The sequence below is a fragment of the Ixodes scapularis genome, unplaced genomic scaffold (genome assembly GCF_016920785.2).
Source record: "Ixodes scapularis isolate PalLabHiFi unplaced genomic scaffold, ASM1692078v2 PGA_scaffold0__279_contigs__length_252992795, whole genome shotgun sequence".
Lineage (NCBI taxonomy): Eukaryota > Metazoa > Arthropoda > Arachnida > Ixodida > Ixodidae > Ixodes > Ixodes scapularis.
In genome coordinates, this window is record NW_024609835.1 from 181,791,230 (window position 1) to 181,863,318 (window position 72,089).

A 72,089-nucleotide genomic window follows, 5' to 3' on the forward strand; every position below is an offset into this window, starting at 1 on the left:
TTTTAGGAATTTAGACTAAAATTTAACATCCCTAGATAGGCCTTCTGTCAGTGACACAAGTGGGTGCGGGGGCTTCCTTTGCTGCCTTTACTTTAAACTCTGTGGGGTAAATCCCGTGACCACAAACTTTGTGACCTAGATACGTCATTGTGTCTTTGAAGAATTTGCAGTTTTCTTCTTTTAGCATTACGTTAGCGTCACTCAATCGCTTTAAAGCTAACCCCAGCTTCCGTTACCAATCGTCGATGTCCACCCTTGCAATCATGACGTCGTCTATGTAACACCCGATGTTTGGTATGCCCTTGAGTAATTCATCCATGAAAGATAGGAAAATGGCTGGGGCACTAGCCAAACCAAACGGAAGCCTCTTGAACTCGTAAAGCCCCATGTGAGTGTTCCATGTGAGTGTGTCAAACCATCACTGTCCTTTTAGTGAACAATCACCAACGGCGTAGCCCAGTCGCTTTGCGACACCCTCTGAACAACGCCGTTTTTTTCTAGCTGGTTTAATTGCGTTTCGACAGCACTTCGCACAGCGAACGGTACAGAACGCGCTTTAAAAAAAAACGGGCGTGCTGCTATCTTTTAAAAAGATTCTTGCTTCGTAGTGATTGATAACACCATGATATGCTGAAAACACGCCCGGAAACTTCTTACGCACTCCTTCCACCTGATCTTCCGCCGTGACACAATTCAGCACTTTCCAATCTAGCTGAAGCCTTTCCCACTAGTTCCGCCCCAGTAAAAGTGGTAGTTTCTTTCCTTGATCTTTAACCACGATTCCTGGCAGAATCATGGCTTGATCCCGGTAGACTACAGAGAGATGACACTTCCCTTTTACGGGCAACCGGTCCCCCGTGTAGTACGTTTTTAAAACTGCGTAGCAGGGCTCGCAAGGCACCTGACCAAACTTTGCCGCGCACACACTTTCAGGAATGACTGTTACCGCTGCTCTAGTATCTACCTGCATGGTTACATCGCTTCCTTCTATCTTCATTGTTACATTGTAAGCCAAATCTAGGGAATCTGACACCTTACTGCAATAGTACACATGAAGTTCCCGGTCATTATTGGATGACTCAACGAAGTTCGTGTTTCTTACTGCTTTCATAGTTTTGCCACACATTTTCTGTAAATGTCCCACGCCAGGACACTTCCTGCACTTGTAATTCTTGAACCAGCAGTCGCTTGACGGGTGCCTTTTCCCACATCGGCTGCATATTTCTTCACCTTTGCTGGTGTCCCTGTTGCCGTAGTTTTGCTCTTTGGTCTTCTTACGCATTCCGACGGCGTTCAACGACAAGTTTTTGTTTTCGGCGTTCCACAAGGCGGTCTGTGTCGCGGCAAATTCCCTGTCCATGGCAATTTTGCACGCCCCTTCAAATGTGAGAGTTTCCACCGCAAACAACGCGCGCTGGCTGTCTTCGCTTCGGAGCCCCGCAATTAGCCTGTCATGTAGAGCTTCCTGTAAAAACTGACCGAAGTTACACTTGCCGGCGATGTGCTTCAACTCCAGTAGGAAATCTCCCACGCCTCCTTGGTCTTGCTGTACTCTTCGATTAAACTTGCATCGCTCGGCGATCACCGAGCCCTTCGGACTGTAGTAATTTTGCAGCAGGGTCGTAACTTCAAGGAACGTCTTTTCCCCTGGCACTGCCGAAACAACCAAGTTCTTGAGCACTTCATAAGCGCCACCTCCAATAACCGTCAGAAATACTGGTAATTTCTTAATTTCATTAATGTCGTTTGCAGTTACGAAATTCTGGAATCTTTCAAGGTAGGAGTCAAAGTTTTGCTTTTTCTCGTCGATCTCATCTATTTTTCCTAGCCTTCACATGTCGGATTCAATAGGAGTAGTCCGATGCACTTATCGTTTGCAAGTTTTCCTCACTGCGACGATCCTTGACTGCACCATTGTCGGCGTTCCCAAGCTTGATCCTTGACAGTTCCCGACCTTGCGTAGCTGCCAGTCCGGTTCGCCGCTCCACTACGGCCTTCGTAATCCCATCTTCGTCGCCAATGTAGTGACTCGTAGATTTGAAGCCAAACAATGAATAATCTTTATTCAAGGGAAACACGCATTTATATAGTAGCTGCTATCAGGTCTCTGCAGACCACGTGACATGGCATCGCAGATTCGAGGCCACGTTATCACAATAGTAGCGGGGTATTAGTATATCTATTTCCTTACAAAAAGGTCGTATGTACCACACTTTCCCTGCACAAACAAAAACTAATCAAGCGATCAAGAAAATTACTCTAAAATGTTATTAATTACAAGTAACTTGATTACTTGTAGTATGGACAGAAGGGTACACATAACAGTAATATATTGAGCATATTTTTGAACCTATCTTAATCTAGCACGTACGTGAAATCTGGTGCATTCGCGAACCCACTAAGCAGATGTATCTTTTGCGACATTTAGTTTTGTCAGAATATTTTAGTATTTTGAACGCTTTTGCTATGTGCCATTTTATCATGGCGCTTCACAAATTATACAAAAAGCATTGCTTGTGAACTCCGGTGTTGTCTAAAGGTGCTTTTTTTTATATTGCTTTTTATTTTTGTTGTCACCATCACTTCATTTTCAAAGTACAAATGCAGAGATTTAAATAAAACGTATACACTTAACATATTTGTCAATGAGTTTGAGTTTTTTAAAAAAATACTTATTTCTTAGCATATCACAGGAATATAATATGTACATGTATTTCCAAATGCTGGTTTTAAATCTGCAATCAGTTTTAAATTACCTTACCTCAAGATAGCGATATGACGAAACACATAATCTTGATAAGGTTATATCTTACGGGTCGTTCGGGTAATTTCTCATTAAACATCTTTCCTTCCGACTTTATATAGGAATTTGCAAACATTCCAAAACATAGCCTTCTTTATTCTTAAAAGCCTATCGATTCGCCATGGAGAGCCCGGCCGGCGGAAGAGGGCGAGAAGCAGCGAAAACAGGTTGCCGATATGGTAGCGCAGTGCCACTTCTGGGGTGACTAGGGAGCCAGCGCCAGCGCGAAACAGATCTGCATTCTAATGTTTGCATTACCTCCGAGATCAAGGGACCGGGACAAGCACGACCAAGGGATCGGGACGGAACCCGCGATTCTGCGATTGATGAGCGACGCGGCGCTGATCAATCGCAGCAGACGGCGTTGTCCCGGTCCCTTGAACTTGGTCCCGCCGTGTAGCATAGTGGTCCAGGAGAACATTGTCAGGACCCCCGCAATGCCATGACACTTGACAAGAGAGGAAAAGCCGAGAAAATTGCTTTCGAAGTTCCCCCTATATTAAATCCAGCAGTTTTGTACATGAAACTGACTATTTATAGAAACGCTAAAATTTCAATTACGGAACTATAATTGGCTGGGGAGAAACTCTGGGCTGCAATAATTGTAAAACTGCAATTAAAATATATCATCAACTTCGTAATATGCTGCTACTTAAGACACTCATCTCCCACAAATATAACAATGGAGACTGGGAAAAATATGAAATAACGCACAAAGACACGCATCATCATTGTAGAATATTGAGCCGTCGTGTTCCTCACGTAAGCTATCTAGACTAAAGGTTTTGTTTTGTTTTGTGAAAAGGCAGACTGGTATCGGCCGATCCACGCACATGCTCACTGCGTTCAAACACTCCACGCAAACAAACATTACGCGCCCCATCCAAGCTTTTCAATCGTCGTTCAAAGTATCTAAATATTCACTTTTTCCAAGAACAGTAGACGATTGGAACATTTTACCAATTGAGGTGGTCGAAGGCGCTACAGTTGATTAATGCGCCAATGCCTGTTCTTTACATTTATAAATGTGTCCTCAGAAATCTTTCAATGTCATTGTTTATAGCGAACACCTCTTTGCTTTTTGTCAGTGTTTTAAAATTGTCGCGAGTCATTTTTTGGTGTTATATTTTATCCTAATTTTGGTTCCGCAGTGATTATAGCGCCGGCTATTTATTGATCGCTTCTGTGACTGTGCTACTTAATATTGTGGTTTAGTGCCATACGATATGGACGTTAATGGTTGTAACAATGTTTGCAGTGTCACTCTATGTGGTTCTAGCCTGCTAGGGCCTACAAATGGTCTGCAGCCTATTGTTATAAATAAGCAAAAAAAAAATACAGCTCGAAGCGAGTTGGTTCATTATGGAGTTAATTCATCCGCTCGCCTGCCTACTTTCACTATCTTTGTTCATAGCAATAGGACTTGAAAGTATGACTACGAGCCCTCCAATTTAATTTTATTTCTCGTGAGACTTTAGCGCAATCTGCAACCCCATTCAAGTGTCGTGATATTGCCTTGCCACCCGCGCGATACCGTACCCCTGACTTTATGCCCAGTAAAGCGCTGTCAGGGTTATTGATCAACTGCGTTGCCTTAGTTTCTTCGAATATTTTGATTTTAGAACTCGTACAGGGCCATCTCATTCTGCGTACAGTAACGCTGAATACGTAGTGTTACCCAAACGTTTGGTTCACGAAAGCTGGCTTTAGCTGTCGATAATACAAAGCCCTGTACGTCGTTTCACTTTAGATTAGAGCGCGGTCAAAAGCTGGAAGACACGCAGACATATACACGTATACTAGAACCGCAAAGTCGAGGCGCGCTTTCTGCGTTGGGTTGAATTAAAAAGCAATAACACAGACCCACAGAAAAATGATGAATTTGATAACGTTGTGCTCTCGTCGCGTTTTGATTGGAGTAATCGACTCTTCTAGATTCGGTGGCGCTCCGACGTATGGTATAAAAAAGTATTGTGCTACAGCTTGTAATTTAAGCATGTGCCCACAAAATCTTTTTTTTTTTTTTTTGACAGCGTATTTTTGAGGGCGTTGGACAAATGTTCTATTTCATTCAGGTTTTCTCTTAAAATCTAGAAAACAACCCGGTCCTAGAAAAGCTAGAAACAAGAAAACAACTGTGTTCCGTACTGTAGCGTTGGCTGTAGCCTTGACGAGGTCGATCCTTTTATTTCTTGTTTAGGTGTTAAAAGCGCTAAAAACGACGGACGAGTAGGAGAGACGCACACCACAGAGCGCTACTTGCAACTGGTTTATTATTGGAAAATTACACGTACCGCGAAACCAACAAGACACACATCCGATTCAGTTCCAACCGTCGCTAATCACAATTCTTATCTCTTACACCATGCATGATCGTAAAAACGATAACTCTGATTCAAACAGGGTTGTCGATGGGGCACTTACACACGTACCCTCGTCACACTCGGAAATAAAAAACGCTTCCGTTATCTCCCTTGTCTTTCTATTTATGTTTCGTGCCAAGATGACGGTGTTGTCTAAATAGGGTAACCACTCACACCTACTGCAATGTACTGCGAGATTTCCAGAGGGGGCTGACCTCAATGACAGGGCATGTTCCCTCAGTCTTTCGTTCACGCATCGCCCCGACTGCCCCACGTATACCCTCCCACAAGACAGAGGAATTCTGTACATTAACCCCACTCTGCATCCTACGTATTTTGTTGCGTGCTTTTTCTGACAAATATCCAACCGTGTGTCACCCCGTTCCACCCTCCCACATAGCTTGCTTAATTTCTGTGGAGCTGAAAGGAGAACCGAAACGCCATGCTTTTCGCCTACCGTTTTGATGTTATGGCTAACGTTATGTATATACGGTATCACCACTGGTCTTTTTTCTGGCTTGCCCCTCTCTTCCCTCTTCCCTCCTCCACGAAACTTTTTTAGCAAGCCCTCTACCACCCCCTTAATAATCTCACAGGGAAAGCCTCCCTCCTCTAGCCTTTTCACTTGTAACCCGAAGCTTTCGGCTACGCTGTGCTGACAGGACTTCGTTAAAGGGACACTCAAGCGGTTTTTGGAGAAGCTACTTTTTGGTGCGATGGTGTTAAGGAAGTGTCAGTGAATGAGTATCTTCAGTTTTAGAAGGCAGAAAGGCCTATTAATCACGCAGGAATAAAATACGTGCGGACTCTTTTCTGTACTTGCGAGGACCAATGAAATTATCGTATGTTTGAAAATTTTGGCGGTCTTTTTAAAGTTTCGCTAAAAAAACAATTTTCAGTTCATTTAAATATGTTGTGCATGATAATTTCGCAAGTCGTAAAATATTTCTAGTTTAGAATACGCGATAGCGCAATTATCGTTTCACAAACAAGGGACTACGTTTTCTATTTGCCTTCCTCCGCGGGGGGTGAATTTCCCGTTCCCCAGGGATGCGCGGAAGCGCACGTATCTCCGCGCGCTGCAGGCCGGTCGTGCCGGCCGCGGGCCGGCCGGCTCCTTCTATCCGCAAACGTGGCGTCGGTGGTGATCGTCGGAATGGACGGCCTGGTGAAAGCTCATCGTTCCGCGTAAAAGCGCTATCCTTGACTGTGAATTTTCGTAGTGTTTCGCGATGATAACCCAGCACGTACTAGAAGGGAACATCCACCTACTCGTGCGGCGATGTCGTGGCGGCACTCTCAAGACGGCAGAAACGCCCGTGCCGTCGTGTTTGTTTACTTCGACTACAGTGATGCTTTCTAAGCATTTGTGTCCTCGAACATCGCCCGGATTTCTGATTTGGCGCATTTCATGCGTGTGCTCAAGTTCAAGGTATTACTGGCGCGTACCGTATAAAGGATACGAATTTTCACGCGTTTTCATCACCGGAGAAAAGTGACTAGTGTTAGCAATCCTGAACGCTCGCAACGTCTACCTGATCACGAAATCATATTTCTACGTTGCTATATCGCTGCTAAGATTACATTGTCTTTTATAATCGTAGAAAAGGCGTGTGGCGATATTTGTACTACTGCAATGTCGTGTATTAGAGTCGTGATCGTCCAAGACGGCGCTGCATCTTTTTATTTTATTTCTTTCATTCGCTGTACCCTGCAAGCCTATCGAGAAAAAAGAATAAAGCTTTAGACTAGGAAACTGTCTGTCTATATTCTGTTACGGCATTGAGTAGCAGTGCGTCCCCTTTTTTAGAGGGGCCGCTGACACAGCTGACGGCGGCGTACAGAAGCGGTCGCCGTGCTGACGACCCGCTGCGCTTGTTGTATACTGGTTACAGGTGTGTGTACGCGCGGCGCAGTGCGGTCGTTTGGGTCGTTCCGGTCGCTGCGGTTGCAACGGACGCAGTCGTAGGTACGCGCTCGTGGCACATGTCTGAACCAGCCTTCCCCCCGTTCTCCCGAGGCGAAAGTCAACGTGGCGACATCGTTTGACATCACGTACCAGAGGTAACGCTGCGATGTCAAACGTTGGTTTGGTTACGACTTGCCCCAACCGCAAATCGAAGAACGCCCGAAAAGGTCTGCGTTTCGTCGTCCTCGGAACCCGAACATGACTCCGAAGCGCTGCTATCGTCCACATCGCACGTCGGAGTGGCGTCATAGGAAATCATCCCCAGGTCGGCTGTCCGCCGAAGAACTTCAACCTCTAACGGCGTCAGGTCCTCGAGCGTAGAGAACTCCGCCATGATCGAAGCTCGAATGACAAAGAGGTTCGGCCGATGCGGCTACCTCGGGATCACTGCACGACGGAACGTCGTCCAACGCCATTGGCCCGAGATCCTTTTGATAAGCGTGCGACGACCAATGAGAGTGGTTTCGTTTTCGGATGGATCCGAGGTTTGGCGGCCTTCAATTACGTTTTTATTAAAGAAATAATCACCGTATGACTATACTTTTTGGTTTTTAGGGATACTTAAGGCGTCTAAATTCAGCTGTCATTATCAAAACACAAACTCAAAAACCACTTGACTGCCCCTTTAAGGCCGCGTTCAGGCAGGTTGTGGCGATCCCCCTCTTGATAATCTTGGAGTGGTTCGAGTCATAGGGCAAAACACCTTTTTTCGCCCTAGGACAGTAAGTCCAACATACATGCGACGGGAGAAGGGCCAACTTCAGATCCAAAAACTGCAAACCACCCTCCACCGGGCTCTTACTTGTGAAATTCAAGCCCGAGGCGCTAGTTCTGAAAATCTCCAACATGTCTGACACAAACACCGCCCTTTCTGACTCCCCTTTTTTCCGGAACAGAACAAGGTAGTCGTCCACAAATCTGAATACATGGACGACTCCTGCCTCCAATCTATTCTTAATGTCCCTATCACACTTTGCTAAGTACAAATCACTTAACACTGGAGCCACACTCGCACCAATACACACACCTTGCTTCTGCACGAGATGTACGTCTTTAAAAACAATATATGTGGATTCCAAATAAAAGCCCAGCAACTCTAGAAAACCTTCCGTGGCAACCCCACATTGATTTTGGAACATGACCTCTCCAAACACCTCAATGGCTTCACGAATAGCTACAAAAAGACCGTCATGTGGTATAGAATAAAACAGGTTTTCAACGTCAAATGACACCGCATCACAGGCATCAGGGTTAGAATGTGTCAGAAACTCTACCACACTTTCTGAATTGTTCACCATAAAAGGATCGTTCAAGTGAAGCTGGGAAAGGTGACGCTGAAGGTACGATGACATCTGCATCTGCCACGACCCCTTCTGAGTCACAACAGCCCTAAACGGCATGTCCACTTTATGAGTCTTTACCATGAAAAAACCTTTAGGTTAAGATCCTTAGCCCGTACGATCGACGCTTTTAAACTGTCCAGACTCAAGTTCTGGCACAGCTCAACAGCCCTCTTTTTTACCCTCGCGAGGGAAACCTTTGCTTCCTTAAAATTCTTCTCTATTGACTGCTTGCCCTTACTTAAAAAATCCTTGTCAGTAACAAGGACAAACCCGCCCTCCTTGTCTGCTACCAGTAGCTTGAGATGTTTTTATGGCAATGGGTACTGGCGTCACTACCGAGGCCCGTCAAGATGAAGAGGGGCGTGTGTGAGGTGGTGCTGCTTGGTGACGCTAAGGCTCCGGAGGAGATCGTAAGGATCTTAGAGAAAGGACCCAAGTTTGCCGGTAAGGCAAACGTCAAGCCTCGGGAACTCTTGACACTGGTGCGAGATGTGGGAGACAGAGTGGATCAAGCTAAGAGAGATAGATGCATTTTAGATGGAGTCGATACCCTTCCCCGACAAAGAGGGGGCGTGTCCTCCAGTGGGCCTAGAGTTGGCAAGGTTGTGTCTTTTTGTGTGAACGAACATCTCAAGCTACTGGTAGCAGACAAGGAGGGCGGGTTTGTCCTTGTTACTGACAAGGATTTTTTAAGTAAGGGCAAGCAGTCAATAGAGAAGAATTTTAAGGAAGCAAAGGTTTCCCTCGCGAGGGTAAAAAAGAGGGCTGTTGAGCTGTGCCAGAACTTGAGTCTGGACAGTTTAAAAGCGTCGATCGTACGGGCTAAGGATCTTAACCTAAAGGTTTTTTTCATGGTAAAGACTCATAAAGTGGACATGCCGTTTAGGGCTGTTGTGGCTCAGAAGGGGTCGTGGCAGATGCAGATGTCATCGTACCTTCAGCGTCACCTTTCCCAGCTTCACTTGAACGATCCTTTTATGGTGAACAATTCAGAAAGTGTGGTAGAGTTTCTGACACATTCTAACCCTGGTGCCTGTGATGCGGTATCATTTGACGTTGAAAACCTGTTTTATTCTATACCACATGACGGTCTTTTTGTAGCTATTCGTGAAGCCATTGAGGTGTTTGGAGAGGTCAAGTTCCAAAATCAATGTGGGGTTGCCGCGGAAGGTTTTCTAGAGTTGCTGGGCTTTTATTTGGAATCCACATATATTGTTTTTAAAGACGTACAGCTCGTGCAGAAGCAGGGTGTGTGTATTGGTGCGAGTGTGGCTCCAGTGTTAAGTGATTTGTACTTAGCAAAGTGTGATAGGGACATTAAGAATAGATTGGAGGCAGGAGTCGTCCATGTATTCAGATTTGTGGACGACTACCTTGTTCTGTTCCGGAAAAAAGGGGAGTCAGAAAGGGCGGTGTTTGTGTCAGACATGTTGGAGATTTTCAGAACTAGCGCCTCGAGCTTGAATTTCACAAGTGAGAACCCGGTGGAGGGTGGTTTGCAGTTTTTGGATCTGAAGTTGGCCCTTCTCCCGTCGCATGTATGTTGGACTTACTGTCCTAGGGCGAAAAAGGTGTTTTGCCCTATGACTCGAACCACTCCAAGATTATCAAGAGGGGGATCGCCACAACCTGCCTGAACGCGGCCTTAACGAAGTCCTGTCAGCACAGCGTAGCCGAAAGCTTCGGGTTACAAGTGAGGAGGCTAGAGGAGGGAGGCTTTCCCTGTGAGATTATTAAGGGGGTGGTAGAGGGCTTGCTAAAAAAGTTTCGTGGAGGAGGGAAGAGGGAAGAGAGGGGCAAGCCAGAAAAAAGACCAGTGGTGATACCGTATATACATAACGTTAGCCATAACATCAAAAAGGTAGGGGAAAAGCATGGCATTTCGGTTCTTCTTTCAGCTCCACAGAAATTAAGTAAGCTATGTGGGGGGTTGGAACGGGGCGACACAGGGTTGGATATTTGTCAGAAAAAGCACGCAACAAGATACGTAGGATGCAGAGTGGGGGTAGTGTACAGAATTCCTCTGTCTTGTGGGAGGGTATACGTGGGGCAGTCGGGGCGATGCGTGAACGAAAGACTGAGGGAACATGCCCTGTCATTGAGGTCAGCCCCCTCTGGCAATCTCGCAGTACATTGCAGTAGGTGTGAGTGTTTACCCTATTTAGACAACACCGTCATCTTAGCACGAAACAAAAATAGAAAGAGAAGGGAGATAGCGGAAGCGTTTTTTATTTCCGAGTGTGACGAGGGTACGTGTGTAAGTGCCCCATCGATAACCCTGTTTGAATCAGAGTTATCGTTTTTACGATCATGCATGGTGTAAGAGTAAGAATTGTGATTAGCTACGGTTGGAACTGAATCGGATGTGTGTTTTGTTGGTTTCGCGGTACGTGTAATTTTCCAATAATAAACCAGTTGCAAGTAGCGCTCTGTGGTGTGTGTCTCTCCTACTCGTCCGTCGTTTTTAGCGCTTTTAACCCCTAAACATGTTCCACCAACTAGCCCAAATCCAAACCCTTCTGCAATATCTTGTATTTCTTGACACAGCGACGTTCAACTAAAGACACCAAACACGCTCGCTGACCTTGGCTTGCGCGGCCGCTAGACGGGAGTTTCGTTAACGCGGCCGGAGAGACCTCTTCCGGAAGAACTTGCAAACATAGCGTGCACAAGCTTTAGCAATCAGCGTCCTTCCAAAAGCAAGTTGTCTGCAACGGTGTATGTTCGTGTCTGAGAACAGTCGCGCCCTCGCGCTCCAAACCGGTCGACCTTCTACGCCAAGCGGCGCCGTCACTGCGTCGTAGAATCGCGTTATCTCTTCTTTCCTTCGTAAACAATCGCTGAATTGACACGCACGAGATGCCAAAGTGAATCCAAGCGGCTTCCGCGATCGGATGCGTGAAGATGTTTGCGCCAGACAAGGAATGCATTGCTAAAGAAACAGCAAGTGCGCCAAATAGCACGTTGCCCCCGGACCTGCGACGAATTGCGGAAGAGGAGCTCGGAGAGACAGACACAGCGAGGGAAAAAGCAGTGGCTCATCTGAGGGAACTTCTGGCGGGTACGTTCGGGTGCTCTAAACGTTGATTTAATAATTTTGTATGTCACGTGCATTTTAGAATGATGGAGCGATCGACCATATGAGAAAGTGCTTCATGTAGCATAACCGCAGAGACACCTACATCTACTAGTAATGTATCAAGAATCATAACCACGGAAACATCTCGCTGTCAATAGGCATTCGCCCCTGATGCTGGTGTCCACGAGGACTTAGAATGTCCGTTATTGAGCCAGGGCGAGACTGACCAGGCAAGGTCATTCTGGCCTCCTTAGCATTTACACTTGAGGTAAGAGCAACTCGAATCTTTTAGAGGCACGGAGAAGTGTTCTTTCTGTCATGCACGCTTGTGGTCTTACTTAAAACTCGGAACCAGTAGGGTTTTTCCACGTTGGATGATTACGACGCAGGTACGAGACACACAACACCCATATTGCGAGCCTGAAAAACGAAATTTGGGGACACCGACCACTCATGTTTGAGTCAAAATAATCTCTTTAGTTACTGTGTACGTTAACTTGAAAATCAGACAACGGAGGGCCCGATGATGCTTTGATATCAAGTTCTAAAGTCTAAACAGATGCTTTTCTCGCTGTATTTTTAGCAGATCTCCATATGTGTAATGATTTTTGTCAGATAGTATCCCGTATCGCACGCAAATGCAATTCGCTTTTATAAAGCGGATTCGTTTCCTTATGCCCGCCATTGTTGCAATTGTATAGCTCTAAGGCCAGTTCTACTGGCGTCGGTGTGAAAAAAAAGGTGGGAATTCCATGTTAAAATGGGCTAAGAATAGTGCCCGAAGAAGCCGTTCCATGAGCTCGTTTAAGGCATGTTCCTCGTTTATTCTTCATCGTCAAGGGGTGTTTGCATCGTATTTTCACTTTGCATTCTCTTTTCGCCGGTTTACACCACAGATCGCGAGACATGCGACACCCCTCACACTCTAACTCCGCAAAAACAACCCTTAGCGAGGGACAATAAACGAAGAACATGCCTTCAATTACCTAAAAAAAAGTTTTTTTCGGGCTTCTATATCAGCCCATTTTAACACGGAATCCCCATCTTTTCTTCCCACCGACACCAGTGGAACTGTCCTTGGAGCTGCACTACTCCAAAAACCCCGCCATAAATGTTAACGAGTGATCGCTTACGCCAGTCGGCGCATCACAGATGTCGTACAACGCTACTATTCATCGGAGCTAAAGTGCCTAGCTCACATCTGGGCTATTCAGCACTTTCGGCCTTACATTATGGTCATCCTTTCACAGCCGTTACAGACAATTCAGAGTTACTTTGGCTTCAGTCAAAGCGAGTCCTTACGCCCAATCTTGCTCGTTCGGCTTTACTACTTTAAGGGTATCAGTTGGATATCTTTCATAGAGATGGGAAATATTACAAAAACGCCAATATTCTCTCACGCACTTCGATAACACCAGCTGAGGAACTAAACAACGAAAACGTTTAGTTTTACACCTGTGTTTAATCTTGCTAAGTCTAAAATTTCAGGCCAAAAATGTTCAAGACATTATGTCGCAACTAAGATGTCCCACTTGTCATACAGCAAAACGACGACTACGCCGCGCCTGTTGTGTTTGTCATGGGCTTTATGTGACCGCGGAACGCAAGGTTACAACCTGCCGTGCTCCACACTCTTAGAAATAAGTAGTCCTCCATAAAGTCCTATAGTATTTTATAAAGGGATGAACGCTCTTACAACCTATGTCCCTTTAGAGAGGGAAAAACTTTCGTCCCGAAAGCAGGGTAGCAAAGTGCCTCTGTCGCCCGCATCCCTGTATGGCGGCCCCGAATCGAGCAAATCGAGTTCAATAAGGCTTAAAGGGACCATGAAATTACCCTTTTTACTTTTTCCAGATAACTTTTACATTAAACCTTCAATGTTCACACAATGCCGAACAGGCATCCGTTTTCGTTTCGGTTTATTAACTTCTACACAAAAAATTAATGAAATATCGACTTTTTCTTTCTTTCCAACTGACCGGAAAACAAGCTGCCATAATTTTGACGGTCGTGACGTACTCTGGCACAGGAACCGGAACTTCTCTCGGCAGTAGGACAGTAGGAGAATGGGAGCGTTAGCGGCGGCGATTCGGGGGTGTGCCGGTATGTTTTACTGCGCTGGTAGCGCTGAAGTCACCGACGTATTTTCTGAATCGGCGCCTCTCATCGCCGCGATAGCCATGCATACATCGCAGCTGAGCGAAATTCAATTAGATATGTTGCGGGCGTGGGTGACGCGGGCCCATTGCGACGCTGGTGGAAACGGGGAAGTTTGTGTGCGCTTGGATGCTCCGTGCGGTGCTCCTTGAAACCACACTCATCCACGAGCACACACACTTGGGGGCCTGCGGAGCCGCTCCGAGCTCTTCCCGCGTTCCGCCTTCCGCCGCACCCGCTGTCGCTCCCAACTTTCGCGTCGCGTCCACCCGCCGGTCCAGTCTCGCAATACACTGACTTGACTCGGCTCGAAACCATACTTGAATAGTAATTCAATTACAGTAATTGAATTACTGTAATTTAATTACTTTTCTTGATAATTTGTAGTTAATTACTTTAGGCTAAAAGGAATTGTAATTGTAATTTAATTACTTTCTAGTCAGTAATTGCAAAATTTAAGGTACAATTACATTTACTTCTGCAAAGCTCCGCGGAGCCGATGGAACCTCCCGTGAAAGCGTCAGCGCTCGCACAAGCGGTATAGCTCTCGATGAAACACTCGCACAAAGACACGCACTCACACACACGCACAAGATAAATAGCGTTGCATAGTTTGTTGTTTTCTTGCTTACACTGCGGGCTGAGAGGCAATCCTCTTTGGAGCCTACCTCAACGGCACCGTGTTGCGCCGTCTGCCGTGCGAGCAGAAAACCCTAGCGTAAACATGCCAAAATATGAAGAGAAAATAAAATTGAGCTTCAGCTTTCAGTTGAGCTTAAAAATTTTAATTACTTATGCATTTTTTTCCTTATTTTTTTTACGTCTTTTTTTATTGCTGTCGCATATTTGTGTCTTTATATTATTTCCAAGTTTATGACTTGTTGGTTTTACTTCGGATATTATTTGCATAAGCATTTTGGAGACTGACCTCGCACCTGTGAATATTGTCACCAATGATTCGGGAGTCCCGATTCGGTTCTTATATATTTGTGAGCCATTGTAGTTTCAACTCAATGTAAATAAATTACAATACCATGATGTTTGTATGTGAATGAGGTCATATTAGCGTGTGTGGATTTTAGTTTTATAATAACATTTGTAAAATATTCGTATATGACTAATTGTCGCATTTTTATTTGCCGAGCTAACAAAAGTCTGTCAACCAAATTTTTTCTTCGGCGATCGATCTGGCGCTTTCTAGCATATGAACTAATTTATTGTTATTTATTAAAAATATGAGAACGTAGTGCTTCATTGACCCAAACTGTCAAGCTCTATCATGAATTTCACAAAAAAAGCAAAGTACAATACGTGGCATTTACGCTGCGATGCTTAAGCCTCCTCAAACATTGGGGCAAGGAATGAACAAATACGTTGCATTCTATACAACTCGTTTAAAAATATATGACCCAAGTCGGGTCGCGCTCAGAAACAAGTAATTGTAGAGTAATTGCATTAATTTTTTAGATTTAATTTGTAATTGTAATTAATTACTTTTCACGTAGTAGTAATTGTAATTGTAGTTGAACTACTTTTGAAGCCAAGCAATTGTAATAGTAATTAAATTACATTTTCAAAGTAATTTACCCATGTATGCTCGAAACCAACCAGAGGTCCTCACTTTACCATTTCCTTTCATTGTCAAAACAACAACAACAAAAAAGGAGAAACCGCCCGAGTTGGGGACGAAACATTCCGCATTACCCTCCTCGAGAGGGGACCGCGGGAATATACCGCGGTTTCTAAATAGCGGGGTCCGCGAAACAGTACAAGCCGATGGCCCCAGCTCTCCCGTTCAACCCGCGGGGCAAGGGGCGACCTACAACCGGATGCGCTCACTCGCGAAAACTCCACAATAGAGAAAAATAGTCAAATTCTGTGACAACGTGGTTCATCGAGTGGCAAGCGGTGAAACTGCAACTGTTTCGTTTTAACCACCGGACTGCAGAAACTGTAATTCGGGCACTTCGGTACACTGCAGCCTTTCGGCATAGCCATCGAGCGATCGATCACAAACAACGTAAACACTACTCGAGCAGCCAGAAAACGAAAGTCTGCTCTAAGGAGAAAGCACGACCAGGAGCAAACCCGTTCAGCAGACGACGCTCGGGGATTGACTGCACAAGCGCAGTAGGGTCTTTCTCTTGCTTGGTTTACCATACGATAGATGGCGCTTGGCGCTGAGCATTGTCAAACTCGGCAATTTCTGTCACATCTCTAATTACGCTACAAAATGTGGATCTGAATATCATTTAACAGAACTTTTAGGAAACATTCGCCGGCTATTTATTGTTTATGATCGCGGTGCTGGTGAGATAGGCTCTAACCCAATACGCCCCGCAAGTGGGCTCATTTTTGTCTTCTGCGCATGAGAAAGGAAGTAGCGGCGACGTCAGAAGGCCGAGCCCTGATTGGCTGATCGCGACCCCCTATCTCAGCGTCGTCTGCTCCTTTGCAACGTCGTCTGCTCGCAACGTCGTCTGCGTCTGTCTCACCTTTCCTGCGACTTTCGGAGCGAACTTGACTTCGCCTTTAAGAGAGGGCAGACGAAATAACTCGAGCGGTACGTTGTTTTTGTCTAACAACTAGCAGACGCGCATCAAGGAGGGAAGTCAAAGGACTCACTGGCGAGGTGTCCCGGGGCGCCGAAGTTTGTTTGCTTAGAACCGAGAGTGAGCGTGTTAGTGTCCGCAAGTTCCCTCCCAAAAACTTTTTCTCTCCATTCGTGTGCGGCGAGACTCCTCACTCTTTAACGGCGTCGGCGGGTTAGCGCAGTTAACGTCGTCTGCTTTGCGTCTGCTAGTCAAAGCGATCGCTGCTTTACCTTTCCTGCGTCTGCCGGAAATTCACCGCTTTTTTACCGGCGAGAGTCACCGTTGCCTCGGGAAACAAGGAGATAACAAGAGGAAGAGATTGACCTCTGAACCTAAAATTGAGGTCAGCGATCAAAGTATAAGACGGGAAGGGTTCACAAGGGTCGCTCGGGCATATTCCATTCAGCACGCCAGCCGGTCGTGGGCAGACGGTCGCCGAGTCGCGGAGTGCCTCCTAGGCCTAACTGCCGAGCTCGCTTGGTCGTTGTCGGTGGAATCGTGGCCGTTGGAGCTTTTCCCGGGTGTTTGTGGATCCAGCGTTCTTGTTCGTTGTGGTCTGTTTCAAGCGCTTTTTACTTTTTTCTTGCTGCTTGAAGTCGGGACGCGTGAGAAGCGCACGTAGAAAAATAAATGTCCCTTGGTCGTCGTGACCGCGACGCTGTCGGCCATGCTGATTTGATTGTAAGAAGTGCGTAAGACAGCTCCGGAGCTTTCGTAGGATTTCGTCGTAACCTGGGCAAAACTTACGAAACTTTCGTTTCGTGAATACGAATTTGTTCTCAAGTTTTGTCTTATGCATATTTTTGGCGTAAGATCGTTTTGTGAACCTGGCCTCTGGCCTCTGCACTTTCGAAAGTCGCAGGAAAGGTAAGACAGACGCAGACGACGTTGCAAGCAGACGACGTTGCAAAGGAGCAGACGACGCTCAGATAGGGGGTCGCCATCAGCCAATCCGGGCTCGGCGGTCTGACGTCACCGCTACCCCCTGCGCAAGAAGAAGACGAACTTGCCCTCCGCATAGGACACGCGGATTTGGCTGACGTGCTGCGGTTCCGCGGAAGCACCGCTGCCTTTTCTTTTTTTTCTTTTCTTTTTTCTTTTTAAACCTTTTACGACGTGCGGTGGATGAAATTCGATTTCAAAATCGTTTCATGGTCCCTTGAACCAGGACGATACGTCTATTATACGGAGCGAGAGGAGCAGCAGATAAAAGCGTAACACGAGCTTTCTGCTAACTGTATTTATTTCCAAAGCCAGCACCCCCCCCCCCCTCCCCCCGCAGGTAAAAAAAAAAAAAAAACGCGTTTCGAAAGCAGTTACTCAGTCTTCACATCGTCAGCACTGTGATGTTAAAAGGAGACAACAGATACCGAATTACTTAGCGCACTTTAGGGGTATGTTCCAAACCTTACTTGAGTAACCTGTCTCCTACGTCAGGGGGTAATACCACGTGACATCGCGAGTAAACGATTCGCGACTCAATTTTGGAACGGCCGGGGTTATCACCAGGATACAACGCGGATGGGCTTCGTCTTGGGCTACGGAAAAACGAAAGCATAGCAGGCTCGATTGTGGAAAATAGCAGACGATTTGTTTTGATTGTGGAGGAAGCACTCGAAAAGACGATGATATTAACCGCTGCAAAGTTTTTCTTTGATAGTGACGACGCGGCGGGGGAGTGGGAAGTCCTTGAGAGTTTTAAAACGAAGAAGAGGTAAGGAAACATTTCATGACAAACTTTTAAGCGGCATCTAGCGCGTTAATCGAAAAAGTATGCATGGCGTGCTTCATTGGCAACCTTGCAACGCCGACTTGGAGCTTATATTAGTTATTAAAATAAAAGCGAAACTATTCACTCTGTTGAGAGTGAATTATGCATTCACTTCCATATTATTCAATAAGCTACGTGGGACGTAAAGTAAAGAAAGGCCACATAAAAGAACATTTGGCCGTCATGCATATTTTAGTAAAATATTAATGAGCAGAACGCAAGGGCGAAAGTGAGCTAGCGTATATTTAACATGTTTTTTTTTTGTTTAAGACGTTCTCCTTCTCTTCCTTGTCGTCCTCTGTCATTGCCGAAGTTTCAGGTTTTTCACTAAAATGTTTAGTAAATTATGTTTTGCGTGTGGGCTTTATTTATTTCTTTAGCTTTAATATAATGTACTATGGAACCTCCACACTAGCTACGCTTTACGTCTAAAGGAAGACTTTGGGGAGAATCCGTTCCTTGAGTGATGTTTTGTTTTTTCTATATACACATACACAACCAACTTGTTTGTTTCGAATGAATTGTTTTTGTGTTACCAGGCTTGCATTCTATGAATCGCTGGTCACCGGGGAAAAAAAAATATTACAAATTGCACGTGTGCTATGAGTAGCTGGTTGATTATTGTCGGAGATGCAGACCAACGATAAATTGTGTATATATTGAAGCAGATTAGACACGTGAAACGAATGCACTTGTACTTTAAAAGAGATCCTACATAATATTTTTTTTTTTTTTATAATTTCAGTCGCAAAGTGGCCAAGATGTTAAAGTATGCGGAAGCTATTGCCCCCCGACAGTCTTCCGAGGACTTCAAAAGTCACTTTCGGCTCCGAAGGACATCTGTTGAGCGCCAAGTGACGTTGCTCGCCCCTCAGCTGCAAGTTCCTCGCTGACGGCCGGCCATAGACGTTACCAAGCAGACTCTGATACTCGTGTGGAGTCTTGCCAACCTGGAGTACTTCAGGTGACTTGGTAGGAACGGGTTATTTCTCAATCTTGAACAAATAAATGGATATCCCCAATTCGTTTTTGTCTATGCGGAGTGCAAGTTCGCATGCTTCTGGCAGAGGGGTTGCAATGATGTCGGAACGCCTAGCGCTTCTTGGCTGATCGAAAAAATAGTGGGTTGACCCCAAGGCATCTAGCGTTGAGATCTACCCACTATATACTTTCATGTCAAAGCCAATCAGAGCTCGGCATCGTTCTGACGTCGCCGCAACTCCTACGCAAGAAGCAGACGACTTGCTCTCCGCATAGCTATGCGGAGAGCAAGTCGTCTGAGCAGGATTTTCGTACTTAAAATTTCTGAAATGTCTGGTTGACACAAAAATTTCCGAAATGTCTGGTTGACTACAAAAATTTCTGAAATGTCTGGTTGACTACAAAAATTTCTGAAATGTCTGGTTGACACAAAAATTTCCGAAATGTCTGGTTGACTACAAAAATTTCTGAAATGTCTAGCTGTTCGGCGCCAGTTTAGGGGTCTCATCACTTTAAATTTCAAATGACAAAATACTGTATATGAGAACGAGTTCAAGGTGGTTCATTGTTATATATCATTTAGATGCTGGTTGTTTTTTTATTCTACAGGTCTGTTCGAGACCGCTTTGGACTCTCCAAGTCCACGGTGTGCACGGTAGTGCACCGAGTTGGTCTGGCTGTTTTGACTCACAGCCCGATCTTCGTGTCGTGGCCGACGGAGAAAAAGGCACTGCATATTATATCCGGCTTCGAGGCGCAAGCAGGCTTCCCTGGAGTCCTGGGAGCAATCGACGGAAGTCAAATCGTTTGCAAGGGGCTTCAGGACAAGGTTGCCCAGTCGTACATCAACCGATATGGGTTGCCATCGGTGCTCCTTCAAGCTATATATCTGCGACCACGAGGCCAGGTTCCTTCACTGCAGCGCAGGAGATCCCGGGTCCGTGCACGACGCACGCATCTACAGGCGGTCGGAGCTACCGACGATCTTGACCGCGGACAAGTTCCCCTTCGACAGCCACCTGCTCGGGAGATGGCGCGTACCCGCTGCGGCAGTCATTTTGTCCCCTACAGGAACAACGGCCGACTGACTGAGCAGCACAGAAAGTAAAACACAAAGCACGCAACATCGCGAGAGGCTATAGAGCGGGCTTTTGGGATTCTCAAACGGCGTTTCCGACGTCTTAAGCACATTGAAGCCCGCCGCCCAGAACGCATCGTCACGACGATTGTGGCAGCCTGCGTCATGCACAACGCGTGTATGGAGAGGCGGGACATCTACGACAGTCCCCTAGACACTGAGGACGACGGACCCGCAGGTGACGGAACGGACAGCGACTCCGGCGAGTCTGGTGGGTCCTTCTCGGACGAAAACGATGCACCCTCTGCGAGTCGGGACAAGGCCAGGGGCAAGGCAAGGAGAGACTTTATCATGCACAGCCTGTGAAGCCCCAGTATATGTACATAGTTCATGTTTATTCACAAGAATAGGAGACCAACCTTTTTTTTTTATTCTTTGCATATTCATCAATTTACTGTTAATAAATAATTAAAAACTAGTTGGAAGTTTCACATTTCTTTGTAATCCCGTGGTAACTCGAACATGTTAATCATTGTGCACTCACACAACGGAAATAACGTTGTAGGTGAACTCATCTTTACAGCTCTTTGCTTGCGTCAGTTAAATTCAAGATTACGCAGTTTCAAACATCATGGCTCTTCTTTCTCTCTGGCTTTCTCTGCTTTCTTGAGTTCTAGAAAATCTTTAAAGAAACAAGTAAAATCCTCGAGGGCCTTGACTTTCCTTTCTTCTAAGCCCATTTTTTTGGACAGCAATTCTTGTGCCTTCGAGAGTTTGGACTTCCTCTTGCATCCTCGGCTGCAGTCCGCCTTCGGCTCCTCTCCGGTTTCCCTGACGCTCAGACCAGCCGAGGTGCTTGCAACAGCCAGGGGGACCACCTCCGGCTTTCGCCCTAAGATTTCGTCCATATCCTCAAGGAATGGCCAATCCTTTCTGCGAGATTAATACAGAGCTGAAAGATTTCATCAAAATCTTTTTCAAGAAATATAGAAATGGAGACTTGAAATGCGTACCTGCCGTTGCCGCTCTCGGCGTTGTGGTCCTTAACACCTTTATACGTAGTTCTTTTTTTCAAATTTTTCCATTTATTGTAACACTGGTCCTCAGTGACTGGGTACCACATTTCAGTGAGGGTCTCGGCCACCCTGAAATAAATCACCACAAATATTTAGTGTATATAGCAGGGGTGGCCAAGCTGACCCGGCCTAAGAGCCGCAAACAAAACCACGAAATTTCCAACAGCCGCAGGGAGGGGGGAAGTAGGGGGGGGGGGGGGGGGGGCGGACAAACTTTTGTTTTGAGCAAGAAACGAAACTCGAACTACTTTCAATCTATCCGAGTCAAAAGCAGTCCAACTGTATGTAAGGAACCAGTAGCACAAGGCTAGCAAACCGTAATTCTTGCGATTTAAACCGCGTTCCATTTCTATTTTCTTTCTTCTTTTTTTTTTTATTGGGGGGCCGGGGGGGGGGGGGGGGGGGTTAGGATGGCGCCGCGAGCCGCACCTATACTCGCGAAGAGCCACATACGGCTCGGGAGACCGGATTGTCGAAATGAACGCTCCCCGAAAAAGTAGTCAAAATTGATATCGTGCTTTTTTATATTAAAAGCAAGCCCACCAAACCGGCGAGTTCCCTATAAGTGGCAAACATTTTGACTTTTGTAAGCATCTCTCATCTTCGGGCATGCTCGTGTGAAACGTTACGCGCTGTAGGTGTCTTGTCCCAGGAAGCAAAGACATATTTTCCTTCTCTTCGTTAAAAACATAACTAAAATAAAAATCCGTGCCACACACACACAAAAAAAAAAGAGGAGATTGCCACTACAGAGTTGTGGCACGAGCATGCATTTTCTTCATTTCACAGCGATAATACAAAATACCTGGAAATGTATCGTTTTACCCTTTCCAGAACGTCCTGGAGACAGGATCACTTTTTTTTTTCCATCTTGGCACAGCGTTCGATTAAGGCTAGTACGGCTGGTGGTGTTCATTCCTATTAGCCCCGAGAGCGAACACAAGCGTCGCTGCGGTCGCCGCGCCCTGATTGGTTGAGGCGTACCGTGACGTCAGGGCGATGACTCCGCTCCGCGATCTCGCATCGGCTCGCTTCCCAGCACTGGTTTCCTGGTTTGGCGTTGCGTGCCGCAAGCTCTTCGAGAAGCTGGACTTCGTATACCCGGTGTACAAGACGTTGAGCTAGGCCGATATTGACGTGCTTCCGTATATTTTATAAGCCTGCTTGCCCCTTTACCTTTAAAATTTGGTTACAAGTCCCCAAAGCTATCGGCGGAGGCAATTCCGCCGATGAACCTCCCCGCCCGTCCACACGACACAAGGCAATTTTTGCGAAGGATCGGTGGAGCGGTGGCGCAAGTGTTTCAGACGCTTGAATTCTGTCCCTTGCATGTTCATGATTTAGGACGATATTACATCCCGCTTTCAAGGCATTTGAAGTGGCTTTTATATCATGGGCCTTTGGGTGGTCGGCAAATTATCTTCGGACTCCGACTTTGCGCTGTTGCTCTGCATACGCTGGTTCGCAGATGTTTTAAAGGCCCTGTTTCTGATTATCTTTGAAGTGCTCATGGAACAGGGTTGTTTTACATAAATGTTGCTTCTTCGTAAATTAATTATATAGTTTATACACGTATGCAGGCATATTTCTTAGAAGATGCACAATTACTAGAAATTAGTTTGTATGGTAGCAGCAAAAACGGCCGAATTGCCCGCAATTGCCTGTATGATATGTATTGAACTGCCCAAAACATGCACAGCAATACTGCCGTAATTTGGAATGTTTATACTTTTTCCTGACATTTTTATTCCAGCCTTGGGTATTCGGAAAATGCACCTTTTAGTCTGAATTGTCATTTCCAATTAAAAGAGACACTGCTGCAGGTCTCCAAAAGCTTCCTCAGCCTCCAAACTCCCTACTGCTGGACTCTCTGACAACAGAGGAAAACAAGAGTAAAAGCAAGCATTCGAACGTCTGTCCAGTGGTAGTTATAGTACTAGTAGCACAAAATGTGGAACCCGTGAAGGGCGACAGCCTGCGTAAGAAAAGTTTCTGGTGTTTTAGCTTCAGGACAATTCGATTTAAGTAAAATCTCAATTTTAGAGCTTAACGGACTAATAACGAGCTAGACACCTTCGCTTACGTTTGTTACACATTACTTGAGGTTTGATATAAACAAGTCCACAGATATCACCCGTGTAGTCCATTGAAATACTATCCGAATCCAGCAAAGGTCAAATGCGAGCAATGTATATAATAACTGTTCCTTGTTTTTTTTTACTTTGCCCCTTCACTTGGGTTGTCTCACTTGTGATTCTCTCCCTATGGCCGACACTGTACTTAGCATGTTGCCCGAGCAGCATGCAGCTTTTCTGCTTCGGCGATTTTGTTTAAAAACAGATACAAAACACAAAATAGTATACATAACCTGCCAATTCATTCGGACATTCAGCAGCATTTATTGTGCGAGATGTAAATCTCTAGTGATGCTCCTGCAATTGTGGCCATATTTCTTTATTTTCATATACCAGCTGCGATTCATGCGTTGCCTGCCCTGTGAACCATGCTTAAAAGGTTGGTTGAAGTTTCGCCTGTAGCTACAGGCCATACCTCATTAAAGGCACATAAAAAAAAAAAAAATTTACACTTCCTACGAAAAACATGTAAAAAAATTAAATAGAAACGAGCGCGCTGACAGCTGGCGTCGTCACAGCCTCCACAGGGCGAGCGGGGCGAGCCGGGGAAAAATTCTCTCCTCGCCGTGACGTCATCCCGGTTTGCCGTGAGGGTGCGCCACGCGAACTTCTCGGGGCTAATAGTCGGTTACAAGTCAAGAAGGTAGGAGAAGCTCCTCCCACAAGCGTAATGCGCCCGTTTCAAATCTCTCCGCAGTCGAAAGAAGAGTTCACTGGAAACGCTCCTTGTTCCGCTTCAATGGGTTCCCACTTGTCTCCGATCCCACTTTTTAAGAAAGCGACCTTTGTATTCATCGGAGAGGGAACCGAGCCCCTGAAAGCAGCGTTTGTATCCATCGGGGGGGAAGCTAATCCCCGAAGGTCGTATTTGTTTCCGTCGGTGGGGGAGAACTCTAATCTCCCTCTCGTGGCTTCCGCAATGCTAAGTCAAAGTCGAAAGATAAAGCAAATATGTACAGAAAGGCAAGACCCTCCTCGCGCGTTGTCCGCGACGTCACGGAAACGGTGGGACGCTATTGGATGCGGAGGTGGCGGAGGGATATCTGATTCCCTTTGAGGGGCATTTGCCGCTACCTTCTTAATTAACCTGTAACTGACTATAGTACACCTCCTTTCTCGGCGTCAATGTTTTTGGAGGTGGCTCCACCGGCTCCACTTGGTCAGCTTCCTGTTGAACTGCATATTAAGATCAAAACTCATTTCAGTTAAACATCAAACATTTGCTTTTACTAGTTAGCGCGATCGCTGTAATTATACTCCAGGTGCCTTATACATATGCGTTCCCCGCATCATAATTTGCATCGATTACGATTTACGGAAATTTAAAATCATCTTCCACACAGTGTAGCGGTACTCAGTGAAATATGCAACTTAATTACCTTAATTTTGACGCTGAAAACCAAAAAAAAAAAAATATAGCGCAGAGAGAACTTTAAAACTGAACGTCATTTTTAAGGGTGGGAGGGGGGGGGGGGGCATGTTGACTGATCATTTACATAACATTTTCAAAGCCTTCACTGCTCACAAGCGCTATTATGCATACTCTTAAAAAAAAAAAAGACTTTCATCCCTATGGTAAAGCAGTAAACTGGGCGAATCGGTAAACGTTGAACATGATTAGAAATCGCGCACAAAGAGACAAGGACAAACGAGGAAGGAACACAGAACACAGACACGCCTGTCTGTGTTCCACTCCTCGTTTGTCCTTGTCTCTTTGCGCGCTTTTTAACCATGTTTATCATCTACTTCATCATCGTTTCATCATCACCATCTACTGTGTTCGACCCTTTTCAGCCTTTGAACGTAAGATAATAAGAACAGGTATACACCATTCCAATATTTATAAGTCCTCAGCGCCATAAACATACACCTCCTCAGCTGGCTGTTTCGGAGGCGGCCCGTCTTGCTCAGCTTCCACATGGGCTGTGTATACATTTAATACAAAATTATATTTTCTAATTCAGCTCTTCGTCCGAGTTCTGTACCATTACGTAATCATTGTCTTCAAGTGCACCAAAATTCCGTGCCCCTTAAAACTTCAAATACACCTCGGGAGAAAGGTGCGTTAATTCCGGTGCTCGATTCCACCCGGAGAAAACTGACAGTGCAACTTTCTCAGTCTAGAAAACAATAATGCATGTCCACGGCGTTGTCTGTTGCCGCGTGACAGCCTCGTCAGCGACATTTTTTCTTTTCTAGTAAAGTTATGCATCACCGAGGACACGTACACCTCTTCATCGACATTGAACCTAATCCCCGGCAGAGACTTTCTTACAATCCTGGCCCATTCAAAGCACGCCAGGAAACATTAACGGATCCCTCAGCGCTTTACCATCCGCATACGTAAACGGGCTTCGTCACATCACCGATGCAGAAAGAAAAACACCACCCTAGACGAAGAAGATGACCCAAAGCACTGCTCCTAAGCTTAACGACCCTGCTGTAGTCACCCCTGAAAAAGAGCCCGAGTAGGCCTCAAAACGTCGGGTCCCTGTATTTTTGGGGCTTGGTTGGTCGTCTCTTTTTATAACTAAATAATCTGGTCAGTGTCGAACGCCTTCAATCTCCAAAGCATGAACAGCGAGTTCACTCCAACGCTGAGAGCGGGGATGCAGAGAAGTCCGAGTGACGCTTACGTTAATTGCTACTCAGAAATATGTGCATCCCTCTTCGCGCAAGATGTACGCTGTGAATGTGTTGCACAGCTAATTCATGAGTTGCGAAGGAAATGTCGCAATAAGCGCACAAAAACGACGGTGTCATGTTCTCAGCCATTCTTGCAATCCGTCACCGAACGCAACAACGCAAACGAGCTTTGACGGCTGTTAGCGCAGAAAGCAGACGACGAGCAGATCACGTGACGTATTTACTCGATTTCATCCGACGTTAACCCCCCATTGAAGAGGGTAGCGCGAGTAATTACTCCGGAGTAAACAACCCGCTCTGACACGCGAGTTCTGACGTCATCGAGTAAGCTCGAGTAAGTTTTGAAACGCCACGGTACAAAACCTTTACTCTGGAGTCGGATCGAGTAAATTTTGGAACATAGCCTACGTCTTGCCTTTGCCATTTCTCGAGTAACAAAACTGTACATCACGGAAAAGCGGTAAACTATTCGCGAAGCCAGAGGCCTCTCTCAAAAGAGCAAATGCGAAGCAGGTCTTACGCTAACCAGAAATTATTCCAAGGCGTGAGAGAAGGCTAAATCGCTTGCCACCAGATGGCAGGGTCAAGCAGACTATTCGCAAGTACCTAGGCTAGGTGGTTCTAGGTACCGCAAAATTTATGTTCTACAAATACATTTTTATTGGCTTACGCCACCATTGACCCCGTAAGTGATGACATCACAACATGGCGTCTGGGTCCAAACAAACCGTTGTTAGGGACGTTGCTATGGACTAATGCATGGAGACTCCATATGAGGCTAGAGTATTGCTTACAAGTAAATAAATAATTTTTTGTAAGCAACCTAGCTTCTTGATCTCTAATTATGAAGATGTTCTTTTCGTCTGAGTGTCGTATTGCAACAATGAAAGCCATTTTTGAAGTATTACACTCCACTTTGCTTTGGTAGCACACGACACGATAGATTTGCTGGCCTCTGTTGCAGCGGGCGTCTTCATTGAATTGCGTGAGTAAACGAGCGACAAAAACAAGTGCATTGCCGTGGAAGTAGAAGCCTAAGCAATGTGCGTTTTTTTTTTTCTTTCTGTGAAGAACCCAGCTTAGTTCAGAGGGGTGAAAATGCCGTAAAATTAAGCCACGTCATGCAGATATTTTATAACGACGACCTAAAGTGCATTACCGGCGTACTGCAGGCCAGTATGAGAAACAAATCGTACGCCGTCAAGGTAATTCGTTTATTATTATTATTAATATTATTATTATTATTGAGGTTGTCAGGTTATTATAGAATTCCATGTCTATCGCGATTTCTCAGTAACCATTGCAGCGATGGTTACAACCTGGGACCGGACATTTCATCGAACGCCGTTTCGTCGAACGCCGTTTCATCGAAGCCGTTTTATCGAATGCCATTCCATCGAACGCCGTTTCATCGAACGCCGTTTCATCGAAGCCGTTTCATCGAAGCCGTTTCATCGAACGCCGTTTTATCGAATGCCGTCTTATCGAACGCCAGGGTGGCATTCCCGCTTCCTGAAGCTGGTCGGAGGTGCCCATCCCGGGTTCTGGAAGTTTTTGAGTTGGATCGCCGCAGAACATCAACTGACGGAAGACAAGCTGGAGGCGATGCTGAGTTCCCAAGAGCCTCCTCGCCAGGAAAGCCATAGCGGCAAGAAATGAGAAGGCCCGCCTTTTTTTACGAGAACCGACGGAGCATGGCTGTGGGTGACTTTTCGAGAGCTATTGCTCATCCTTTGAAACGGTGAATGGCTGTCGCACGAACACATGAACCCCCGAAAGTTTTCAAATAAAATTTGAAGTGACGTACTTACTTTTGACTTCATTGGGTATTAGAACTAAAAATACGTTTCGTTGTAGTTTCATAGATAGCACCTCAGCTTTAGCTAATGCAAGCTTCGGGCAGTAAAAAAGTATCAATAGAAAGACATGAGAGGCTAGGAGGCTCACATGGCTAAAGTTATTGCGCCTGCGCAAAACCTAAGTTGCCTTCTGGCCTCCATGAGTTGGAGGGCGCTCTTACCGGGAGTGTGACTTTTTATTTATTTGTTACAATAGCCTCGAGGCCCATCGGGTAATACAGAGGGGCTGGACAGATAAGTACAATGTGCGAAACAAACATAAAAATCGGTACAAATATCCTCATGGGTTACTTGCATCCAGTCTTGTACACGTTACTAAGAAAAAGTAATCGATTACAATTACTATTACTCTTGGCTAAAAAGTATTCGATTAGATTACTTGATTACTCGACGGCAAAAGTAATTGGACATTACTTAAAGAAGTAATCGTTACTTTTCCGATTACTTTTTTGTATGAAGACACATCTTTAGCGCTCATAACAATGAACTATTTCCAACCTATATTTCACATTTGCACGAGTACTGAAGGAGAAAAACTGGCTCCCTCTTCGTGGTCGTTGCACCTTCACAATGCGGACACAAGCATAGAATTCGTTTAGAGACGTTTAATGATTTGGGCGTTCGCCGTTGTGTGTGTGTGTGTGGGGGGGGGGGGGGGGGGGGGCGAGCGGAGGGTGTTCTAAAGTCGGTTACAAGTCAAGAAGGTAGGAGAAGCTCCTCCCACAAGTGTGATGCGCCCGTTTCAAATCTCTCCGCAGTCGAAAGAAGAGTTCACTGGAAACGCTTCTTGTTCCGCTTCAATGGATTCCCACTTGTCTCCGATCCCACTTTTTAAGAAAGCGACCTTTGTATTCATCGGAGAGGGAACCGAGCCCCTGAAAGCAGCCTTTGTATCCATCGGGGGGGAAGCTAATCCCCGAAGGTCGCATTTGTTTCCGTCGGTGGGGGAGAACTCTAATCTCCCTCTCGTGGCTTCCACAATGCTAAGTCTAAGTCGAAAGATAAAACAAATATGTACAGAAAGGCAAGACCCTCCTTGCGCGTTGGCCGCGACGTCACGGAAACGGTGGGACGCTATTGGATGCGAAGGTGGCGGAGGGATATCCGATTCCCTTTGAGGGGCATTTGCCGCTACCTTCTTAACCTGTAACTGACTATAGATCTTGTTAAGCTTGAGCAATGGTTGTCGCTCAAAGTTTGCGTCGCTCATTTTATTATTCACATCTTGATGAGCTCGCAGGTTATACAAAAGAGCAGCAGCTCTAGGATTTGAAACGGATCATGTGTAGTATCCATTAGCGGAAGAGATCGCCCCGACCACTTCTCAACTCGAAACATTGCTTGTCACAAAGACGACGTAGGGAAAATGGGGAAATATTTGAACTGCCTTTGTTATATTTTGCAGCCGCTTTAGGCATTCTTCGGTTCTGGTTCTCCTACGGGCCAGTAGGTACCCTAAGCAGGATTTTTTTTATATATTTTTTTATTTCTCTGTGTGTGTGTGCGTGGGGGGCTAGTTTGAACGAAGGACTTACAAAGCTGCGTTCTGCTTCCTCAAACTTCGCCCTGAGTGGCCTTTGTCACGCACTATGGCTTCCCTGGGGCGTCCCACTCCCAGTCCCAGCTCAAAAAAAAACAAAAAAAAAAACGGACATTTTACAGAAAATGTACATAGAAAGAGATTGACCTCGTTTCCTACAGCTCCGCGAAAATCTTTCTTTGTTCCGTACAAAAAAAAAAAGCAAAATTTATTTTTGTCATTTTATAAAAAAAGGCGTTGCCCGGGGGGGGGGGGGGGGGGGGGGAAGGGGAGGTCCCGTGGACAAATTGTAACAATTACAAGTAATTTTATTATTTCAAAAAGCAATCAGATTACTCTTGTGATTACTGCCTAATAAAAGTAATCAACTGATTACAAAATTACTCCAAAAAGTAATCGATTACAAGTAATTTGATTACTTGGAATGCGTACGGTACAAGTCTGCTTGCATCTAATAAATTGTAACAGCTACACGTTTGGACATTAAAAAACCTGATGATGAAATGGGTGAATGACACGAAAATGCACTCGATCCTTGCATAAAAGAGCAGCTTTCACACTTTTTATATAAAAGACATTCGACGAAACGGCCGCCAGCGATTCGATGAAACGGCGTTCGATGAAACGGCGTTCGATGAAACGTCAATTTTTTCGATGAAACGGCGTTCGACGAAACGGCGTTCGATGAAATGTCTGGGAACCGTTACAACCAGGTACGACGCACCGTCACATAGCGCGAGCCCAAAAAACCAAATTGGGGATCTCGGCCGATCGCCTGGAGTGCTTTTCTCACGGGTGCAATGCGATCTTAGCAGACGATCATCTCGATCGACGCCCGGACTTTCGATAAACCATATTTTGTATCGCACCCCACTATGAATTCTTTGAAGTTACTGAAAATCATTATATTTAGAACAAACGCAATATCAGAATATCGTCCTTATTCACACGATTCAAACGACGGCGCCGGCTTGGCCTGCCGGCCTGTGGCAGACGGCATGCTTCTTGCATTCGTCGTCTGCTGCAGGCTTCTTGAGGACCGGAAGTTGCAGTTGTAAATATTTCAGAAACAAGCGATTGCAGGCACACTTTTGTCGAAACATATATTGTTAGATCGCAAACGAGAGAGCCGAGACCAGGTCGTTCCAGATGAAAGGCTCCATTTTTAATAATCAGTCCGAGCCGATCGCGAGCACTGCGCGAGCTATGGCAGCGTGGTACGCGCCGAGCTCGCGCCATCGCCACCTACTGGCATACCGTCTTTGCCAGTATACAACATATATCACATTCGAGCTTTCTATATCTGTGATTTTTGGAAGTTTAAATCCTACTCCTGATTTTTGAACGGCCGGGTTTTCGTAGCCACATGTGTTTGTCCATAACAACGACCCTAGCAAGGGTTTGTTTGGACCCATGACGTCACACTTACGGAGTCAATTGCGCATCGGGACCTCTGGGAACCCATATTATACACGTAGGTATATACATTACGCATACCAATATAGAGCAGTGCATGGGCCCGGGCCAGCCCGGAGACCCGAGCCCGGCCCGGCCCGGCCCGCAGGCCAGGCTCGGGCCGAGTAGCACGCATTTTACCGGCTGTGACGGCCCGGGAAAACAAAACATTTTTCGGGCCGCGGCGGCCCGGGACGTGGCTGGGCAGTCGTGTGCTGCAAATTCTAAATTGTTGATAACAATTTAAGGTTTAATGTTCAGTGAAAAATACAAACGAAATGCAAAATCACTACGGCACCGTAAAAAAAAAAAAAGAGTTTTACATTCGGAAAGTTTTCACGTGGATAAAAGAGAACGTATATGATTCCACCAGTATAGTGGGAAAGTGCGGTCAAAGAAAACGAGGGCACTCCAGTCGCAGCGTACAACATGAGTGCCTTTTCCTCTGCTTTTCAAACTAAAAAAAAAAGCAGGAAAAAAACGTAAGCTTAACTTTGCACTTTGTGCAGGAGGCCTTACTATGCCACCAAGAATAAGCTAACCATGTATAATTTTATGCTTATACAGCCTTTTGAAGATGCACTAACGTGATTGTGATTATTTTTTCACAAAACCATGTAGCTAGAAAAGACCTTTGTAAAATTAATTGAACAATGAAAAGTCCAATATCTCCTCAAGAAATGCATACAGTAAATAAAAGATTGCACATTTTTTTTAATCGACATCATTTATGATTTTATCTATTTTATCGTGTCAAAAAGCTCGGTCCAAGCTTTAAAAAAAAAATCAAATATGCTCGCTTTATGCTTTAAAAGTTTTAAGTTAAAGCCTGCAAACTTTTTCGGGCTCATGTATATAATCTGTCGGGCTCGGGCCGGGCTCAGGCGTATATTTAAAAAAAAGGTTTGGCGGGCTCGGGCCGGGCTCAAGCTTCTGTCTAAAAATTATTTCGGGCCGGGGTCGGGCCCGGGCAATTTCTCTTCCGGGCCGGGTCGGGCCGAGCCTAGAAACTAAATATTCTGTCGGGCTTCGGCCGGGCCCGGGCCGGGCCTCTACCGGGCCGGATGGGACCGGGCCTAGAAATCCCGGCCCGTGCATAGCTGTATGTAACCACTAGCATCGGCTGAACATATACGTTGAGCGCGCACGCATACACGCCACATACCAAACATCAATACAACAGCACACTAACCCGATCACTACACATGTGCTCTGCGTTTCCGCCTTTTATACTGGTCGTTTTGAGGGTACGGATTTTCTTGGTAACGCAATAAGCAATGAAAAAAAAATTGCCCGCATGTCTTTTTGTTTTTTTTTCAGCAGTCTCACACCTCGGAGAGTACTTTGAACTGGATTAATCCCTTAGAAAAAAGTAAACACTGATGTCGTAATATTTTGAAAGCCAATAAATCAAGCCGCTCCAATGCGGATCTAAGCTATGTGTTGGCTTCCCCGCACGGCACGTCGTAGACAGTGTTTCTATTGGAAAAAAATTTGACTCCAACCAAAAATTAATCTCGGACCCAACGTTTTAAAACCAGTTTGGTTTCTTCTTCAGGGGTGATTGATCTCGTGCGTGGAAACAGCCTCGTCTTCTTTGGTGGTAAAAATATCTTCTAATCGCGCTTCCGCCTTGCCATCCAGTCTTTTTCTAATCATGTGTCGTAGTCCTCTCACATAAACAGATGGTAAGGTACTCATAGATCTGATTATATTTCCTGGTGTATTTTGGATGTGCCATGATTCAAGGTGATGTCTTTTTCGGAGATTGGTTTCAAATCAAGAACGGACGCGTTCGCGAAGTCTATCGGATGGTCAAAGGTGTCACAGTGCTCCGCAGGAGCACTGCGTTCTCGGTCGAATTTGCGTACATTGTTCTTCTGCTGGCCAATGGAAAGGTTATGCCAGCACAAAAACGATGTACGCAAATTCGACCGAGAACGCAGTGCTCCTGCGGTGTACTGTGACACCTTTGACCATCCGATAGTCTTCTCGAACGCGTCCGTTCTTGATGTTGAAACCAATCTCCGAAAAAGACAACATCTTGAATCATGGCACATCCAAAATACACCAGGAAATATCTACAGATCTATGAGTACCTTACCATCTGTTTATGTGAGTGGACTAGAACACGTGATTAGAAAAAAGACTGGATGGCAAGGCGGAAGCGCGATTAGAAGATATTCGTACCACCAAAAAAGACGAGGCTGCTCCCACGCACGAGATCAATCGCCCCTGAAGAAAAAACCGAACTGGTTTTGAAACGTTGAGTCTGAGTTTAATTTTTGGTTGGAGTCAAATATTTTTCCACTATCACTTGATCTGGGCCCATATCAGTTCAGTGGGGTTGAACTCACAGTGATTTGGTGGGAGCCTGCCCACAGTGCAGCCGGCCGTCTCGACAACAGTGTCCACACGATACGTTAGGTGCTGTGGCTTCACCAAGGCCACAATGTCGAGCAGCTGCTTCTTCAGCAACTTGGGGTCCCATGGAATGTTTTTATACGTCAGCCACTGTTGGATCTTGTCTTTGCGGGAAGTCCTCGTCGGCACTGCTTCCAACCGCCGTAAATGGTAAGAAGCGTTGTCGATGTGGATAACGCTTCCTGTCGGCAGTTTGTCGAGGAAACCTTCGGACCACTTCTCGAAGCGGGCACCATCCATTTCCTCGTGGTAATCGCCGGTCTTTTGTCCACGAAACACGTCCAGGCAGCCGTCGACGAAGCCTTCATCGCTGCCGATGTGGGTGACAATAAGATGCTGGCCCTTCCCTGATGGCTGCTTGAGGCCAGTCGAGAGACCACGCATGAAGGCGTAGTAAGATTAGGCCGCGGTCGTGTCTACCCACACCCTCGAGACAGTGCGCCCTGCCATCACCCACGTCTCGTCCAAGTAGAAGATCTTCCAAACATCTTGTCGGCGATGTGCGATCGCATGCAGGTACTTCTGCTGCCAGACGACGATGTCCTCTCGTTCAATCAGCCGCGAGTTTCCTTCCCTCTTGTCATGCTCGAATCCGATGTCGTGGATAAGGCGACGCACAGTCCAAGCTTTTAACGAGGGAAGTTCAGTGCTCGTGCAGAATTCGGCCGTTGTCTTCTTGACCGTGGGGACCTTGTTTTGTCAAAAGGAACGGTGGACGCACGATCTCAGCGCGCAAAACGTGAAGTCGCCTTACCTGACTTTGCGCCGCCTCTTGCCTTCACTTGCTGGACGCTTCCGAGTAGGTGTCACAACTTGTCCCTCGGTTTCTTCCGCCTGCTTCCTAATCTCGAGGATGGTGCGTACACCAACGCCAAGCAGTTTGCTGACTTTGATGCAGGACTCCTGCACAGTGAGGCCGGACTGGCCGGGCTTGGCGGGCGGTTCGTGTCGCACTGGAACCTACGCGTTCATTATCAGCTGCCGTGCAACTCGGTTGAGGACATCGCCGCTCTTATTCTTCTTGTAGAGGCGCCTTGGCGTAGGCGGCGAGGCTGCACCAGTCTCTCTTGACGAAGAAGAATCGGAGGAATCGCATTCCGCTGTCTCCACGTTGGGATTCATAACGGAAAAGAAACGACGGCTTCGGATTTTTCAAAACGCGAATCGCAGGGGCATTAAAAAGCGGAAACGCAGTTTTTTTTTAACAAACGCGGCAAATGCACGGATTGTACCTAATTCCTGTAGGAAAGTTATCAAGCTAAAACCAACAACCACTTCAGTGAAACATTTCGTTGCACTGAAGCCTTCTTTTTGCTTTAATCTTCCGGAGCGAGTAATGTAGAAGCCTAAAATACATAATTTGCCTCGACTAGGGGGCGCAAGCTGCCGACCGCTACAAGGTCTGTCTGTAGCCAATATCTATCCATTGAAGCAGAAGGGGCGTTTTCAGCGAACTATTTTCTCGACTGCGGAGGCGTCTGAAACGGGCGCATCACGCTTATGGCGAGGAGCTTCTACTACCTTCTTAACTTGTAACCGACTATAGTATGGTAAGATGCAGACGATTCCCAAAGAGGCATGATGTTACTCGTAAAGAGTGGAAGCACATGGAAAAGTTCATAAGATGTTCATGAGGCCAAAATATAGCCCCAAAAGCGTCGAAGTGTCGCATACTCGCGGCACGCGTCTTGACTTGAGGGCAGAGTTTCTTAACAGAAAGTAGAAGGTTTCCAGGAAAATAAGCCGACTTTACCACAATAGCTGTACCCAATATTGATAGAACACACACAGTTTGTAATAATGTAAAACAAAGACTTCAACTGATGTGCGACCATGTAGTTTCACTTTTTCTCCGGTGGGTAAGCTTTCTCCATGAGCAGTAAATAGAACTGGGTAATCAGGAAGCACTTCAATATCAGAGGAAAGGAAGGACATGTTAAGGGCACTCACGGCTGCTCCAACGTCAAAAAGCGCGCCCACAATTCTCACGTTTTCCACCAGTATACGGTGGTGGGAAACTCACGTTAACTAGACTGTAAGTGATACAAGGGATCTTTGAAGAGTTACATCCGACCCGGTCCCCGGGACCGGGATTGCCGTTTCCTGAAGCGGTAGGAAAAGCTGAGCATTGAGACGCAAAATGGCCATGACGGCCAAATCAGTACCACGACCCAGAGGTATTACTCCGTGAACGAACAGATGCAGGCTGGGAGCGCATGTGCTGGTGAATTGTCGATGGCTGTAGTGTGACTCCGGGAGGTACTGCTGGTTGCATGCGGTTGGTAGCACCAAGCGGGTCGTGGGTAGCACATTGAGCAACGCTAAACTCCATAGCGTGTTCAAAATCGGCTCATATTATGTCTGGCCTTCTGAGCCCTACAAGCTTTCTGGACTTCAAGGTTGCTTATGGCACCCAGAAACGCGACTGTGCCGACACAAATCAATGTATCGGACCTAGCGTCCGGGAAGAATATGCGAGTCAAACGATCTACGCTTGCAGCTAAAGTCACTGGATCCTGGGAAAGTAGCGCCATTGCCTTCCCTACCTACTAGCCGGGCACAAACGGATACTAACATACACACGACCCAAACCTCGCAAGGCGATTGGCTAATAGACCGATCTCACCAAGCGTTCCACGCATGCGTGACGCCGCCATAATTGTAGTTCGTAGGAAGCAGACGTCAGTTCACGAGATAGCTCATGCCGCCTCGTGCTCTGCTCGCGCAGACCTCCAGCAGGGTTGTTGCGCGTGCAGAAAGACTACAGCTCCCACGATGCATATCGGCAGCGGTGGCGTACTCAAACTAGCTGATCGGTCTATTGGTCTAGGTTGCCATGGAAATCGCCATCTTGGTCCATTTAAATCTTCGAAGCCTCCAGGGGATCGTTTTAAACCAGTCGTGCCAAGATCACCATGGAGCATCATCGTACTGGAAGCGTTCCCCACCAATTTAAGAGTCTTTGGCACTTCGTATGCGATCAACTTATTAATCATGCATATCTCCATGGATCTCTTACTATTGTATTGTTCATCCTGCGTATTTCGAGACAGTAAACTTATTTTTCAGTGCCTCCAAGCACCGGCCCAGCATGTGGTGGTGGTACAAATATGTGCGCTTGTTTCGCCGGTGTGTGGATAGCAAACTCTCGGTATACTCGGTATACAAGAAACGTCTTCACAAAGCTACCCGTCACCAGCGAATTTAGATCGGCTCACCAAGAACGAAGTGGTCAAAGAGAAATTGCTCATTTCACGGACCAAGATGGTGACCACACGGGGAGCTTGGCGTTACTTTCCCAGCATCCAGTGACTTTAATTGCAGCAAGCTCTGCAAAACACCCGCTTGTTTGTTGGCGCCGCGAACCGATCTCTCCAGCCAGTTAGACTATGCCACTGCTACCGCAATGCATCGAGGGAACTTTAGTCTTTCTGCACGAGCGACAACCTCGCTGGAGCTCTGCGCGTGTACAGCACGAGATGGCACGAGTCCTCTCGTGCACTGCCGTCTGCCTCCTGTGAACTGAAGTTATGGCGGCATCACACATGTGCCGAACGCTTAGTGAGAGCAGTCTTTTCGGCATAAAATGCCTGCTGCAATTGTTGCTCATTGAAACGATTCCGCAAGCTCGTGATCAACGCTACGTAAGTGAGCCAGGTTCCTTGGAGCGCTTCGAGCGCACGAAGAACTCTGAGGGCACGGCCACCTAGTTTGGGGATGACAGCGCGTAACTCCTCATTCATCAGTTCAGTGGTTTGTGTCGGAAATAGACCATATGCGAAATGCACAGCGCCATCTTATGGGGCGCCGAAGAACATGCCTTGTCTTACTAGTTGGCTCCGGCGCTTTCAAATCAGAATGCAAAAGGGTATGTTGGAGAATGGACACGGGACGACGAAGTGGGAACAGTGTCACGCGCGGGAAGAAACCGCGATGTTTTCATTCTGATAAAACCGCTACCATCAAGTCGATTGGGTCGTACTGTCTTCAGATCCCAGACATCTGGTGCCGAAACCCGGAATATAGAAGACGCCAGACAAAAAAAAAAGTGACAGATCCATATCTGACAGACACAGAACACGGATAACCACTCGCTTTCAAAGAATGGATTGACCGCGGAGAAAACGAGCCGTCATCCGGTCAGCGGTGACCAGAGCCACCAACGAGTTGCAAGTTTTACTGGATTCCTCGGAGGATACCGCGGGGGAGCTCACAGAGAGCTTGAATATCCTCGAACTGAAGGAACCAGCATTAAAGGCAGTTGACAGTGTGATCGAAGACGGGATTGACATTGATCCCTTTGAAGGAGAGATGGAAAGCGTAGAGGCTTATCAAGGGTCGATCTCCCGATTACGAACAAGAGCCACGCTCAAGCTGGATGACCTGCGCACACGTAACATCGCATCGAATGATGTGGAACAGTTACAGGATCGGGACCAAGGCCATCTAAGGTGAAGAACGATAGCAATCAAACTTAAGAAATTAGAGATCCGAAAGTTTGAAGGTGCCCTTCATAACTGAAAGCCTTTCTGGAATCAATTTGAAGGGTCTCTACACAACAATCCCTACCTTTCTTCAACTGATAAATTTTGATAATTGACGAGCTATCTTTTCGGAAAGTCGGAAGACAGCATACGGGGATTTTCTATTGCGGAGAACAACTCTAACATTGCTGGAGATTTTCGGAAGAACAGGTTCGGCCAGACCCAGGTTCGGCCAGACCCAGGTTCGGCCAGACCCAGGTTTGGCCAGACCCAGGTTCGGCCAGACCCAGGTTCGGCCAGACCCACGTTCGGCCAGACTCAACTTGCTTTTAAGTTTTTTATGTGGTCTGAAAAAAATGGGGTCAAGGTAAACACAACAAAAACCAAACCAATTTTATTTAGGTCAACAAATAAACCTGTTTCTATAAATAATACTATCAATCTTGGTACTTCCCCAATTTAACTTGTAAACCAGCCTAAAACCTTGGGTGTAATTTTTTCAGAGCACATGACGTGGGATAACCATAGAAATTATATACTTGTAAAACTTTCACGAGCGGTTGAAATTATGGTTCGCTGCCGCAATATTTGGCCACCCAACATTAAGCTAAATATTTATAGTGCCTTATTCCAGTCCCGCTTAAACTATTGCCATCTTGTATGGGCCACTACGACCAAAACAAACCTTAATAACGTATTAATGCCCCAAAGAAAATTTTACGTTATATTGGAGAAGTTTCTTATTATGACCACACAGAACCATTATTTTCCCGATTTCACATACAGCATATAGGATCCATGTACGCGTACCGTTGGCTTTATACAGTTCGTTTCTCCTCCCCAGCTCTTGTACAATTTTTGTATGCAATTTCACATCTTAGAAGCATGAATGTGTTGTTAGCACCATAGAGTTATTATAATGTACGCTAGAGGTTCAACTGGCGCTAGTGTCTATGCGACTTCCGTGACGCAAATTGAAGCAGACAGCAACCAGTCTACTTTTCCAGTCTTCCTGTGTATTCCTATGGGAAAGCGCGCGTGCATTTTGTCTCTTCGCCGGAAAATAACACAGAACACTTTAGTTATTTGGGTCGTACCGAATAGTATGTACCTTGATTAACACTGTAAAAGTGTAATTGCTTTAGTTAGAGCATTTTTCTTCATCACTGACCGATGTTTAACTCTGCTACATTTCAGTCCCAAACGTGTGTTCCGCAGCAGGTGTGTAGAAACAAGCGACGATTCGAAGCAAAATTGCAATCGAAAGGAATGTAGAGTGTATTCAAGGCTCGCCAGCAATCCGGTGACGCTTATATATTGATAATATGCCAGTCCTGTCACTACATAAAAATGACCCCGTCGTGCATGAGCGGATAAAAACATTCAAAACGTAGAGAATAAAGTCCGTGGGCTATATAAGTTGTCTCTTCGTATTATTTTCTCTACCGGGCAGCTTTTATCGGGCACTAGTTCTGAAAGATTTCAAGCGTGCGAGTGATATTTTGAACGTAGAACAAGCAACTTCGCTCAGAGCAGAAAGAATAAAACGGTACTTACTTATTTAAAATAGGAATAGATTACGTGGCCTTCAATTAATTTTGATCGTATATGCACGTGTAGTTACTGATCCGGTGTTACTGCGTAGTTCTTGCCGTCTTTCTTAATTTCCAGATGTTCTTCGTTCGTTTGGTACGTATATCCCCCACGCTGAAAAGCTCCGACGTCGCGTTCGCGCTCACAGTGTCCGACAGTGCACATAAATACACGTACGAAGCTGTTTTAGCACCGTTTTTAATGCGATGAAGTTGAAAGAAAAACACCGTAACTGACCAATTATTTCGTCGGCTTGACTGAGAAATGTTCCAAGCTACCTAGTACGTACGAATTATTCGGGATATTTGCTCTTATGATGGAGCGTAGAGAGAAAATGCACTCACTTTTTCACATAGAAATGCATTACCGGAAGTCAATTTTCGACTGGTTGCTGTCTGCTTCAATTTGCGTCAGCACACTAGCGCCACTTGAACCTCTAGCGTACATTATAATAACTCTATGGTTAGCACAAGTCACACGGTTTCATGGGTCCTCCCTCGCGGTTTCGTACAAATTATAACTTTCAGTCTTTACATTATGATATACCGCTTCTGTTAAACAAGTGTATCAATAACAAGATAAATATAAATACAAAGAGTAAGAGAGCCCTTCGTTTGTACTTTTCTAGCATTGTATAATTTTAATGTGTTATCCATTTGTTGCTGTTGCCAATGCAAGATCTCATACCTAGTCAAGTTGTTTCTTAACAGCTTTTTGTATGGGCTTTCACACCAGAGTTTCTGGAATATAAACTTGATTTGATTTTTATTCGATAATCGACAACCACATAACGCGACTCTTGAATTAAAAAAAAAGTCATTACGTCGAGCGACGTCACGGCTCTGAGACGGCTGTATGATGATATCACGATAAATGTCCGCAGCTTGGAAGCACTTGGCGTAAAGGCAGAAAAGCGGAGTGTGCTGCTACATGCTGCCGTGAAGAAGCGACTTCTTGAAAACTTTGTCCTCGGCTACTGCCAGCAAAGAGCCACCGACATCGCGGATAGGATAGGTAGTCTGCAACCTTTTCTGAATTTTCTGAAGCTCGAGGTAGAGAGCCGAGAGCGCGTGCTGGAAAAAAGCGTAATCGAGCCAATTTATCAAAGGCCCAAAGGAGGACTCATAAAACCAGGTCGCAAAGCATACATCACTACATTGGCAGAAGCTTTAGCTGCATGGACATATGCTTAGGATGCCGAATGCTTTTTTTGTGACCCACGTGAGCACTCGTTCGACCAATGCAAGGTGCGTTACATCAGTGAGAAAAAAGAAAAACTGAAGAGAGACGGCCGATATTTCAGATGCTGCAAAAGATATCATTGAGCAAGAGATGGTCGCAACGTCAGACTTCTCCGCGGCGCCAACTGCCAAGGGAGATATATGATTTGCCTCTGTGATCCAGACCTCAAACTCACGAAGGACAGTCTTTATCAGCATCACAGTCAGGCCGTTCAGATGTGTCAGTAACAAGTGCGGTGTCTAACAACGTCGAAACCGTCCTTCTTTTTTTAAGCACCGGAATAAGCGGCGCCTATTCCGGTCCTTAATGGACGGAGGGAGCCGGCGGACGTTTGTGACGACCAGGCTTGTCAACGAGGTTTTAGGAAAACAGCCTTTGAGCATCACACTCTTCTGCGATACTGCCCCTTGGTAATGCGAGTAAGCTCCGCAAGGTAGAGATATGGATGCAGAGCTAATACGATCGGATAAGGTTAGGAATCGAGGCTCTGGGAGTTCCTGCCCTTTGACATTATGCGTTCCTGTAAGCCTTTGCAGGACAGCTCAAACGTGCACGCTGCAACTCGCTCATCTTTCATGCTCAGGGTTCAAGAGAGGCATTGACATTGATATACTGATTGAAGCGGATAATAACTAGAAGGCTGTCACTGGGTCCATCAAGCGACTTTACTGAATTTGACAGCAGTAGAAGCAATATTTGATTGGACACTGCAAGGGCCAGTACGACACTTATCGGAAGTGGGCTAGCCCCAAGCAACTGTTATGCAGGTAATGACTTGACCACACAACGACCAGCTTTCTCAGCAGCTACGGCCGTTCTGGGAAATCGAAAATATTGGCGTCCTGGAAGGAGAGCAACCCGACGTAAGCACGGACGAATTCCTTCAATGGTTTCTTTCCACAATTAATAAACTTGATAACTATTATGAAATCTGCTTTTCTTGGAAAGAGAACATCAACGACTTGGGCACCAATAAGGAGATAGCGCGGCGACGGCTGGAAGGACTGACCAAGCGCCTCCTTAAAAAGTAAAGAGTAAAAAAAAGTACAATGTGCACCATAAATAAAAATTTAAAGAAATGTTAAAAAAATGTTGCAAAAGAAAAGCTGGGACGTTTGGTCTTTCAAACACAAACAAAACGGCAAAAAAAAGAAAAAAAAATGAAAGCCGTTTACAACTCCCTGTAACGCCGAATTAGAGCGCAGCTCTTGAGGAGGAGGAGGGAAGGGTACTGAGGTTCACGTGTTATCGGGAGGAAAGGGTGGTCACGTGACCTTGGAGGGGTCACATGACCCCCTCGCCAAGGTCACGTGGGATTCATGTGACCACGGGGGTCACGTGACCTCGGGGGGTAACCTGACCTGGAGAAATTTTTCCGCTAGATTTAGCGGGGAAATTTTTCCGCTGGATTTACCGGGGAAACTTTTCTGCTAGATTTAGCGGGGAAATTTTTCTGCTAGATTTAGCGGGGAAAATATTCTGCTAGATTGAGCGGGGAAATTGCTCCGCTAGATTTAGCGGGGAAATTATTCTGCTAGATTTAGCGGGGAAATTTTTCCGCTAGATTTAGCGGAGAAATTTTTCCGCTAAAATTAGCGGGGAAATTTTTCCGCTAAATTTAGCGGGGAAATTTTTCCTCTAGATTTAGCGGGGAAATTTACCCATAATGCACCGCGCGGTTACGCCGACGGCGACGGCGACGCCGACGCCGCTCAAGCCGGAAACGGGCGCCTAAGAGCTGCGCTCTAAAACAGGAAACAGTTGATTCAATACGATAAAGTCATGCGTGAGTACCTTGATAATAACTTTGCCGAGAAAGTGGGAGAGGAGCATATGGAAGGTTCATGGTACTATATGCCACACAAGGATGTTATTGGAGGCGAAAAGGGAACTACTAAAGTGGGAATGGTCTTCGATGCCTTGTCGAGCGGTCCCGCACAGTTGTCACTAAGCAACACACTTCACAAAGAGCCAAAGTGGAATCCAGACATACTGTACCTTCTGCTTAAGTTTTGTGCATACCAGATTGCAATTACGAAAGATATTAAAAAGGTGTTCCTTCAGATCATGTTGGCTGGACAAGACAGGAACGCTCTACGGTTCTTTTGGTGGCAGGTCATCCGTCTGCTTGTGGAGATGACCTGCTACCTATTGAAGTATGGCGAATGAATCGAGTGCATTTGTTGTAACCTCAAGACCCTTCCTCTTGGCGGCTACCCTGCGGCATCATTTTGAAAGTGTGAAGGGCTGGTTTCCAGAGACGGCAAGCAAATGGGGAGACCAATTCTATGCAGACAACTGTGTGGCAGGAGCACAGACCGCCGAGGAAACTTAGGTTGCGTGTGATGCAGCGGCTACGATAATAAGTGAAGCGGGAATGCAGCTTCGGAAATAGACAACTAACATCCGCGAGTTACGTCGAGTAGGAGAAGGAAACGCCAATGCACCCTGGCACCCAGTTCAAACCAACGAACGCGAGGAAAATGTTGGGTGTGCTCTGGAACCCAGAAACCGACACTTTGCACTTTGAAGTGTTCAGGTTGATCTTGCTCATTCTGTCAGCAAAATCGTCTAGAAGTCCAACACTTCTAGCCACGTCGCGAATTTATTATCCCTTTTGAGCTTATTCCGCCATTTGCATTCAAAGCCGAAATGCTGTTCCAAAGAATTTGGAAACGCTCTCAAGAGCGGGATGACCCGCTACCCGAAGTAATTCAGCAAGAATGGGAAGGCTGGTCCGGAAATCTCTTTACTAGGACAACTTCGCATTATCCAGGCGGTGCCCTTTTATGAAGGCACGACCTTCCATGTCTTTGCAGATGCCAGCAAGGTAGCCTACAGAGCTGCTATTTACGCCAGGGCCCAATATAACAATAGAAATTTGGACGTCAGACTTGTTATCGCGAAGTCACGAGTGGCCATAATCAAAGATGTATCGTTGCCAATATTGGAGCAACTAGCATCCCTTAAAGGCGCTCGCCGCATGAGTAACCTGAGAAGGAAACTATCGCCAAATGGAGACATATCGTTTAGGTCAGACTCCGCGGTGACCCTCTATTGGATCAGATGTGTAGCAAGTAGGTGGAGGCCATTCGTTTCAAATAGAGTCGCAGAAATTCAACCTCTATCCAGGTGAATCAAATCCGGCTGACCTGCTCACGCGAGGAATACTGGCGCAACACCTAGCTCAGAATACGCTTTGGTGCAATGGGCCGGCGTGGTTCAGCTTAGCCACAGGTTTCCCCAGGAGTTAGGAGTTAGGGGGGCATTGAGAATAGAGGAGTCGTTGCGAACCTTCAGAAAAACACGGGGGAAGGGGATGTAGGTAAATCACAAAGCTTAGCTGTATCTGCTTGGCCTTAGAAAAAATCGAAAGGAAATGAGGAGATTCACGTAGAAGAAGGAAATATCCCAGTACACCACACTTCCCAAAGCATGAACCCCGACTTATTTGACTTAAGCAAGTTTAACAGCTTCCGGGGGGTTCTTCGCATAACGGCCTGTATACCTCACTTCTGCTTAAATCCAAGGAATCCGGGCAGAAGAGCAGTACCACTGTTAAAGCCCGAACTAGAAGCTGCCGAAACCTTTTGGATTATCAAGACACAGCAAGAAGCGTTTGGAGAGCAATTGATTGAGAATTGTACAATACGGAGCTTCGCACCGTTTAAAGATGAGCAAGTCTTCGACAGGCTCGGAGGACGGCTGCAATACAGCAACTTGAAGCGAAGCGAACAACACCCATTATTCTACCTTCCGACTATGCCTTCACCAAGTTACTAATCAATAGAGAGCACCGAAGAATACTACACGTTACAGTAAGAGAAACGTTGCCACAATTGCGAAACCGAATCTGGATACTACGAGCACGCGAAACGGTCAACAAGTCAATTATTCGGTGTTTAATTTGCAAGCGGATCTCTATAAAAGCGGCAAGCGAAGCGTATGGGCCCTTATCTAACGATCGAGTCGCTCCACCGGACCCATTTTCAGTTGTAGGCATTGATTTCTCAGGCCCATTGTTTCACCGCTCGTCCACGTGAGCAGAAAAGCCAGGGCAGTCAACTTGGAATTGACTTGCAGTTTAACCACGCCAGATCGTTTGGCGACGTTCCTGCGGCTCACGGCTAGAAGAGGTATCTGCGAAACCATCTACTCGGACAACAGGCGCACGTTTAAACGAAATTGAAAGGATTTGAAATTGATATGGAGGCTCAACGCCGAGGAAGACGTATTAGAACGCTTCCGACACAACACGATAGGTTGGAAGTTCTTAGCAGAAGGAGCCCAATGGTGGAGAGCGGCTTCTGGGAAAGGTTAATAACACATGTCGAAACGGCGTTACTGAAGACGTTGAAGCAAAGCTGTCTGAGGTATGATGAGCTGCTGGCCGTGCTCATAGAAGTGGATGCGGTAACTAACGACCGACCTCTAACAAAAGTGACCTCATCCGCCGATGAGGCGGTTGTAACACCTGTGCACTTTCTAATCAGCAAAAATGGTACGTCTCTGCCTTCTACAACCGTTTAGTTGGAACGGTCCACTCAACAAAAAATATCCATGCGGTAGAAAATAGGCGAAGCTCTGCTAGAAGTATTCTGGTCCCGATGGCGGGAGGGGTATCTTTTAAAGCTGCAATCTGCGCACACGGTAGGCTCATCTTTCTCAAGCGGCATCCAAGTGGGAGAGGTGGTGCTTCTCAGGAACAACCATCGCCCAAGAACATTCTGGGATCTGGCTGTCGTTGACGAGACCTTCCCTGGTCGAGATGAGAAAGTGCGTGACTGCACTATTCGACTCCGAAGGAAGGTGAAGATAAGAAGCCCCTTGAAAGTTTCTTTACTATCTAAAATTCAAACAACACAGTCGGTTTGACTTTGTTGGGTGGGAGGATGTTGGAGAATGTAACTGGACGTCGAAGAAGTGGGCAACGATGTCGAGCGCGGGAAAACCTTGCCATGTTTTCATTCTGATACAACCAATACCATCAGGTCGATCGTGTCGTGCTTTATTCAGATCCCAGACTGCACAGTTCTGAAGAATCCTCCGCTCGCACCAGCACTCGCGCAAAGAAAACTTTTTTCGAAAATCAGGCGCCCGCGCCCGCACCGGCCTTTTCCTTCACTCAAAGCCAAATTTCGAGCTGAAGTGTACGTCCGTCATGTTGGTTGCGGCGAGAAACCAGAGATCGTCAGTGCTACGGGCACATACATGCCCAAGAAGAGCGTAAAACAACACTAACCCTTAGTTCGCACGTGCAGGTGGGGATCGATGACGGTGAGTAGCAAAGCCACGATTGTTAACGACAATGCTATGAAATTGACAAACACTAGAGGAATCTTGAGGCAACAAAAATGGCAGTGCACAGTGTGTGGTGAGAGGTTTGAACAATTTCGCATATCGTCTATTATATTAACCTATTATAGATATAAATCCAACAGGTGTTTCGCTATTACATGGCCTTAACTTGAGACAAGGTTGTTCCGAAGATGTAGTGGGGCGGGCGAAATTAGTCAGCTCAAATTCGAGGGCAGCTGGGTGCGTCGTTTTCTAACTCGTCTCCAAAGCAGCTACTCAACTGCAGATGTCGGCATGACTTGCTGCTACAAGATACGAAGTTTGCTCTTTAGCAGACATGATTGTTTAGTTTGCAGTTCCAGTATTTGCAAATTGTCTAATGTCACCGCTTTCGTTGAATGTCCGTTGGTGCTCCAACCGATTGTGAAGCGGCGTCATTTGGTTGCTTGGTTTGGGAAGGCAGCTCGCCGGAAAGCGTCCCTTGTGCCGTCAAAGGCCCTCGTCGGTTTCCGGCTGGCATCCCACCACTGCCACCAATTTGTAATGATTTATTCCTGATCTGCGCAACGTTCTAGTCCTTCGCCCCCGTTTCGATCTCCTCGTTTTCCTCTTCTCCTGCTTCTATCCTCTCCTTTTTTTAGCTGTTACAGTGTAGCTTGAACAAAACACTATAGCTTAAACATAACATAGATTACGCTGCCAGCGCCGCCGTTATTCGGCGGATCCTGTTTCAATGCTGGGCCTGCCCCTAGCGAATGAAAATGTTTTTTCCTCTCGACCGACGTGCTTTGGCTTCACAAACAATGTTCTTTGCTCCCTCATACACGCACATATCACGGCGACAAAACGATTACCTTGATAGAGCCTTCCACTCTTCAAATATTCCTTCGAAATTTCGAGCATAATTAAAACCCTTACTTTTCATGGACACGCCGATTCTGGGCCAATCCTCTCCCTGGGTATCCGCCAACAGTTCAATAGGCCAACAACCACAACAACGAACAAGTCTGGAGGTTAATCGTAGCTGCAGGAAGAAGTTGAAAAAATATCCTTGATGCCTCAGAGTGGCGGGAGCCGTATCGCTAATAGCATGAGATTTTTCATTACCCGCTGACTCAGAAGTCAGGAAGGAATTTCTTCTAAAGACCTCGGCTTCCCCGCTGATGTCTCTGCGAGTTTTGTTTAGATATTAGTTTCAACTTACACTGCTCTGCACCAATAGCATTTCTAGTACTTCGAAAAGAGTCCGATCTAGACAAGTACAGCATATGCCGACACTTAAGCACGTCGTGACACAGAACAGTTGCTCGTTTAATTCAAAATGTTCGAACCGATAAGTGTTTTTACCCTATTGCATTTCTCGAGTCATCAAGGTTATATAGTTCGTATTTGTAAAATGAAAGAGTAGAAATACAAAAATTGTGACACTCTAGAACTAATGTGTTTGTCATTTGTTTCAAGCCTAGAATTATGATAAGTAACTTACTACGGCAAAGAAATATCATTTTTCACACAAATACGACAGCCGGTACGTGTAGTTCTCGACAAATAGGTTAAGGCGAGGCAAAAGGAGACATGGAATGAAATTAGACATTTTGACAGTAGCGTCATCTGTATGCATGCGAATATTTGAAGATGATTAACTTGATACTTTGCCGACAGGTGGCCGCACTAGTCCGCTTTATTCATAAAAAAGCTGCTATGATTGGTGGAAGCACTGTAGCGGAAACAAAATGCGCAGTTATTGTTCGTGGGTTGTGAACCCACCAAAGCTCTTATATTATTTGTCTGTCTTGTTAACTAACTGTTAACATATATTATTGTACCATGTTTTGATTGTTTAGACGATAAACGTTTTTGAAGAGTATATACAAGTGGCCAAACGTTACAATGTTGCCACCAACAGGCGTAAACTGATTTTTGACAGGTTAAATGTTTCCTCTCGAGCTATAGATTTTTCTCCTATTGTGTAGGGTGGTTCAGACATACAAAAAAAAAACCAGTCAAGGCTTCACGGTGCATGAATGAGACGTAGAACCCTTGAAAACTGCACCAGCAGCGGCAATATATTCTCGCTGCATGCAGCCAACGTCTTCGTGTTGCCTAACGTCCATGTTCCACCAGAGCGACAAACAGAAACAGCCGACACTGACAAGCGTCGCGAACACGTGCAACATGCACGCGATAAAAGCTTTGGCAGACTGATAGTCACACGATGCTAGTGATGTAAGCACAACCGATCGTAAGCCTGCCAAGGACACACTCGCGGGGTTGCTCCATATGTGTTCGCGGCTTGTCGGTGTCGGTCGTTCATGTTTGCCGCTCTATACTCCATTCACCCATAAAGGGACCATGAACAGATTTTTGAACCTTTTCGATTTTAGCATTAGTCCTCAACCCAAAAGCGAAATGAGAAATCACGTGGTCGTAACGTGGTTGTGCAGGGAAGGCGATGACACCAAGCTTCCATTGTGCTCACACCTTGGAGCTGGTTATTCGGAAGTGATGATAAGTACCGTCACGGCTTATTGACCACGAACGTGCGTTCAGATATTCGTCAACGGATTGATTGTCGAAGAGCGCATACATCCGAGTAACGCAGTGCTCGTGTGCATTGCGTGAACTGGGTTCGGCTGACGTGCTTGGGCACCGCTGATGCTCCTCAGTGAAAAGGCGCGGAGAACTTTCCAAGGAAAAAAGTACGAAATAGTGCGCTATGTTTTCAAACGTTCGTGCCGAAAAGCAGACTTTGGGCTTTATGCGCTCGTCTACTAGTTTTATTTTGGTGCACTGAACGATATGCGTTTAGCAAAATGCCAATTAATTTCATGGTCCCTTTAAGCCGAGACTGCAACCACAGCTATATGCGCCAGTTAGCCCTCGATCCTGGCTTTGAGAAATGCATTTATAGCACGAGCGCTTGTTCTGCGGAAGAACGCTTCAAAGCATCAACCTCAAGTTATTGTGCTTCTGCATTGGCTGCGGTCTCTGCTTAAGGGTGAATGGAGTATAGACGATTGCCATCAGGGCGACTGGCCGCCTCATGTTTCTGGTCGTCCGGGCACGCCCGTGCCATTGCAAGCTTGTGAAAGCTAAGTTCACCAGCACGCTGCACGTGCTTGCACGCATGGGTAGGGTGTACTAGAAAGGAAGATGGGAAAAGCGCCACCCTTTCGTCTAAGGCGGTGTGCTCCCTCCGCGCATAGATGCCACTATAGGATAAATTTGGAGCTGTACCAAAGAGCGCCGTGCGCAGCCTAGTTGGTCCGTGGTGTACTAGAACACCTTAGCCAGTCAAAAACCCTTCTAGAGCACTTTATCCGTGGCTCCTGAAGCTGTCAGTCTTACGGTCTCATCGGTGTTTACTCGGCTTTGTCATGGTGGTCCGTCATACTTTCCGCGAAAAAGAAGAAAACGCAACGCTGGTGTTTTGAGCCGGGGTTCAATGAAGGATACAAGTCGTGTAAGGATAAGCTATCCCTTTTTCGAGCACCGAGAGACCCCGACGCATTTCAGAAGTGGGTCCGCGCGAACCCCAGGGCGGACGAGCATCTTAAAGTAAACAATACAAAAAGCACTTTGACGACAGGCGGGTAGGTGCGTTGACCGCCTCGCGCTAAAGGAGTAAAACCGCTGCAATTGCCTAAAAAAAGCAAAAGCGCGACGTTGATAGTACTCACAAAAAATAACACTCCACATGTTAGGTAGGCCGATGTGAACAAGAACTGCAAAACACACAAGCAATAACAGCCGACGCGCGTTCGCTCGCTACGTTTCCCGAGACGTTTACAGCGCCCCTCTAAAAGGCGCCACCATACGGCATCCGCGCGCACCGGGACCACGCCTCGGCCTTTGCTTTACACACCACCCCTTCTAGAGCGCCTTAGCGTGGGGCACGAGTTGGAGCTCCATGATTGCAATTGTCTATAGTGGGACTCGGGCATAAAAGTACACTTCAAAGGCGTGCGAGGAAACTGAACGAATATGAAGAGGAGGTGCTTCGTAAGGCACAGTTTTAAGATCCAAACGACAAGTTCTATCGGAACAGCAAAAAAGAGATCGTCGAGCACATCCTGTGTATGGAGGAGTCCCTTTTTTGGCAAAGGTACAAACATGTGTAAAATATAATTTACACCTGCTTTGAAACATATAAAATCAAAGAGGTAGATATTCCACTTTGAAGAGGTAGTTGCAGATTCTTCGCTCACTTAATCATTCGCTAAAGCGGAACCGTTTTGCAAGCCCCGCGACGAACGCCAACTGTGACTGGCAGTGCCTGGAGCGCAAAGAACTACGGAGAAAAACAGAACCCCACTCTTTGTAGATAAAGTGCGCGGAGTACAAATAGTGCGCTCAAGCATATTACGTAGGGACCCACGGAGTATATTTCAAATGTTCCGAGCTGTCTTGTTTTGTCCCGAGGATTGAGACACTTGGGATTTTGTTATTATCAATAAATATCTTGTAGTTCTACTAACTCCAGTCTAATCAATTTTACTGACGGAAATGTGAAGACTGCAAAACTTTTCATAACGTTTATTGACCAGCAATGAAAAAAACAACGCCGCATTGATTTGCAGGTTTGAAGCCGTTTCATTTGAACCTTCCTTCCCTAAATCAATAAAACACTTTATGCGCTCAGTACTTTACTGTCTTTTTTGACGAATTTCTAACACATACAGCTATATACTACGTCTGTATTGTCGCTTTGGACACAGAATGATAAGCAACTCCCAACAATAACCCCCCCCCCCCCCCCGGTAATATTCTCACTTTCAATTCAATTGCCTATAATCTCGTGATTAGAATAAAAAAAGATACATTTGTAAAGTTACTGGCAGCTTCAAAAACGCAGGACTTTACTTGTCTCGCTTCGCTATTTCTTCTCCGACGTTTTTATGCGCTGATATCAGAACCTTGTGAGCAATAATAAAACGCTCTACAAGGACTTTCCACAACCTTGCTAAGCTGTAATTGAAAAGGTGTAAAAATCGTTAAGATGGAAACTTTTCGTCCAAGCAACCGTTATAGCACTAGAGTGGAGAAAATTATACAGTGTGTATTCTTCTGAGCTGAACAAATTTGTTTAAAACGAACAAAAACAATAAAAAAAGTCTCGAAAGCCACGCTAATGAGGTTTGTGCAGGTGTCTTATTCGGCATGGAAGACATAATACACACGGGAAATCGTCACGATAAGTCGGGTAATTTATTAACATTTGTAATTAACTTTCGATTAGTGAATATAGGCACGTGGATCCAAATCCAAACTTTCTAGTTATCATCCGAGATCCCCGAAATCGGCAACATTTTCGAAGACTTTAAGCGCATGGGAAGATCAGTAGTGATCTAAAGTTGTCACTCGCGCAAAATGCACAAGGCTGGCGCTATGATAAGAGCCGGAAAAATTGCACGAGCGCGTTATTGCACCGTTAGCCAAGCTCCTGCATGCTGCACGAATTTTGTATCACTCAGTCGTGCTTTCCACGTCCTTCAAGTCTCCAAGTATTGACCTAAATATTGGGTTTGGATTACGCTCAGCAAGTTTCTAATTAGGACCGCACTTGTATTTGCAATAATTAGGACGCTCATAACATATTTTGGTTAATCATTAAACTATTCGTTATGATCAGCTCCCTATACTACGTCCCCCTGGTCGTATAGCCCATCTCCACAAACAGATTAGTGTAGCTTTCACGGATATTTTTAAACAAATCTGTTAAGCTTTAAACAAAACTGCCTCTATAAATATTCCTTATTTATCATTCCAGCGGAAGAGCCTGAGCTCCGTCCGAGAACAGATGAAAACTTTCTGCTGCGCTTTATTCGGGTACGCAAGTACGACGTAGAGGCCGCACTGAACACCATCAAAAACTACTACAGGAATCGTGCAGCCTGTCCTTCGATCTACGATGATTTCCTGCCGTCAAAGGTCTCCCCTGTTGCAAGAAGCCTGTTTGTGGTGTTGCCAGAAAGAGATGTTCACGGACGCCTCGTACTGCTTGCAAAAGCAGGTAAATGTGATGTATTGACTTGTCAGCATAAAAAGCTCTGAGTTTGGATTTAGTTTTTTCGAGGTAAGTAGAGTTAAAAATGTTAATTTACTTGCGGTGTCTTTCTTGGTCGATGTGATATGGTCACACATAAGGACAACGGTTATGTATACTGCCGCCATAATGGAGTCAGTTTAATTATTTTTGTTGGCATAATTTAATGTTGCGCCTTGTTGTGGCGTGATCCTACGCCATTAGTTTGGTCACGAAGGCATTCGTGAACCAAATAATGATGAAATGTCTGCAATAGGAGGCATACATAAGAACTCAGCAAGGTGCTCAGAAGTTCTTATGTATGCCTCCTATTGCAAACAACACGTGACTTACTTTGATATTCCCGTCTCAATATAATCATGATCGAATACGTATCAAAATAAGAATAGAAATTTTATAAAACATTAAGGTTCTTAATCTTACAAAATAAGTAAGTACACATAGTTCAGATAACTTCATCACTGATGATACTGATATTATTCAGTGTCACGATTCTCGATGGACTGCATGTATGGAAAAGTTGAGGTCACTTAAATCGCTGACGCCTTTGTCACGGGGTTGGTTCCCCAAACGGCGAGGGGACTTGCTAGTAAGGGACATGGAGCCCGGACGGTTAGCCTGCCATTAATGATTTTATATTTATTACTAGGTAACTGATATCAATTAGAGTTAGTACCTCGGTGCCAATTCCGTAGCAGTATCCAATAAGGCCAGCTAGAAAAGGCTGTCAAGTACAGAAAAGAAAAAGCGTGACTTGGACCGCGCTAGAAAAGACACATCTTGCTGAATTATAGGTAACCATCCTAACATCACAAAGGCTTGATATATCTGACCCTGTTGATAGGCAAAAAACTAGCAACTTTGCGGATTGAAACCTTCGGAGATTTCCAAGCGTGGCACATAAAGCATTTCTTTCTAAAAAACGCTCCGCCCGAAACTGTGACAAAACAATGGGTATTTATTTATTTATTTATTTAGTTATTTCAGTACCCAGGCGGCCCTGGGGCATTACAGAGGGGAGTGCGTAAGTGAAACTTCTGAAATGATAGAGAACAATTCCGAATTTGCCGCCAAGCCCGGCAGATGCCCGTGATAACCCGCCAACCCGCATAGGTGGTGGCGCCACCTATGCGATGCAATGCAAAGCAGACGGCCTCCATCTGCGTCTCTCCGTGGTCGGAGCCTCCTCGTAGAAATTTCTCGTTTGTCTCTTTTATCTTTTGATCCAGATAAGCTCATGTTCTGAAACTTTGGCATCTTGCTTCGACCGCTAGGGTTACATTCTGGCGGAGTTTGAGTGTTCTGCGATGCGTAGTTTTTTTACGCGGGTCGAAAAGTAGGGTTTACTTTTCTAGATCGGACCCTGTAGATGTGAGATGATAAGTAGTAAATATAAAACGGGCACCGCGATTCTTTAGGGCTTCAAGATTAGTCACGACAGTTGAGAGACCCGGATTCCAGATTGCTGCGGCATAGTCCAATTTGGAACGGACGAGGGTTTGATACATTTAATCGCACTGCTAAAGTGACCGCTTTGTAAGGAGCCTGGAATCTAAACATAAACTTGTGCTGATACTAGGCACCCTCATATTCTTTTTTTGAATGATTGTGCCTCGTCACCGTTTTATTGTCGCAGTGTCAAATTACGATTACCAGATTACGTTCTAGGCCTCATGCGGAAAGATGTAAGTTTTGAAACGGACTACGAACGTGGGTGATTTTCCTTGCTTAGGATCGTGGACGCCCAGCACGCTGCCCTACCGGGAGTTTCAACAGACAACGCTCATGTGCTTCGAGCACATGGCAGACGATCCTTCAGCACAAACGGCCGGAATTGTCTTTCTTGTTGACTACCAAGATTTCACCCCGGAAAAAGTGTTCTACTACAGTATTGGCTTAATAAGACGGGCCATCGAGTTTCTTCAAGTGAGTGGAAGTTTCCGAAAGGGGGTGCGTGTGTGGCGTTTCCTACGGGTCATGCTAAACGTTAACGCATTCCGTAAATATCTCCCAATGAATCTTCCTTTATTTCTTTTTTTTTTTTGCCACCTACTTGTTCAAGTGCTAGTACTTGGTTCACACTCTATTTTATAGCACAAACCAAATGCTGGCTAGTTGGGCTAGTCGGTTTTGCATCATGGTGTAATACGCCAAAACAACATGGACGAAAACGAAGGGAGAACTGGACCGCGTCCGCGTCCTGTCCAGTTCTCCCTTCGTTTTCGTCCCATGTTGTTCTGCCGTATTACACCACGATACAAACCAAGGCGTACGCGCACCGCACACCTGCAAGTTCAGACTCGCCTTGGCCTCTGCGCGCGCATTGGCTTCGACCCCGTGACGTTGTCTCCCTCTCGCCTTTGTTCTTCACCACTCTCCTCCTCTCTATGCCGCGCGCTTCCCGTTCCACTGTTTTGTCCACAAACGGACAAAACACAAAAACGTGGGCCGTCAAAAAAAAAAAAAAAATCTGCTCAGGGAAGTTTAGTTGACATTTTTTGCGAGCCTTGTTTGAGCGCAAGAGCGTGTTTTTGAGCCAAGTTGTGTTCTTGTTCTCGACATTCGCTTGCTGTACTGATTGGCCCCCCAGGTGCCCTCTGGAAAAGTAGAGGGCGCGCAAGCGCTTTCAGAGGGTGATTCGGAGTATCTAGCTTGTTGAGTGCAACTCTCTTATGTACAGGGAGCGACCGAAAGGACCTGCACACTTGGTACGTCGGGCAAATTTTGAATTCCAAACGTACATACATGACACTGGACATGCGTATATCATTTATTTGAGAGCGATACTCACAGGTGGTCAAGCATAAAAAAAGATAAAGCGAAAATGGCGCCCTTCGATTCCTAAGTACTATAGACCCCTTTCAAAAAATCTGGCAACAGCGAAAATCCGCTGAACGGGTCCAAAAACATAGGGCGGCCGGCGCCATTGGGAAGGACCCTGTTGCGGCCGGCATGGTCGTTTTGACTGTAGCGTTCTTGTTTCGTCGATCCCTTCGCCTCTGTATGGCTGCAGGTAGCGTTTTCCCGATCACGGGTTGGGTAAACGACCTTTCCCAGCTCCCAGCCGTTAAAGATGATGAGGTATATCGCTTCTTCAAGAGCCGATCGGACTCGGAACGACAATTCGACAGAAGTTACAACTTTCTCGTTGAGGGGTTCGTGGTCGCCGCATCTATAAAGGCCAACTACGCACGAAAAAAATAATTACTAAGATCTTTGTAGTTGCGACATCAAACATGTCATCAAAAAATGATAGAAATTGGTTATAATTTACGGGCTGTAGTTAGAAGTCGCCAGTACTCTCCGGATGTGCGACAAAACAGGCGCAGGGGTCCCGCTTCGCTGCCGCTCGGACAGTCGCGCGATGAAGCACACCGCATAAAAGCGACGAGCGAGCGACCAAGGCGATGAGCGTCGTTTTCTAGAAATCCCAAACCAAGCGACGCAACAAGCGACAGTGAAACATTTTCGTTGCTCGTAGCCGACTTTCGTCGCTTGACTCGTCGCTCGTCAAATCGCGTTTTTTTACTTGGAATTAAGACCTAAAATTTCAATGCGCAAGTTAACCAGTAAAGGACGTATTTGACACAAGTTCCTACTTGATACGTCGAGTCCCTTTTTCTTGAGCGGGATTTTAGAGTTGGGAAATGTAGAGCAGCAAATTTTGCAGTGAAGCAGAAGTTGCAAGCGCGTGCATGTTGCTTTGCATAAAGCACGCGCTGCACAGATGTCTGCGCTACAGGCAGGTTAAAGCGTCAGGTCGTATGGCTTCATGCGTACCTAACATACAATTTACACGCGCAAGTTTGAAGCACCGCGAGCTCGTGCATACCTGAAGCTAGGCGCTCGCGAAGCTGTCACGTCCACAAGCGATACCACGAGCAACATTATATTTGTATTTGACGCCTTGATTTCTTCAAGCTATACTTCGTTTCAGCTTCGGTCCAGACGCAGCCAAAGCTACAAGCGCGAGCTCCGGGCTTTCAGCATCCCTGCCAAGCACGCGTGCTCGTGCAGTGCAAGCACTGTTCTGGGCCACATACTCGCGCTAGTAGCATCGGCTGCGTCTGGACCGAAGCAGAAACGAAGTATAGCTGAAGCTTGAAAACTCTACCTCCAAACGCAACAAAGTGAGATTAAAAACACCTGACTCAAACACCCAAGGAAGCGTAGCGTGAGAACGGTTCGTGTTCCGTTTTTGCACTTCAGCAGGGAAACGTTTGCGCGGCTACGCCGCCGTCAACCGATAACGAGTACATTTCCGAATACGTGCCTTAATGCCAGACTTGTCCAGATACCCACTCTGCTTACGGAGGGATACGCAGCAGTACGTTGGCATCGTGGGCAGGAATTGACTAGCGTCTACGGCCAACGCAGCGTATGCAGCGGCGCGCGCTATCCTGCAGCATGGCGGCTGCCACTAGTTGCTGTTGCCTACGACAGGTGGCGCTTTTTTCTCTGATGGGTCTATAACAGCCTGTTCGTCGCCGACACTCTGGTTTGGAAGTTCGCTCCCAGATGGTGTGCTCAAAGCGAAAGCGCTGAGAACGCCGTACCAGCGGTTAGCGACGAAGAGGACAATCGCGATAAATAATTACTTTAAGAAAATATATGAACGACTATGCCGTTTCATTTTGTATTTAAAAACAAGCGAACTTAAACTCTTCAATAAAAATAGACTTTAATGCAGACCCAGGTTTTTTTTATCTTATCGTATCTCATTCGTTCGCGCATTGATACGCGTCCGGCAGGGATGTGCGAACGCATAGCAGACAACAAAATGAAACAAACATTGGTCTACTTGTGATTTTATTCTTATTCAACAAAATAACATCGGTCTTTTTTTTTTTTTTAGGGGCGAAGCTTCTTAGGGTCTAGCCTTGACCGGCGTCCATGCTCACATCGATTGCCATCCAACCTGTCTTCTCAAAAAACAAAAAAAAAATATTTGCGCAGTCGACAGAATTTTAACCTGTGTGGGGAGACCCTAATGTATTTCTAGTCCATCGCCTTAACTACTCGGCCACGACTGCGGGACGAGAAGGGGGCCCTGAGATGTGGTAGTATCTCAAGAGCTGGGGATGTCATGGATGAAACGTTGCATGTAGCCGCTCAACACGTATACAGAAGAGGGCGCTGAGGTCAAATGCGTATATAATCGCGTTAAACTTTGCATGCTTTGGCTCAACGTTTATAGACGAGAGGGAGCTGCGGTCAAATGCTCAAATGCGTGAACGAAATCAGTATCATCAGTACCACCAGTGCTTCGCCCCAATCAACATCATTCACTACGTGGAGATGCCGGTCATTTTTTTTATAAACGCGAAATAAAACTGCATAGTTGTTTATAGATTTTGCTAAAGTTATTATTTACCGCAATTATGCTGCTCGTCGCCAACCACTTACCACTACTATGGCGTTCTCGGCGCCTTTGCGTTCCGCACACCACGTGAGAGCGAGCTCGCAAACCAGAGCGCAAACAACGAACAGGCTTGTATTAAACAATAAAAAATGCACGGCCGCCGTTTTTGTTCTATTTCTTTTTTAATATTTCACCACCTCTGAGTTGTTTTTTATAAAAGTAGGCAAAAACCTCTTTCAGAAGCGCCGTTCGCGTACCTAATGTCACGTACGTACGTAGTGAATTCTAAATTTGCAAGGCATGCCAAATGTGCTGGTCCTTGCGGCCGCTGTGCACGTCCTTACTGCGAGGCGTCGTACCTTACATCAGCGTCCTTCCCCTGCGCAGGACTGCCTGCCAGCCCGAATGAAAGCATTTCATGCCGTGAGGCAATCGTACGCATTCAATGTACTCTTTGGGCTTGTGAGACCTTTCATGAAGAAGAAGCTCGCGGACAGGGTGAGTATCACCATGGTGTCTGGATTTGTTGAACACGGAGGAGGAGGTTAGACGTCGTTCTCTCGTTCAATCATGCCTATATTCTTCATCATTGACATTTGCTCCATCAACCCAAAGGTTAATGGATGTGCTGCATATATTTGTGGCTGCTGAATTCGATAACCGTTAGCCTCAGCGAACGCGGACGGACGGTTTTAATCTCGTACATATAATTGCCCCGGCCATAAAAACCAGCACATTTGGCTCGCCTGGCACAATTCGAATTCCGAATGCATGTATGAGAGTGGACACGCGAACGTAGTTTCGCAAAAACGTTTTATGTCTATTTGTTTTAGAACTCAGCTCAAAACCGGTAAAATAAAATAAAAAATAGCAAAAACGTGATGCAAAAACGTTGAGAACGTTGTAGCAGCCGGGGTTGGCGATGAGAATGATTATTTAAATGAACAATAAATATTGATCTATAAAAAATATATGTATATATATATGTATATGAACCATGATGCAGTTTCAGTTAATATTGATAAACAAGCAAACCTTTACGTTTCAAAAAAAAAAAAAATAGAATCTGAAGCATACGAATGTCTGTTTCTCTTGGTCACTTGCTATCTGCTCGCCCATCCCTAGTGGGCGCCAAAAAAGCGGCCTCGAGTCATGAGGCAGTCTACTTTGTCTTCAGATTCACCTTCACGGACATAACTTCGAGAATCTGCACAAAGAGATACCTCCCAGCATTCTTCCCGAGGAATATGGAGGCGATGTTCCTTCCCTGGACTTCGACGCCTTCTGGACACAAATGGAGGCACAAGAGTCATCTTTTGTTCAAAATAACAGCTACGGCTACAGCAGAAAAGAACAAACAGCTGTGTTCGATCAAGAGGATGAAGTAGAAATAACAGCGCTGTAGTTATAGCCCCATACAAGGTGAGAATGCGCCAGAAGTTCCTCCCACATCATGATTAGCCCCAGCCAGTGTTCCATCGCAATAAGCAAGGAGTCCGCTGCCAAGGTGCACGTCGCGCCAACCTCTGTGCGATTCGGAGAATACTGCTCACCAGCAAGAAGGGTAAGAGAGACTGGACACAGAAAATTACGCCTGTATCCAAAACGTCACAGCAATTGAGTTACCCCTCTTCACGGACCTTGGGCCGTGCTAAACACCTTTCTCTTCCACATGCGCCCACTTCGTAAAACTCGTCATGGCTACCGCCTTTCCTGGATGGTCCGCAAAGTGATTCGATGCCGCGGTTGGCATGTGGTGTTGTTTATTTTAAGCATTCCTAACTTGTACCCAACTATAGTCGCACTGTATCTAATATTATGAAGGTATTGTGGGTACAATCTCAGTCAACTGATATGTCAAATAAAATAATCCATATTATTTTGCTCACGAAATATGATTTTAAGTAATATTCCTTAAATCACTTCTAAGTTCTTAACAAAAGAATTTGGAACTTATATACTGCAATTTCGGTGTTAGACAGGCACATTACAGTCCTTCAGAATTAACTTATAAGAATCGTCGAATTAGCTCCCGATATTGCGCTTATCGGCGTGCGCTGTTCGCCGACACTTTAAAGGAGTTCGGTCTGAAGGCCTTTAACGTCCCCGTTTGACAACGCTATTAAATAACTGTTCTGCCTTATCTAAAATGAAAGTATCTTTGAGGTGTTTCAAAACGTTAATATGTATCGCATTGTTTATAGTGTTCTGCTCAGTAGGAGAGCTCGTCCCGTGTGAACACTGCACTATGGAATCATATGTGCCGTTGCCTGTGATAAAATTAGATGTAATTGTAGATCCCGTAGATCGATCGCATGTCGTCTGTAGTTAATAAACTAACACAGGTATGAGGGTAATAAGAAAAGGTATCCGCACTCTGGTTATCTTAAACTTGTGTTGGCGGCACTGTCTTATCGGCGCTTTTTGTGCGGGGTCGATGTCTTCCCTGTTGCGCAGGTTTCAACCTGCTACATCAGTTCAGTTGCGACTGCGGTGCAAGAAACAATGGCTGCCCTGCTTGTAATTTGCACAGGCAGGGCCACCATTGTTGTTGAGGGAGGGGGGGGGGGGGGGGTGTTTTGTGTGTCCGGCGCCGATATTTACTGGAGGCTTTGCGCACAGCATGCAGGAAGCGTTTTATCGCCAAATAGTGTCTTAAGGAATACACACGCGTAAGGAAGGACGCGCAAGTTTCAGCCCTAAAGAAGGAACTGGACGCCTGTCCGCGTCCAGGACTGATGACCACAGGCCGAATCTTTAGGCAAATGCCTTATTTGCTCCTTTGATCCCTACCGTTTCCTTCCTATTAATGAGCACGAATCATGAGTCGAGGAGTGTTTTAAGAGTGATTTTCTAGTGCCTATAAATGCCTATTTTGGCGATTTAGCCCTAAACCACCGTTTCCCGCCTATAAATGCCTATTTTTTACTTTTTTTTTATTCACTACCCCAAAATGACTTGTTCTGTTTAGTTTCAATTTCCAACTAACTATTTTTCATCTTGCTGCAATGCATGGCAACAAGCCGCTCCAATCTCTGTCCCAAGATCCACCCCAAACATCGTTGTTTTTTTTCTTCACGCCTGTACACTGTTAGCAAAAATAACACGCCCAGACGTGTAAACCGTTGTCCCATAGCGGACAGGTCGAAACGTGTTCGTTTTACACGAGGCCATCTGTGTTTTTCGTCTACACATGAGGTGCTGTGTAAACTTAACACGCTACACCGTGTCTGCCTTCCGCAAAACCGTTTCGAGCGTGTTCCTTATGAAACATGGCGGCCAGCTGCCGAGAACAGGCGAGAGACGAGCCCAGCGAGCCGCGCGCCTTTCAGCCGAATTGAAAGCACACAGGGCGCGTTAGTTCTCGTTCGATGTCTTTTATACACAGTAAAGTCTCCAAGCGGCGGACGTAGCTACTTGCAAAGGTACGTACGTGCGTTGTCGGCGGTCGGCGGCGTCAGTAGCTTCAACGAGCCGCTAGACAAAAAAAAAAAAAAAAAACGAATGCCGAATTTACATGGATAAATAACTTGAGCAAACTATTTAGAATCGGGCGGTAACTTGCGCCACCTATCAAGATTTCTAGCAGCCTGTTTTTTTTTAAAAAAGACGAGTCTGTTACACTGCGAACGACCACGACTACACGGCAACCCTACATACAACGCAGGCAACACAGCACACAGCACCGACATGTACACAAACACAACAACCAACACTACGCCCGACACTTCCTACTCGTTGTCCATTTCTCCCCGCGGCGCATATAAGCTTGACATGTGCGGGTGAGCTCTTTGGTCGCTGACCATTACAGATTTATAGAAGAATACACAAAACACGGCGCAATGGACAGCCGTGTGTTAGAACTGTTTGCATTTAAAACGTATGGCGGCAAAATCTATAATGTTAGTCCCTTGCAATAAATAACGATATGTCAACAATAAATCTTAAACCGGTCATGAAAAAGTTCAAATTTTTGTTATTTTCTTGCTTGACCAGTGTTATGAGCAGTCCGACTAGCTTGAATCAGATAGGAAAACAAATTATTGGGATTTTGTCATTACGTATACAATAATAAATGAAAATGATCCTTGCGCAAAGCATTTTTTATATATTTTTGTGAAGGACATCCGGACATCCGCCCAACACTTCACTTCCGCTAGTTGCAGCAGTTGCAGTACGGGAGCAGACGCCTTCACTTTTGGGACGTTTTGATGCAGTTTGTTGTCGTATGTCGTGTCGGTGTCGAGAAGAGCGGTGGGGCTTGGGAGTTTGTGACCGGTGTTATTCGTGAACACTGGTGTGGGGCGCTGATGCGTCTTTTTTTTATACTGCCACCACCCCGAACTTTGAAGATACACGGGCCCGTAGCAGTGCATTATGCTGAATTGCGAGCTCCTTCTCTGTTGACGTCGCTTTCCTGGTACCACTCGTGGATACTGCAAGCGTTTAAACAGTGTGCACCGTCTCGCCTACGTCCCCGGTGACGTACTCGACCTGTTGAAACTTATTGCTTCCGTCATTTTAGAGTACGCAAGGCAGTTATCTCGTTGGTCTGGTTTCGGTTATAAAAGCAAGGCAAAACGCTCGTAGTTCCCGCCCTCAGTAGTCGTTGGACATCTTCCACACTTTGACACCGAATAACTGAATGAACGAGGATTTACATTCACTTCCGAGGTTACTCTCGCCGCTTCCTCACCGTTGAGCAGCATGATGACCTGGCGACAAGCCGCGGATGAAAGGCTTGAGCATCAACAGCCCAAGCGCACTCGGTGCCGATGCGGGCAACGCGGGTTTCTGTCAACCGGGAGGCCAGCACAAACCGTGACCGTTCCAGCTCTTCGTCATGACACGGTGTTGCAGAGAGCAGGGTAAAATACAGCTACACGGATCACCGAAGCAAACGACTGCTATCTTAAATCTTGGCTTGTGATTGCGCCTTTGTAGTAGATCATCTTATTCGTTTTGCTGGAGAGACGCAAACGACGGGCATAACAAAATCGCTCGCATGTTCCGCATATCTCGCAAAAGCATTTACCCTGTCACCTTGCGAAAAGCGCGAAACACGGAGTCCGCACCGTCCTAAGCTTCCCGTTTTTTACCTGCTTTAGAGCAGTTTGTACCTGCTAGTAGATATGCCTACCGAAACTGAAACAGAGCAGTGCCAGAGAGAAAGAGACAAAGTTGAGAAAGCTTGCTCGCTCTCCAATTTCTCAACTCTCAAGTGATCGTACCATAATAAATGCACCAACGCGTCTTCCAAAATAAAGAAAGAGCACTACGTTCACAACATAAGAAATGGTCCCAGTACATGCATCTGTGGGCAGGTAGGAAACCTTGCCCTAGTTTATTCACGCCGCATGATTGGCGCAACAAACTCGTTGCAGGACCGAATCATCTACTCGAGCCGTGTGCGTCGCTATGCAAACGCAGTCCAACACGAAGCATAAAAAACGGCAGATTTAAGACGACAATCCGGAGTCCATTATTCAGTTAAAACAACGTAATTTTGTTGAAAACGCCCGCTGCTTCTTACTCACGGTATGTGTCGGGATACTTCCACAGTTTGAAACGGAACGAAGGAAGATTTACTTTTAAAAACGCTCGCTGCGTCCTCCCGGACCAGCTGGACCGGATCAGCTGACGACGACGGGACTGTACCCGTCGAACCTCCACCACGCAACAAACAATTTGCGCTCCGTGTTAAAAGCGTGGTTCAAACAGACCCGGAATACAAAGCACCGTACCACACACGACGAATGTTTCAGCTCTTTTTCGCATCGCCGGGTTGCACCAAACAGAACGAGATCGTCGAAGTCAACGCCGCGCTGTCGTGAACCTTGGCTTGTGGTTGCGAACTCGTGGGCCCTGTGACTCCCTTCGCTTTCAAAGCACACACGACGATTACGAATGCTACTTTCCGTCTTCCAGGAACATCACAGGGGCACTTCTCCGGTCACGTCTTCACTATGTGCTCGCAAACTCCGAAGCTCTATGCGAAGCTTCTCGCGTCCCGTCAAACGAAAACAGTAGCGGCGCCATGCGTACTTGCCAGATTTTCTCCAGGTCAAACAAAAACAACGAAAGCCAACCGGCGCTTGCTTCCAGCGTACATCGGCGTTGCGCTTGCGCCGTGGCCAGATCGCTTGCAGTTGAAGGTTGAAGCAAAAACGAAACCAACTGCAATGTCACGTGTTCACATCGAGGACACGCTTTTTATATCCATTTTAACTGTTTGTAACGAATAATTAGACCCATAACTTTATTTGTGGTGTCTAAGAAACTGTTATCAGGACCCCTAAACTAAATACAAACATTGGCGACATGAGGGAAGCCGCATTGCCATCGACAAGAAGATGGCGGCGAGCACGGTAAGCGCGGGTTTCGCCAACGTCCTGCGACATGGCGCAATTGCTTCTGGTGCATATCTGTCTCCGAGACATGTTTCTTTCCGCGGCATTTGTCTCGACGGTCCTTTCTAAGTGTGTCCCCAAGCATTCCGGTGCTTCGATAGCCGGCAATGCCGCGGTCGTCGCCGGGGGCGATGCGTGTTATCGAGGTCGGCTACACGGTTATGCGTGTATGACCGAACCAAAACACGTTTTTTACAACCTCGCATGATTTCTGAACGAATTATCCGTTACTCATCGTGTAAATTTATGGTAATTTGTGTAAATGGCGTGTTTTTCACCCCAAATATTCGGCAAATACACGGGACTTGCTAACAGTGTACGCCAAGGTACGATCGGCGCCTTCCTTCTAGTAGAAGGCTCTTCCCACCCTTCCCCACGCATTGCCCTTTTTTTTATTTCTTGCCGCGCCTTTGCTTTCTCCCCCTCTCGCCTCACCCGAGAGAAGCGGATTTGTTGTCTTAAAGGGATGCTGAACCGAAATTTGAATTTCCCAAAACACGCAGAAAAAGCGCGCAACGGGGTTGCTACAAACACCAAAACATCACTCGTACAGCGATATCTCGAACGGATGACCGTATTTTGAAAAAAAGGAGACGCATTTGACAGAAATGTTGACGTCATGTTTCTCCGAGCAGGAGAGGGAACGGCCTCGCGTTTTCTCCGCCTCGCGGCCTTGAGGGAGTGAAGCGAAGAGAGGAGGAAACACGGTATATTGACGTCACGCGCCTCGTCGGCCTGGTTCAATCTCGACCTCTTTTTCTAAAAATACGGCCGTCCATTCGAGATATCGCCTTGCAAGTACTATTGTAGGGATTGTAGCGTCCCGCCTACATCTCCTGCTTTGTTTTCTTTAAATCCAAATTTCGGTTCACCATCCCTTTAACATGTCTGGACAGTGTTGAGCCCGGGAGCTGCCTGGAGGCTGGAAGTCTGAACCTGGATGCTGCTGTACTCCGTTTCACCCTAAATGGACCTTAGTGGATGCTGGGAGCTTCTTAGCCAGTCCAGCACTGGGATGGTGGCATGTGACCTGGAGCCTCCTCGTGTCGCTCCATAGAGAATAGTGTCGCTCCGCCCAAATGGAAGCTCCACTGACGTCCTCGCAGTACTGGATTGGCTGGGATGGCTCGTCCTCTTCGCTGCGGTTCATTGGAAGATCGGGAAACAAAACTTAATGCCCAAGGAAAAGCTTTTTTTTTTCTTTCTAATGAGCGAGCGCGACAGCCTGTGCGCGTGTGTATGTGCGCGTGCGTGCGTGCCAGCCGACACATGAGGTGAAGAAAATAGGAAACCGTGGTTTGCTCCTTCCGTGTGCGCATCGGTCTCTAACGTTGTCCGGTGGTCTGCGGTTTGCTTCTCTTTGCTTTCGCTGCCTGAAGCTTCTCAAAATGCCAAAAAAGAAGGCCCCTAAAGAGCGTGCTGCTTCGGCAATAGACTCAACAGTCCTTTTGCTACTCAACCGAAGGAGATTGGTCTTCTGTCGACCGGGTGGAAAGCAGGTAAGAGAACACCTTTAGGTACCTTGTTTCGGAGAAAAACCAAAACTTGATCGAACGACGATTTAGCGAATGAAAACGAAACCACGACGTTTCATCAAATGACCCTGTAGCGAAAGGCAGCTTCGTCTGCCCTGATCAACAGCGAGGGGTAACCGCGCCAGTTTAAAAGCGTAGCTCGTCTCCGCTGAAAAACAGCCTATTCACTAAAATGGCATTCGCAGAAACATTCGTCCACTCAAAAATTTTCGAATTGCTAAAACGTCATTCGCTCAAATAATATGGACCAAGAAAAACACCCGCATCTTTATTAAAGAAATGATGTAGACGTATATATTCAATAAAATGTTTACTCGTCTATGGGTTGGTGAAGAATTTTCTGCGCAAAAACCACAAGCCTCTACAAAACTGTGTCCCCCCTCCCCCTGCGGCCGAGACAGGCACATACATTTAGAATACAGGAGTTTCCTGAATCCTGGCATGCCCTCCAAAAACACTTAAAGGAAATTTTTATTCGACGGATACCAGCCACGCAAAATGTTTCTCGAAATCTATGAGCCTGGAAAACGAGCACAACCATTGCAGAGGTTGCAGCCTGCTGGTTGGTTGCTCGGTCGTCTCCGTGACGTCGCAGTGAGAAAAGTGACCTTGTTTCCGTGAGATTAGGATCGCAAGAATTAAACTTTACGCACAGTATTCAAAGACCAATCATAAAGAATATTCGAAGATACCATCAGCCATTACCAGTTCGTTCGTAAGGCGGCTCAGAAAAAAATGATTTCCGTGACGTCCTTGAGACGGACCACCAAAAGGAGTCACAGAAACTTATTGACGCTAATGGAAATTTAGTTAATAAGTTAACTATACTCAGTTACAAAATAAGACGTGCAGTGTTTTTCTATCGGATTACTGATCTCCAGTTCGGGCTTGTTGCCACGCGTCATGCTTTGGTTGGCCGTGTACAGTTGAAACTCACGCTAGGGGCGAGGCAACTGAAATACCCCTTATCTTGCGCGACATAATCGGCAAACCAACTCTAGAGAGATGAATAGCGTGCAGCATCTCACGATGCCCCCCGTAAACAGCACACACTCAATTTGGCCACGAGTCGTAGTTCACCCAACAGCCCTGCGCCCTGCTACCTAAGCGGCAGATAGTCTCGCAAGAGTGCGCTTGGGCAGCGGAGCCTATGGCAGCTGTGTGCTCTGATGCTAAACTAAAGCCTGAACAAGATTGCACAATGAGCAGGCTTTTTCACCATTGTAAAACACATATATTTTCAGTGTCGGTATTTAAAAGTATTAGGAAGATATGACTTAAAGCCATCCCCGCTCAGAATGGCGCGCTACGCTTTTCAAAATATTGTAATGTTGTTTTTTCACAAATTACATGCGAAAAGAAGTTCCACCTGCAGTGGCTAAACACGAAAAAAAACAGCACGACATCAAGCCAACGCGAAACGCAACGTGCCCTCAACGTCTAGGCAGTCATTTGTGAGAGAAAATCTCAGGGATGCAAAGAAGAACGCATTCTACGCAGTTTTGTGCGAAGCCTTAGTCGCCTCTAATATTTTTGGACAAAAGTAGAAAACCCAGTTTTCAAACAATTCTTACAAAAATATTCCAGTCATACCGTACTTTCGGAGTCGACTCTGAGCAAGAACTACATCATGTGTCCCATGTACGAGGAAACCCTGAAGAAAATCAGAGATTAACTTGGGGACTCGTGCATTTGGGTCTCCGCAGACGAAACGACGGATGCGACTGGACGCTTTGTTGGGCACCTCATAGTTAGGGAGCTTGTAGCAGACGAGAGAACAACGCCTTTTCTTGTGTGCTCCAAGACGCTAGAGAGAAGAAACGGGGAGACCGTGGCGTACTTTGTAAACGCGTCCTTGAAGGTTCTATATTCTACTGGATTGGAAGACAGCAGGGTGTTACTACTTTACACGGATTCGGCGGCTTATGTGCACAAAGCTGCCGTCCTCCTGAAGGCTTTCTACCCGCGGATGTTGCATGTCACCTGCCTCGCCCACCGCATTGAGCGCAGTTCCCAAAAGTTAAGAAAACACTTCAAGCATGTAAACGATCTCGTTGCTGCTGTGAAGGCTGTGTTCCTCGAGTCACCGTCTCGGGTTTGTGCATTTGAGGAACAGCTACCAGGGGTGCCTCTTCCAGCAAAACCCATCGTGACGCGATGGGGAACGTGGCTTAAAGTTTTAGAGTATTGCAGGTTTAACTTTGCTGGTGTGAAGATGGTCATTAACGGGTTTCCAGCAGACGATAGCGTCTCAGTCAGAAAGGCTCAAGATGTCCTGCGCAATTACACTCTCGAAGGTGACGTGGCGCATTTGTATCCCAATTTAACGTTTCTGATAAACACAATCAAGAGCCTCGAAAGTGCTGGCGAAAGTCTGGCTCGGAATATCGGGCTTATTTCGAACGTTCAAGAAGCGGTCGACGCCGTACACACAGGACCCGCTGCTGTACAAGTTCGTTCAAAGCTTCAGTCCCGTCTTGAGCAAAAATAGTTTTTTTTTTTTCTGTACTCAAATATCAAAGGTTCTCACCGGGGAACACTCCAGGGTAGCAGAGGGTGTGGAAGCATTGAATATTCCTATGTACAAGTACGCCCCAACCACATTCCTTTACGTGGAACGCTCTTTTTCAGCGTAAAAAAAAAAACTGGTTCTAAGCGACAAGAGGCAGAAGTTTGAACCCAAGAATCTTGAGATGGTGCTTGTTTGCTATTGTTTTTATAATTTCTCCCATTGTTTCTAGTTGGACTGTGTACAGCATGGGGCACCTTAATTTATTTATTTTTATTTTTATTTATTAAACCGCAACTGCCCCAAATAAGGGGTATTACATGAGGGTATAGTACGAAGCATCAAGAAATTTCTTCCATGAACGCCTTGAAATGGGCGGAATCGGAGTGGAGCACGGCGTCAATGGGCAGATCGTTCTAATCCTTTGCTGTCTGGCAGAAAAATTTAAAAAGATGCGCAGTGCAGCGGGCATGGGGGGGGGGGGGGGGATAGACAGCTTCCTAATGACTGATGCGGCATGAAACACGTTGAGCAGGTGCGATAACAGAGCTGCCAAGTGATGGGTGATAAAACTTGTGAAAAAGGCTGAGCCTGGAAATTTTGCGCCGTGATTCGAGGTTAAGAAGATTAGCTTGAGATTTAAGCGCTGTGACACTGCTATGATAAGAGTAGTCTGAGTAGATGAATCTTGCTGCGCGATTTTGCACGGCTTCGAGCGTTTTAGGAAGATTAGATTGATGTGGGTCCCAAACAGCAGATGCATATTCTAGTTTGGGTCGGGCTAGTGAGTGGAAAGATAGTAGCTTTACCGATGGAGGGGCTAAGCGTAGCTTGCGACGTAGAAAGCAAGGACGCGATTCGCGTCATTAGCTATGTTCGTTATGTGAGATGACCAAGTTAAATCGTTTGAAAAGCTAATGCCTAGGTATTTATATGATGGTACAGGAGATATGAGTGAACCACAAATGGCGTAGTTAGGAGATGGGTAAAATTGCCTACGATGAAAAGAAACAAGGGATGTTTTGTTAGCATTCAAAGACATTAGCCATCTAGCACACCAGGCCTCAATATGGTGAATATCAGACTGCAGGACGTGAACGTCAGTGCTGTTATTTATAGGACGATAAACAACGCAGTCGTCTGCGAATAAGCGTATGTTAGATTAAATATTAGCAGGTAGGTCATTTATGTAAATTAAGAAAATTAGGGGACCGAGAACAGTGCCCTGGGGCACTCCAGAAGCAACTGGAGATCGGGACGAAGAGTGGTTATTAGCATGAACGAATTGTTGTCGGTTTTACAAGAAGTTACGAATCCAGTTACAAACTTGAGGGTCGAGGTTTAAACGCGAAATTTTTAATAAGAGACGTTGGTGTGGAACTTTATCGAGAGCATTTTCGAAATCTAGAAAGAGCATCCACAGGTATGTTATGATAAGCACTTGAACCTAGATCGCTAGTAAAAAGAGCAAGCTGTGTTTCACAAGAAAATCTTTTTAGGAAACCATGTTGGCTCGGATGAAAAAAATTAACAGATACTAAGAAATTTATAACATGCGAGTAAATTATATGCTCCATTAATTTTGATGAAACAATGGTGATGGAAATAGGACGATAACTGCTGCTTGAGGTTGGTGGACCTTTTTTTTTTTGGTATGGGAACGATCTTGCCCACCTTCCACTCCAGTGGTACCACTTTAGATTAGAGAGATTGCTGAAAAATGTGTGACAAAAGGACGCTTGTGGCACTTTTTGTGTTTTTGAGTATCTTTGAATTGATGCCGTCAACACCTGCAGATGATGTTAGTTTCAAAGCTTCGATTGCTTTTAGGACTCCAATGGAATTAAAGACTATGTCGGGCATAGCCGGATGATCAGAATAAGGAATTTCAGGGAGATCGCCGGCTGGTTCTTGCGTAAAAACAGAACAGAAGGAGGAGTTCAATGTTTGGGGAATGTCATGATTGGGAATGGGCGAGTTGTTCTGATCACATAATGATATGGGCTTTGAGTGACCCGCGTTGATCATTTTCCAAAATTGCTTGGGATTGCTATGCAACATCGCGGGCAAAGTAGAAGAAAAAGACGTGCGTTTGGCTTGAGCAACAAGAGAGTTAAACATTTTTTCGGTAGCATTGTATTTATCCCATGCCCGCGTGCTGTTTGACAGTTTAGCTGATCTAAACTGTCGCTTTTTTGTTGCTGATACGTTTCAGTACGTTATTGAACCACGGAGTTAATGTTTGTTCAATAACAGTGATAGTGGGAATATACGTTGTGATTAGATGTTACATTTTGTTTTTTTTTTAAATAACGAGTTTTTTTAACAGAATGTTTTGCAAAGTCAGTGAGAAACCAGCTGCTGGAAGTGTCTAGTTCTTCGTTCATGCTTTTGTAGTCACCTTTATCACACAGTGTTAAAGTTTTCTCCACTTTTTTGGGGTGTGGAAGTTGACACTGAAATGTGGCGTGTATCGTTTCGTGATCACTAAAACCGGGTAAATATGTAATTGACGACATGGTTTCTGGGTGCGAAGCAAGCACAAGGTCAAGGATGTTAGAAGAATGATCAGTTTGCCTGGTTGGGGAAGAAACAAGTCGCGATAAACCAAATGTGAGGCACGTGTTAACGAAGTCGCTTTCTGTTTTGTGTTTGGATCTAGTATGTGCCAGGTCCGCCCAAGTTATCGCAGGAAAGTTAAAGTCACCGAGCAGAAGAATGGGAGCGTGCTGATATGACGTAGTTATCCATCGAAGGGCTTCATGAAATTCAGCAATGAAAAAAGAATCGGCATCTGGTGGGCGGTAACAAGCACAAATAATAAAGGGTGGGCAGGAAGCATTACGGGATATAAACATGATTTCTAAAGGGGAGGGGGTGCTAATAGGCAACGCATTGCAGATGCAGGTTACGATGAGCAGCCAACAAAACGCTTCCGCCGCGTTTGTTTGCACGATCGCGACGAAAGATATCAAAGTTAGGAAAAGAAGATAACTATTCTGTATCACAAATAGATGAATTTAACCACGTTTCGGTGAGCACGACAATATTACACTCAGTGGTGTCAATGAGACTGTGAAGTGATTCTCGTTTGGGCAGAATACTTCTAATGTTTGCATAAATGAGAGATGAGCAGCTGTTGTTTGAACTCGCAGAAAAGTTTGTTGATAGCTATGAGGGACGTGGAATAACCTTTTGTGTAGTGTGATCGAATACGTAAGTCGTGTTGTTAATTATAAGTTTATCATGACGGAGCTTGAAGAGACTTCGTTGGTTTTTACCAAATTCAAGCAAATGCTTTCGAACAGTGCGTGTATTTGGCGAGTAGTCTTCGAAGATACTGTAGCTGGTACCCTTAAGCTTCTTAGCAAATGAAATAACCTGCTCTCTGATTTTGAAATGTGCAAATTTTATAATAATAGGCCTATTTTTGTTAGGCTGGTAGGTTCCAATCCTGTGGGCTCGCTTGATATCTGTTAGTTGGATGGGCACGTTGAGCACCGCCCTGCAATGCTCAATTATTAGGCTTTCTGACTGGGCCCATGTTTCGCGTTGATTATCTGCGTGTCCGAAAAAAATAAGATTTGTTCGACGAGCCCTGTCTTCGGGGTCGTCGAATCTGGCTGTTAAGTGGGCGATTTGTGCAGCGCTGTCCTTGGCGAGAGTCTGAACGCTTTCGACATGTGACTTGATTGCAACTATAGACGAGCAGTCCTCTTCTATATTCGTAAGCCTTTTTTTTATTGTCGTTAAACGTTCTATCATGTTCTGATAGTTGTGAACGGATCGATTTCATTTCCTCTAATAGTGACGTTTGCCCAGCCTTGATGTTCTTTAGGGCCGACATTATGTCACTGAAGTTTTCAGTGGTATTCATATCTGCAGAGCGAGTGTTGGGACCAGGGTTCACTTTAACATCCCCCGATAAAAGCAGTAGTTTCAGTATTACGCATGCACAGTCATGAACAATAATAATACAATAGCCTGGGCTCGGCAGCACTAGCAACGCGGCGTAACTAGTACGCGATGTATGTAAAGAATAGCAAGTGATTACCTGCAAAAAAACATGCAGCGCTGGTGAGCGAAACCCATCGCAGGCGGGCCGCCTAGCCCAGTGAAGCAGGTGCAGATCTCGCGCAGCCTTTTATCGCAGAAACGGCGCTCGAGGGATGACGGTGTCGATACTGTGGCCTCTTGCGACGGGGGTGACGGGGGCAGCAATACGGGCGATGACAGGCGGGGTGGCAGCTTGTTCAGAGGCATTGTAGAAGGGTTGTAAGTGGACGAGCTTTCCATAGTAGACAGCAGGCCTGACATCAGCACGGGAGCGTCCAGGT

General features: G+C 45.9%; 1 protein-coding gene across 1 annotated transcript; it reads left to right on the forward strand.

The window, feature by feature from the left end:
• The first annotated feature begins 11,382 nt into the window (after positions 1-11,382).
• LOC121837813 (alpha-tocopherol transfer protein-like) lies at positions 11,383-58,703 on the forward strand. The gene is made up of 5 exons (XM_042293635.1): positions 11,383-11,539; positions 51,661-51,903; positions 53,669-53,862; positions 57,686-57,796; positions 58,476-58,703. The coding sequence occupies exons 1-5, from the start codon at positions 11,383-11,385 to the stop codon at positions 58,701-58,703; spliced, it is 933 nt and encodes a 310-aa protein (XP_042149569.1).
• The last annotated feature ends 13,386 nt before the right edge of the window (positions 58,704-72,089 follow it).

Coding starts and splice junctions, on each gene's coding strand:
- LOC121837813 (XM_042293635.1), top strand. CDS start 11,383: ATGTTTGCGCCAGACAAGGAATGCATTGCTAAAGAAACAGCAAGTGCG. Junction 11,540..51,660: donor TCTGAGGGAACTTCTGGCGG/GTACGTTCGGGT, acceptor TTATCATTCCAG/CGGAAGAGCCTGAGCTCCGT. Junction 51,904..53,668: donor CGTACTGCTTGCAAAAGCAG/GTAAATGTGATG, acceptor TTCCTTGCTTAG/GATCGTGGACGCCCAGCACG.